This window comes from Pelodiscus sinensis, chromosome 2 (genome assembly GCF_052426305.1).
Source record: "Pelodiscus sinensis isolate ZL-2025 chromosome 2, ASM5242630v1, whole genome shotgun sequence".
Lineage (NCBI taxonomy): Eukaryota > Metazoa > Chordata > Testudines > Trionychidae > Pelodiscus > Pelodiscus sinensis.
The window spans coordinates 229,017,087-229,089,175 of record NC_143053.1 but is presented as its reverse complement, the minus strand read 5'-3'; the positions used below and the strand labels follow the sequence as shown (position 1 = coordinate 229,089,175).

At 45.1% G+C, this 72,089-nt stretch overlaps 1 protein-coding gene and 1 pseudogene across 1 annotated transcript; one reads left to right on the top strand and one right to left on the bottom strand.

The window, feature by feature from the left end:
- Positions 1 to 22,275: 22,275 nt before the first annotated feature.
- Positions 22,276 to 62,011, bottom strand: LOC149525441 (uncharacterized). Its single transcript, XM_089776016.1, is given in 11 exon segments — positions 22,276 to 26,002; positions 26,004 to 26,704; positions 28,955 to 29,136; positions 30,259 to 30,462; positions 36,103 to 36,263; positions 43,606 to 43,789; positions 56,411 to 56,473; positions 56,566 to 57,947; positions 58,859 to 58,912; positions 59,883 to 60,069; positions 60,694 to 62,011. Coding segments are annotated over 11 exon segments (7,791 nt in total). The 3' UTR covers positions 22,276 to 22,647.
- On the top strand, positions 31,151 to 33,933 carry LOC149525442 (uncharacterized; annotated as a pseudogene).
- Positions 62,012 to 72,089: the final 10,078 nt, after the last annotated feature.

Sequence of the window (72,089 nt, the reverse complement as noted above, 5' to 3'; positions counted from 1 at the left end):
CCTGGGACCAACATGGCTATAAGACATTTTCTAAAGCTACAAAACATTTAGTGATAACTTTTAAAAATATTTTTTCCATAAGAAAAAGACAAATCTGTTTGGAAAAGATGATCCATCTCTAATCCCTCCTTCCCCTTACCCAACACGACTGCTCTCTTTAGACTTAAATGTGAATCAAACATTTTACAAGGATCTGAAATATCAAAAACACTCTCCCCAGCAGTCCCTATCCAGGATGCACATACAATAGTCTGTACTTGCCCTGTGCAGAATCAAGCTTTTGTACGTCTTAAAGCTCTTTTAAGACTGGTAAAGCTTGTGTTTCTGGTGTTGAAGGACCAAATTTATAACCCTGTTTCCCCAGATGAGAGCATGCATGTGTTTGTATCATGTGGATGCCTCACTTGAAAACACTGAGCCCCAGGTAAAGAGCAGGCATTCACCCACAGGACTTCTGAGGAGATTTGGTTCCAGAGCTATTGACTTGCAGAAGTGTAATTAGTCTCACAGTCAGGGAATATTTCTAAGTGGTGCAATGCCCATAAAGATGTAAGCAGCCACAGGCATGTGGGGTAATTTTAAGGGTGCACTGCTGGGTTAGGTTGCAATTTTCAGCTCCTGCTAGTGATTGTTGGCCCTTGCCTGGTCACTGTTTTCGTAACTCAGCTCCCTTGCACATGATGCCTGTAGTGGGGCAGCCCTGCCCAAGCTGGGAGAGCAGCAGAGAAGATAGCATCATGTTGTCTCTCTACTGCCCTATTCCTCCTACTGCTACGCTAAGGGAGGCAAACAAAGAAATTCTCACAGTGAAGTGATTCCCAACCAGCAGGGCCAGCTGCCTCTACTCTGCCTTCTGCCTCTCTTGCTGCTGGCCAGCTCCAGTATGGGGGAAGGGCAGCACAGTTAAGGAAGCGTGCCCAGGCGGGAAGTAGAGCTGCTGGGACACAGAGCTGCTGGGGATAATGTTTTGAGAAGGAGCGTGCTCCAAGGGAGTGAAAGGGGGAGTCAGCGAGGAAATGGTGAGGAGGGGATAAGGAAGACTGACCTTTGGGGAAGTATGAGAAAGAGATGGGGGAGCAGATGAAGATACTTAGAAGCATCAAGAGAGGATGCCAATGGGAGGAGCAGGAAAAGGTGTTCTGGGGAGCACCTCTGGGACACTGGAGGAAGGACTCTTCCCATCATAGACTCATAGACTCATAGACTTTAAGGTCAGAAGGGACCATTATGATCATCTAGTCTGACCCCCTGCAATGTGCAGGCCACAAAATCTCACCCACCCCTCCTAGAATAATCCTCTCACCTATATCTCAGATATTGAAGCCTTCAAATACTTTGAAGACCCCAAGATGCAGAGAATCCTCCAGCTGTGATCTGTACCCCATGCTACAGAGGAAGGCGAAAAACCTCCAGGGCCTCTGCCAATCTACCCTGGAGGAAAATTCCTTCCCGACCCCAAATATGGCAATCAGCTAAACCCTGAGCATGTGGGCAAGACTCATCAGCCAGACACCCAGAAAGTTCTTTATAGTAACTCCTATCATCCCTCCATTGACCTATTTCCCACTGATAATGAATGGTCAATTAGTTACCAAGATCATGTTATCTCATCAAACCATCCCCTTCATAAACCCATCTAGTTTAATCTTGAAACCAGATAGATCTTTTGCCCCCACTACTTCCCTTGGAAGGCCGTTCCAGAACCTCACTCCTCTAATGGTTAGAAACCTTCATCTAATCTCAAGTCTAAACTTCCTACTAGCCAGCTTATATCCATTTGTTCTTGTGTCCACATTGGTATTAAACTTAAATAATTCCTCTCTCTCCCTGATATTTATCCCTCTAATATATTTTAAAAGTGCAATCATGTATCCCTTCAGCCTTCTTTTGGTTAAAGTAAACAAGCCAAGCTCCTTGAGTCTCCTTTCATAAGACAGGTTTTCCATTCCTCGGATCATCCTAGTGGCCCTTCTTTGTACCTGTTCCAGTTTGAATTCATCCTTCTTAAACATGGGAGACCAGAACTGCACACAGTATTCCAAATGGGGTCTCACCAATGCCTTGTATAATGGCACTAACACCTCCTTATCCCTACTGGAAATACCTCGCCTAATACATCCCAAGATCGTATTAGCCTTTTTCATGGCCATGTCACAATGGCGGCTCATAATCATTCTATAATCAACCAGGACTCCGAGGTCCTTCTCCTCCTCCATTACTTCCAACTGATATGTTCCCAGCTTATAACTAAAATTCTTGTTATTAATTCCTAAATGCATAACCTTACACTTCTCACTATTAAATTTCATCCTATTGCTATCACTCCAATTTACAAGATCATCCAGATCTTCCTGTATGATATCCCGATCATTTTCTGAATTGGCAATAGCTCCCAACTTTGTGTCATCCGCAAATTTTATTAGGACACTTCCACTTTTGGTGCCAAGATCACCAATAAAAAGATTAAATAAAATTGGCCCCAAAACTGATCCCTGAGGAACTCTGCTATTAACCTTCCTCCAACCTGACAGTTCACCTTTCAATATGACCCGCTGTAGTCTCCCCTTTAACCAGTTGCTTATCCACCTCTCAACTTTCATATTAATCCCTATCTTTTCCAATTTAACCAATAATTCCCCATGTGGTACTGTATCAAATGCCTTACTAAAGTCGAGGTAGATTAGATCCACTGCATTTCCTTTATCTAAAAAATCTGTTACTTTCTCAAAAAAGGAGATCAGGTTGGTTTGGCACGATCTATCTTTTGTAAAACCATGTTGTAATTTGTCCCAATTGCCATTAGCCTCAATGTCTCTAACTACTTTCTCCTTCAAAATTTTTTCCAGGATCTTACATACTACAGATGTCAAACTAACAGGCCTGTAGTTACCCGGGTCGCTTTTTTTCCCTTTCTTAAAAATCGGAACTATATTAGCAATTCTCCAGTCAAATGGTACAACCCCTGAGTTTAGAGATTTATTAAAAAATTTTGCTAATGGACTTGCAAGTTCATGTGCCAGTTCCTTTAATATTCTTGGATGAAGATTATCTGGGCCCCCCGATTTACTCCCATTAAGCTGTTCAAGTTTGGCTTTTACCTCGGATATGGTAATATCTACCTCCTTATCTTTAGTCCCATTTGTTAACTTACCATTATCCCTAAGCTCTTCATTAGCCTCATTAAAGACTGAAGCAAAGTATTTGTTCAAATATTGGGCGATTCCTAGATTATCCTTAACCTCCACTCCATCCTTAGTAATTAGCGGTCCTACTTCTTCTTTTTTTGTTTTTTTCCTATTTATATGGCTATAAAACCTTTTACTATTGGTTTTAATTCCCTTTGCAAGGTCCAACTCTACCTGACTTTTAGCCTTTCTCACTTTATCCCTACATGCTCTAACCTCAATAAGGTAGCTTTCTTTACTGATCCCTCCCATTTTCCACTCCTTATATGCTTTCTGCTTTTTCTTAATCACCTCTCTGAGATGCTTGCTCATCCAGCTTGGTCTAACACACCTGCCTATAAATTTTTTCCCTTTTCTAGGCATACAGGCTTCTGACAGCTTCTGCAACTTTAACTTAAAATAATTCCAGGCCTCCTCCACTTTAAGATCCATAATTTCTTTAGTCCAATCAACTTCCCTAACTAATTTCCTTAATTTACTAAAGTTAGTCCTTTTGAAATCAAAAACCCTAGTCTCAGATTTATTTTTGTTTATCCTTCCATTTAATTTAAACTGAATTAGCTCATGATCACTCGAGCCAAGGTTGTCTCCTACAACCATTTCATCTATGAGGTCCGCGCTACTCACCAAAACCAAATCTAAAATAGCATCCCCCCTTGTTGGTTCAGCAACTACTTGATGCAGGAATTCATCAGCTATCACATCTAGGAAAATCTGAGCCCTATTATTATTACTAGCACTTGTTCTCCAGTCTATATCTGGAAAGTTGAAATCTCCCATGATTACACAGTTTCCATGAGTATTTATTTCATTAAAAACATTAAAGAGGTCTCTATCCATATCCAAATTGGATCCTCGTGGTCTATAACACACCCCAAGCACTATCCCAGGGGAGGATCTGATAGTTTTCTTCCCCAATGTGATTTTTGCCCAAATGGACTCTGTCTTCTCCATTCCATCACTTTTTATTTCTTTACAATCTACCTCATCTTTGATATACAATGCAACTCCACCACCTTTACCCTTATTTCTGTCTTTCCTAAACAGCACATACCCTTCAATACCTTTACTCCAGTCATGCCTAGTATTCCACCATGTTTCTGTTATTCCTATAATATCTGGTTTCACTTCCTGGACCAATAGCTCTAGTTCCTCCTTTTTGTTACCTAGGCTCCTTGCATTGGTGTACAAACATCTTAATTTTTGCTGTTTGGCCTCATTCACATTCTTTACCCAATTTGGCACAGACATTATACCTCCAATATGACCTATTAGACTAGTATCCACCCCACCCTTCCTCATGTTCATTCTCCTACCCCCAGCTATATCCTTTCTTACTTCGTTTTCCTCCCTCTCAGTGTTAAAATCTGGCATAGAGATTACCTGGGCATCTCCCAACCATCTCCCCCAAATTCCTAGTTTAAAGCTCTCTTAATAAGTTGAGCCACCCTCCATCCTAGAAGTCTATTTCCCTCCCTACTTAGGTGAAGTCCATCTCTAGAGAACAGTCCTCTGTCCATAAATGCCTCCTAGTGACCATACATCCCAAAGCCCTCCTTATAGCACCACTGCCTAAGCCATCTATTTATTGATCATCATAATCCTGTCACATCTTAGTTGCCCTTCTCTAGGAACAGGCAGAATCCCACTAAAGATCACCTGAGCCTCAATTTCCTTGAGCATCCTCCCCAGCCTAGCATAGTCTCCCTTAATTCGTTCCAGCGAGAATCTAGCCGTATCATTTGTTCCTACATGAAGGATGATCAATGGATTCCTTCCTGCTCCCTTAATAATTCTCTTCAACCTCAGTTCCACATCTCTTATCTTAGCACCTGGCAGACAGCACACCCTTCTATTCTCTGGATCAGCTCTGGTTACAGGCCTATCTATTCTTCTCGATAAGGAGTCCCCAATCACATAGACCTGCCTTTTTCTAGTGATCGTGCAATTCTCTGGTCTATCTCTAGCTTCCTCTGGCTGCAAGTCCTTGTCATTCCTATTTTCCCTTGTAATCCTAATGCTCATTATTGGTGTTGTCTCCATTAAGTCTTCCCCTTTATCTATGGGACTAGCTACTCTTCTCTTCTTCCTTACCCTTCCATCTTCATTATCTACCTGCTGTACCCCTTCTACATTTTCCAGCTCCACATACCTGTTCTTGAGCTCTATTTTTCCTTCACTGACCCATCTTTTCCTCTGCCTGGTCCTCTGAGTCACATGTTTCCACTGTCCATTTTCTTCGCCCAGCAGTCCCCCCTCTGAGGCCCTTGATCCTGCTTCCATCTGCATATCTGGCTCAACTAAGCTTTCCCCTTCAGCCACATCATGCCTTTGCCCCATCATCTGCTCAAACCCCCTTCTAAACTCTACCAGAGTTTCCACCTGCATCTCCAGTCCTCGGATCTTTTCTTCCATCAGCTCTATCAGTAAGGAAGAAGAGTAGAAGTCCCTCTCCAGGCCACGTTTTCCACATGAAATAAACTCTCAACATGAGGGAGGAAGGGAAGTTACCCCCTCCCCAAGACCGCAACCTGGGAGTCACAGCAAATATAATCCTAGAAAAGCATTTTAATTTTTACCCCAAAATCTTGTTCTTCGCTATCTCTGCTGATGTCCTGGCTCATGTTGTGTTACCAATACTGTGGGAATCACAAGGTTTCTAAAGTCTCAGAGTTAATGGTATTCACAATTATGGTACCATTACTCCTTCAACTGGTTGCCCTTGTCCAGGCAGAGCAGTGTAGCACAGGGCTCTGCAGCATAGCTGTACTGTTGCTTTTCAGTATTACAGGCAAGTCTGGGTCTCAGCCAGGCCAGCTTGTTCCTTCTGAAGCTGTGACATTTTCAGGAAGGAATGCTAGAATCCCGCCTGAGTCCCTTTGCTGATTGGCTGACTCCCCAGTGATGCCATAACATTTAGCCAACTAGACATAAAGTAGAAATTATGGGTGGTTGTGAAGCTGATTTTTTTCACGAGAGCAGAGCTGGAAAGACAAAGAGGAGATTTGGGACGGGGGTTTTTATGTCAAAAGCAGAGTTTTGCAAAAAGGGATTAACTACTTTCTGGGCATGGTTATCCAACTAGTTATGCACCCACCTTATAGTAGCCCCATCTAGGTTGTATTTCCCTAGTTTGTTAATGAAAAGGTATCAAATGCTTTACTAAATTTGTAGGTCTACCACCCCTACTGCTTCCCTCTTGTCCACAAGGCTTGTTATCCTATCAAAGAAAATTGTCATGTTGGTTTGACAATGTATTCTTTACAAATCCATGTTAACTGTTACCTATCACCTTATTACCATCTAAATGTTTGCAAATGGATTCCTTAATTATCTTTCCTGGTACAGAAGTTAAGCTGACTGGTCTGTAGTTTTCTGAGTTGTCCTTATTTCCCTTTTTATACATTAGCAATATATTTACCCTTTTTTAGTCTTCTGGAATCTCTCCCATTTTCCATGACTTTTCAAAAATAATAGCTAATGGCTTAAATACCTCCTCAATTAGCTCCTTAAATATTCTAGGATGCATTTCTAGGATGCATCTCTGGTGACCTGAAGACATATTAGTGACATCTGGTGACTTGAAATCATGTCTAAGTAATTTTATTTTATTCTTTTCTTATTTTAACTTCTGAACCTTCCTCATTTTCACTGGCATTCACTATGCGAGACAGCCAATCACCACCAACCTTTTTGGTGGAAACTAAACAAAGTCATAAAGCACCTCTGCCACTTCCACATTTTCTGTTAGGTTTTGTCTAGACTGGCTAGTTTTTCCGCAAAAGCAGTTGCCACCATGGCCTCCTTTTCACTGCCCTTCAACACACTACCTGCATCTTGAGTGCAAGGTCAGTCTACACAAGATTTTATCAATGATTTTTGCTCAAGCGATCACTGAGACAAGACAAGGACTCTCAATTGATTCTAGTCAGCTCTGCCTTTAAACACTGGATGTAAAGTGTCACATATAATTGAGGACTCCCAAATAGACTCTACACCACCAGAAATAAAACCTGTTTCTATCTTCTGTGACTTTCAGTTAGTGTGACTTACTATCCTCTGCTTAGTGTTCAAGTTATGGTAGACCCTAAGCCAGGTCATATTAAGTTCAGGTCTTTAACCTTTTAATCATACAATATGGATAACATTTCATTCTCCCAGCTCCAAGTCTTAAGTGAATTTCAACCCAAAAGAGCCAAAATTGATCACCTTGACACAGCAAGTGTGTCTACTGATCTCTGTGGCAAAGTAGGTTGTCTATATAAATAAGGTCTGCTTGTGAAGCCTTTTCCTACAGTTGATTAGCAGATGGTAGTAGATAGCTCATTCAGACCACTGGCTGATAATAGTCACCCTGACCAGTCATTAACCATAGTCATGGACTCACCCTACTCTCCATTGTCTCTATGATTCTCTAATGACCTGTGACAAAAAAGAAGGGTGGAAAGGGAAACTGAAGGGAGAGACCTCTCTAAATTCACCAATCAAAGAGCAGTATTGCCAACCCAAAAATCACAAGGAACGCCTACACAAAGTTATGAGAATGGTCTACAAATCATAAGACTCTTTTAAAAATAAAACATGTTGGATTTTTATTGGCCTTTTGTTTCTTGAGTATTTAGGGTTCATGTTTTAAAGCTTTCCTCCTTAGCTGTAAAGCCCAGGGCTACGTCTACACTGGCCCCTTTTCCGGAAGGGGCATGTTAATTTCAGCGATCGCAATAGGGAAATCCGCGGGGGATTTAAATATCCCCCGCGGCATTTAAATAAAAATGTCCGCCGCTTTTTTCCGGCTTTTAGAAAAGCCGGAAAAGAGCATCTACACTGGCCCCGATCCTCCGGAAAAAGCGCCCTTTTCCGGAGGATCTTATTCCTACTTCAAAGTAGGAATAAGATTCCTACTTCAAAGTAGGAATAAGATCCTCCGGAAAAGGGCGCTTTTTCCGGAGGATCGGGGCCAGTGTAGACGCTCTTTTCCGGCTTTTCTAAAAGCCGGAAAAAAGCGGCGGACATTTTTATTTAAATGCCGCGGGGGATATTTAAATCCCCCGCGGATTTCCCTATTGCGATCGCTGAAATTAACATGCCCCTTCCGGAAAAGGGGCCAGTGTAGACGTAGCCCAGAAGTATAGAGAACTTTTTTTTAAATGAAAGCTGAGATTCCTACATAATCAACTGACTCCAAGCCTTTAGAAAGATACCAAGGCTATGTCTACTCACGGCTTCTTGCGCGAGTAATATGCAAATGAGACTAAGCGTGGAATATTGCTGAGCTTCATTTGCATACCTAATGAGCCACCATTTCAGAAGAGGCTCTTGAGCAAGAAGGAGTGTCTACACTGTCCCTTCTTGCACAAGAAAAACCCTTTTGCGCAATGTCGTTCTTCCTGAAAAGTAAGAGGTGTAACGGCATTGCGGAAGAGGGTTTTTCTTGTGCAAGAAGGGACAGTGTAGACTCTTGCGCAAGAGACTCTTCTGAAAAAAATGGTGGCTCATTAGGTATGCAAATGAGGCTCAGAAATATTCCACACTTAGCCTCATTTGCATATTACTCGCACAATAAGACGCAAGAGTAGACATAGCCCAAATGTTTTGAGACTCATGGTAAAACAATGGAGGAATTCTTGTGAGCCTATGCTTTGCTCACAGTATAAATAAAAAAAACAACCACAACATCTTCTCCACTAAACATCCTAATGACATACTGCAAATGGTGAACTGAATTCAACAGCTCCTGATATGAACAGGTATCAACCTAGTTTTTCATATTTGAGATGGGTTACCAGGAATCATATATGATAATATGGAATCTTTCCACTCTCAAGTCAGCATATTCACAAAGCACCTATAATTTCGATCCATTTTATATTATTTTTCTCCCAGGGGCAACTGATCCCTCTGGCCCCCTCACTACGCCACTGCCCCACCCCCCTCCTGCAGATCTATCATCTTATGCGTGTGTAAGATCTATGAGAGCCGTGCCATGAATCTGCAGTTAGCGTTTGTGGTGCCTGCTTCTGGGTGGTGTCTCAATGCTGCCACACTCACCTCCAAAGAGGGGGCTTTCCAAAGCAGGCCCTTCCTGCTGACCCCCAAGGCATCCACAGGTCCAGTCTCCTTTCAATGAACCCACCCAGTCTCATGTCCCCTAGGCAGGGAATGAGCCTACATTAGGCCCCAACTGGAGTATCATATCCAGTTCTGGGCGCCATATTTCAGGAAGTGTGGAGAAACTGAAGAAAGTCCAGAGAAGATCAACACAAATGATGAAAGGTCTAGAGATCATGAGATATGAGGCAAGGTTGAAGAAATTGACCTTGTTTACCTCAGAAAATAGAAGACCAAAAAGGGACATGAGAACAGCTTTCAAGTATCTAAAAGAGTATCATAAGGAAGAGGAAGAAAAATTGTTCTGCTTGGCCTCTGAGGTTAGGATGAGAAGCAATGGGCTTAAATTGCAGCAAGGGAGGTTTAGGTTGGACATTAGGAAAAACTTCCTGCCTGTCAGGGTGGTTAAACACTGGAATAAATTGCCTAGAGAGATTGTGGAATCTCCATCACTGGAGATATTTAAGACCAGGTTAGACACCTGTCAGGGATGAGCTAGGGCAACTCAACTTTGGAAGCCCCAGGGGCCACACTGATACTTACAGAACATGCTGAGGGCCTCAACTTAAGTGTGGTTGCATATGCAAGCAAATATATGCAAATAGCTTCTCTCACACTGACAGGCATGAATACAAAGAATAAGGCAAGACTACACAACACACAGGCCCCATTTAAGTCAGTTCTGCTGATATTAATAAAATGCAATATTTACCCGATTTCTACCCCTGACAGCACTTTTCATGAGCAATGACAGTCTAAGAATTTAACTACTAAAACACATATCAACAGAAGATCATTCCACTGACTACTTTTTTGTTTTGCTCCCACTCGCCGGCCATGTGTTGATCCCCACATAAACCCAAACTGCACCACGGGTCGCAAACAAACTGGCCGTGGGCAGCATACCAAGTTATTAATAAATATTTTTAAACCTTTACCTTTTCTCTCTGCTGCCATGTCTCCTCTCCTTGCTCCATCATCTCCCCTGGTGCCTGCTGCCCCCCAACTCCTCACTCTCCCCTGCTGTCCTGACTCCTGCCCTTCTCACTGCCCTCAACCCTCCTGCAACCTGCCCCCCTCCACCAGCCGTTCTCTCCCCCTAGAGCCCACTCCTCCAGTAGCCCCACTCTGCTCATGTGAGCTTCCTCGTCCCCTCTTCTAACACCTCCCTTGCCTCTCTCCTCTGGTGCTGGTCCCTCCCCTGCAGGTGTCTGCCCTTCTGCTTCACCCCAAAATCCTGGCACCTGCACCTTCCCTTAGCCCTGCACCCTCCTGGTGCCTTCCCCCTTCCCTTACTGCTCCTGCCCCCTTTCCCCTCTTTTTCCCTGATGCCCACCCCCTCACCATCCTCTGCCCCCCATTGCCCTACTGCCCCTCTGTGTCCTCACACATGCCTTGCTCCATCCCCACCTTTCTCATGCCCACCCCTTCTTTCAAGTCTTCTCCCAGCACCTCCCCCGCTGGCCCCCAATGCCCTTCCCCTCTCCTCTCCTCTCCTCTCCTCTCCTCTCCCAGCATCACCCTGTCCCTCTCCCACTGACACCTCCCCTCCTGCCCTTGGCCCCTTGGCATTTGTCTCTCCTGCACCCCTGTCTCTTGGTGCCTTCCCCTCCCCCCGCCCAAGCCCCATCTCCTTCCACTCCTCCCCCTCCGCCCAAGACCCTTCCTCCCCACGCCTACCCACACCCCCACCCCACCTAATCCCAAGCTCCTTCTCTTCCCTTCCCCCGCCCCGCCGCCGCTGCTGCCTCTGCCACCACTGCTGCACAAGCCCGTTCCCTGCCTTCTGCCTTCCACATTGCAGTTGCGGTTGTGGGGCCTGCACTCAGGCCCCGGTGACTGAAGCCGGAGTTGCGAGACCCCGCAACCTGGCCTCCCAGGACTTTCAAAATCCCGGGCCGTGACCTGACATCACAGCCCGGGCGTCCTCCCTGCCCATGTGCAGCGCCGCACATGGGCAGCAGCAGGCGGCTAGAAGGAGCCGCGCATGGCAGGGGCCGAAGGGGATGCTCTGGGGGCGAGGTGGGAGGACACGCAGGGGGGCCGGCAGAGGGTCTGGGACCCGCTCTGGGCAGAGCCAGAGGAGAGACCCAGCTCCACATAGCAGTAGAGCAGGGCCCCTGGCTCTGTAACTCAGCAGCACTTCTGGGTTCAGGGGTGCAGGGCCCCCTTAGGTGCGGGGCCCGATTCGACCAAATCGGTTGAATCAGCCTAAGGCCGGCCCTGCCTCCAACGTCCATGATCTCCGCACTAGACGAAGGAACATGGCCATCTATGGCAGGATGGCGGCCAGCCTGGCCACCAAAGGCCACATCTGAACCCGAGAGCAGGTTCGGATGAAAATTAAGGAGCTGAGGCAGACCTATGTCAGGGCCACAGGGGGCAGCTACCAAACAGGGCAGACCCAGAGAGCTGCCCCTATTTTGATGCCCTGGACCGCATCCTGGGGGGCAGGATGGTCTGTGGCCTCCAAGTGGTCATTGACCCTGGGGCAGAGGGCCCTGACCAGGGCATGGAGGAGGAGGGCCAGAAGCCGCAGGAGCCCGGAGGGAGCGTGCCACGCAGCCAGGATCCCCCGAGCCGTCGCAGTGGACCTGTCACCGGTGTCATCCGGAGAGGCAACAACATGTGAGTGCCATCACTGTCCCCTTATGGGGGGGAGGGAGACCAGGGACCAGCATGTGGACCTTTCTGACAACAGATCACGCAGCAACCTGTGTGTGTGCAAGCACATGCCATGCCATCTCTGGGCATGTGGCCCTATCTGGCTGCCACACAGGGGCCTTGGCCTGTTAGCCACACGTGTGTGTGAAGAGACATGACATGCTCCTGACCCTGGGGTGGGACACTAGCAGGACGCCCTCCCTCCACAAGCCTCCTCTACACAGCAGCAAGGGACATCTCCACCCCTTCCCCCCCCCCCCCCCCCACATACACTATATACAGCACAGGGACATGGGTGCAGTGCCGGGGCAGCTCCCACTCTCGGGGATAGCAGGACATCCCAAACATGGTCTGTGTGCAAGCACATCGGCTCTGATGGTGCAGAGACCTGTCGTCCTCGCCTTGCAGAGTGGGGCTGGGCTTCACCCCCTGTGTCCTCAGGGAAAACTGACCACTTCTCTTGTTTCTCCACAGCCGCACCAGCTGCAAATGCAGGGTGCTCCACACCACCCGGGACATCCTCCCGCACCCAAGGACTCCGCAGGCCCACCCGCGCAGTGGAGGGGTACCAGCAGAAGCACCTGGGGGCACTGTGAGCCCTGCACCACACCCTCGACCACTGGGTGCAGGAAGACCTGCAGCTCCGGCGGGAACAGCTTGCCCAGGGCCGTGCCATCTGCGAGCACCTGCAGACCCTGGTGCAGAGCTTGCTGCCTCCTGCCACTCCAGCTGCTGCTGCCTCCCCAGTTACCGATCTTCCTCCCACTCCTTCTCCCCCTCTGCTTCTTCCTCCCCATTTCCCTGGGGACGCCGAGACCCCTGCACCTGCAGTGCTGGAAGACAGTTGGGCCGGAGAAACCCCCAACCCTGAGCCCTGAGCTTCTCCTCCCGCTTCCTCCCCATGCCAGCTCCCTCCTCTCAGGTTTCCCCCTCCTCTCCTCTCCCACCTTCTTTCCCCAGACTCTCCTCTGTTTCATTCTTCTCCCCCCCACCCCCTCCGGTTTTGTTCAATAAAGAGACTTTGTTGTAATGAAGAGGAAGTTACTCACCCTGTGCAGTAACAATGGTTCTTCGAGGTGTGTGTCCCCATGTGTGCTCCAAATCAGATGTCGGGCTCGTCCCGGCACCACAGATCAGAGAGTTGTCAGCCATAGTCCAGCTGGACTGTGCATGGGCGGGAGGCGTCACGTGCCCTTCACACCGTTTCTGAGTGCATGCACGGTCCGGCTCCTACCAGTTCCTCCTAATCAGTAAAGATCTGAAATACAGTAAGAGGGGAGGAGGACATGTCATGGAGCCCCCACGGGGACACACACTTAGAAGAACCATTGTTACTGCACAGGGTGAGTAACTTCCTCTTCTTCTGGTAGTGTCCCTGTGGGTGCTCCACTTCAGGTGATTGTAGAGCAGTAGTTTGTTTAATGGAGGTGAGAACTCTTTTATGTTCATCACTGTAAACAGCACTGCACATGCCACCGTTGTGTCACGTACGAGAGTATCGATGGCATAGTGCTTGGCAAAGGTAATGTCCGAGGACCAAGTTGCCACTCGCTGTATATCTTGTAGCAGGACCCCTTTGAGGAATGCTGTCGATGCTGAAATTGCCCTGGTCGAATGAGCTTTCAACCTGATTGGCGGGTCTTTGTTGCATAGCGAGTAACAACGAGAGATGCAGTTGACGATCAGCTTAGAAATGCATTGAGCTGATAGTGGTTGGCCCTTGGTGATCTGATGTGGAGAGTAGTAGACGTTGTGATTGACAAAAGGGCCGCATTCTCTCGAGGTAAAAGGCCAAAGCTTTGCATACGTCTAGTGTGTGTAACCGAGCGTCTCGATTAGAGGAATGAGGTTTAGGGTAAAACACTGGAAGAACTATGCATTTGTTGATATGGAACTCCGAGTTTACTTTCAGCAGGAATTTGGGATGTGGATGAAGTATTATGCCCTGTTTGGTGACCATAGTGTATGGAGGTGATGCTGATAATGCCACCAGTTCCCCAGTCTGGCCTGCAGAAGTGATCTCTAGTAAGAAGGTAATTTTCATCATGAGGGTTGGGAAAGCACGGGTTGCCAATGGTTCAAATGTGGGGTAAGTAAGTGTGTCCAGTACTAGCCCAAGGTCCCATAGGGGTGTAAGGTGTCTCCTTGGAAGGTATAGGTTGTGTAGGCCTTTCAAGAAGTGCTTGGTTGTGGGGTGGGCGAATATGGAATGAGCGTCTAGAGGTGGTCTGGAAGCAGAAATTGCTGCTAGATATACTCTTATAGATGATAATGCCAGGCCCGTCCATTGCAGAGGGAGGAGGAAGTCGAGGATGGGACAGTGTAGTGGATCCAGGTTCCTATCAACACACCAAGATTGGAAATGTCACCATTTATATAGGTAAGATGTGCATGTAGTCACGCCTGCTATGTATGGGTATATCTACACTACAAAGTTAATTCGAACTAACAGACGTTAGTTCGAATTAACTTTCATAGCGTCTATACATACAAGCCGCTAGTTTGAACTTAATTCGAACTAGTGGAGCGCTTAATTCGAACTAGGTAAACCTCATTCTACGAGGACTAACGCCTAGTTCAAATTAAGTAATTCGAATTAAGGGCTGTGTAGCCACTTAATTCAAACTAATTGGAGGCTAGCCCTTCCCAGCTTGCCCTGGTGACCACTCTGCACCAAACCAGGGAAACTTTTCTGCCCCCTCCCGGCCCTGGAGCCCTTAAAGGGGCACAGTCTGGCTACAGTGCTTGTGCCAGTTGCAAGCCTGCCAGCACCCAGCCAGCAGACCCTGCACCTGGCATGGCATGAGCCAGCCACCCGCTGCCACCCAGCCCTCCGCCTCTTCCCGGGACCAGGCTGGCAGCTCATAGGAGCCTGCCTGGGGCCTCAAGAGGCGGGTGCCTGCCTAGTCTAGTGTGGAGATCGTGGACCTCATCGAGGTTTGGGGGGAGTCCTCCAACGTCCACGACCTCCGCAGTAGGCACAGGAATGCAGACGTCTACAGCTGCATGGCTGCCAGCCTGGCCACCAGAGGCCACATGCGGACCCAGGAGCAGGTTTGCATGAAAATCAAGTTGGTCCAGTGAGACCCCCGACCCCGAGCTCTGAGCTTAGAACATAAGAATGGCTGTACTGGGTCAGACCAAAGGTCCATCTAGCCCAGTAGCCTGTCTGCTGACAGCAGCCAACACCAAGTACCCCAGAGGGGATGGACCGAAGAAAATGACCAAGCGATTTGTCTCATGCCATCCATCTCCAGCCTTCCACAAATAGAGGCCAGGGGCACCATTCCTACCCCCCAGCTAATAGCACTCCATGGACCCAACCTCCATGAATTTATCCAACTTCTCTTTAAACTGTTATAGTTCTAGCCTTCACAGCCTCCTGTGGCAAGGAGTTCCACAGGTTGACTATGTGCTGTGTAAAGAACTTTCACTTATTAGTTTTAAACCTGCAGTCCATTCATTTCACTTGGTATCCTCTAGTCCTTATATTATGTGAACTAATGAAGAACTTTTCTTTATTCACCCTCTCCACACCACTCATGCTTTTATAGACCTCTATCATATCCCCCCTCAGTCTCCTCTTTTCTAAGCTGAAAAGTCCCAGTCTCTTTAGCCTCTATTCATACGGGACCTGTTCCAAACCCCTAATCATTGTAGTTGCCCTTTTCTGAACCCTTTCCAAGGCCAAAATATCTTTTTTGAGGTGAGGAGAACACATCTATACACAGTACTAAAGATATGGCATACCATAGTTTGATACTTCCCCTCCTCCTTCTTCCATTAGCTTCTCCCTTCCAGCTCCCTCCTCCCAGGTTTCCCCCTCCCCTCTCCCATCCTCTCTCTTCCCCTCTCCCACCTCCTTTTTCTCAGTCTCCCCAGAGGTTAATCCCCCCCCCCACACACACACACACAGTTTTGTTAAATAAAGAGAGTTTCTATTTTTGAACATGTGTCCTTTATAAGGGAGAGCTCAGGACCGCAGTCGGTGCCAAGAGGGTCGGCGCCCTTGGGATCCACTGCCTGTTGAAGCCAGGAGGATCTGCACATCACTACAGAAGTAGCTGTAGTTCACCTCCTGCATCTGCTATGTCCGGGGCGATCTGCAGCACCACTCGCAAAGATATATAGCCTTTCTGTACTATGGCATTCAGTAGCTACCATTTATCCTCCAGGAGATGTGGAATAAGGGCTGTCAGTTTTGTGTAGTTGTCAAAGTCATAATTAGACAACAAGGCTGCATAATTTGCCATTCTGAGGGTAAGTGTTGCGGAGGAGTAGACCTTCCTTCTGAAGAGATCAAGTTGCTTCCCTTCCTTATCAGAGGCCAGATTTCTATACTGGGGAGCCTTTGCTCTCTGTTGGACAGCATCCATTACCAATGAATTGTGCTGAGGACGCATAAAAAGAAAATCCATGCCTTTGGATGGCATGAAGTATTTCTTGTCTGTTCTTTTGTTTGTTGGTTGAGCAAAGGCTGGAGTTTTCCTTATCTCATTAGCAATTTCCAAAATTGCTTCATGCAGGGGTAATGCCATCTTGGAATTCTGGGAAGGTCGAAGGTTTTTCAGGAGCCTGTATCATTTTTGTTGTACTTGAAAGAATCATACCACCTTCGAGTCAGCCACTCTTTTTAAAAGATCATACAATTGGCGCAGGTCATCTGTAGGGGATGAATCATTGGGAAACACAGCATCGTCTGGTGAAGAGGATGACAGGTCCGTGCGTGATTCATCGTTAGACTGGTTTTGCTGTGTTTGTGTAGTCAGAGAAGTAGGTTGACGTGGTGGTAGTGTCTCTCCTGAAGGTGTGGGAGGTCTCATGGGCGCTTCTGATGGTGTTGACAGCCTACTATGAGTCTGTTGGCTTGCATGATGGCTAGGGGTCCTGAAATGTGAGCGTTCAGTAAGGTAGTGGTGGTGACTGTAATAATGGCCGTACTCATGGTGGTGTCTTGGGGAATAGTAGGGTGAATAAGTTCTCCCAGTGGAGTGATGATGTCTAGAACAAGAAGATCTAGTTGGTGACCTTGGTGATCTACTCCTTGAGTGTGACTGGTACCGGGATCTCCAGTGTCGATAAGGTGAGTACAAGTACCAGTGTGAGTAGCTGCGGTGACATTCCACTGATCTGGAATGGATGTTGTGACGGGACCACACTGGAAGTGGAGATGGAGATCGGGGCTGCGATGAGAAAGCTGACAGTCCTGGACTCGGGGATGGTGTTAGTACCCTCCTAGATTTATGTCTCGCCTTCTGATGTATTGGAGGTGAATATTCCTGCTTCCGCAGTGCAGTCTGAGCTGGCACCACTGTCGGTGCCATGTCAGACGAATCTGGCGCTGAGGGGCTGATGCCGGTGTTATGGGCAGAGCCGTGGGGCTTTGTGCCGAACTTCCCCGCGATGAGGAAGAGCTCAGGACCGCAGTTGGTGCCAAGAGGGTCGGCGCTGCGGGCGGTGCCAATGCGGTCGGCGCCACTGTAGATGGAGTCGGTGCCACTGGTCACAGTGCTGAATGCGGTACCAAGGTAGACAGTGCCGATGGCACAGCTTGTCTCCTTGGTGCCAGTGCCGAATCCATTCTGGGTACCGTGGGCACCATCAGTGCCAAGCCTTTGGATAGTGCTGGTGCTCATTCCTCCCTCATGTTCGGAGGTACTCTGGCTCGGGGGACGCTTTTCCATGCGGTGAACAGAGTTTGCTCCCAATGTGCCAGGTTTATCTCCCACACTCAGTCTCTTAAAGGATGGGTGGCGGGGAGGGTATGGCTTACTTTTTGCAATGGGTGGGTCATTATGTCTCACCTTGTCTGATGGCTCTGGCGCGGAGGCACTCGTTTGCAGAGGCTGCAGGGCCTTGTTGAAGAGGAGCACTTTTAGCCGCATTTCGCGGTCTCTTCTGGCCCTTGCCATCAGCTTGGTACAATGTGGACATTTTTGAGGAATGTGCCCTTCTCCCAAGCATTTTATACAGCTCGAGTGCCCATCCGATGCAGGCATCGGGACTTAGCACTCTGTACATTTTTTGAAGCCAGGTGACCCCGGCTTGGTTATAAGTATGGATTAAAGGGTTCTGTACAGAGGGAATAAAAAAAAAATGTTTTTGAACACTAATAACTAATTAACTAACTGTATGACTAAAACTATGACTACAGCTATCTAATACAATTTTTTTTCCTCAGGTTTGAGGAGACGCAGTTCACTCCACCTGAGACCATGGACTGTTAGGAGGAACAGGCGGGAGCCGGACCATGCATGCACTCAGAAACAATGCAAAGGGGGCGCAACGCCTCCCACGCATGCATGGTCTGGCTGGACTACAGCTGACAACTCTCCAACCTGCTGCACTGGGATGAGCCCAACACCTGAAGTGGAGTACCCACGGGGATAGTACCCAAAGAAGAACACATGTGTCTTTTATTGTACAGCAGGAAGGGGTTTAGGGAGGGGTAAGTAGAAGGACATGAGGGAGGAATGAGGCACAAGCCCCCAGTGGGGCACACCAGGGAGACTGTTACTGTCTGCAGAACAAGCTGTGAGGCTCACAGCAACACGTCCAGGAGAAGCACCAGTGTGCCCAGGGCAGCTCTGGCTCCATGCTACAGAGTACTATGGTGTCCTGAGTGAGGGCAACCAGAGCACACAGAGAAAAAAAAATGCTTTGCTGTCCCTCAGCGAGGTAGGCAAACAAGCAGGGAACCTGAGAACTGGCTGTCGGGGGGGGGGGGGGGGTCCCTTTAAGCACAGGCCTCAGATAGCCTCAGGCAGCAGCTACACAAGGTAACTCCTGAGCTGATGCCCGGCCAGAACTGGTTCCAGCCGGCCTTAAATGTGATTCAGCATCCACACTATTTCAAAATAGCAAAACGCTATTACGAAATGCTTTTTGTGTCTAGATGCATTATTTCGAAATAAGATATTTCAAAATAACGCTGTAGTGTAGACATACCCTGACTAACAGTCCTACCTCATCTTTGGTCTTCCTCTTTCTTCTAAAGGTATGTCTACACTAGCCCCCTAGTTCAAACTAGGGAGGCTAATGTAGGCATTCGAAGTTGCAAATGAAGCCTGGGATTTAAATATCCTGGGCTTTATTTGCATGTTCCCGTCTGGGTGCCATTTTTAAATCCCCTTAGTCCGAACTAACTGCCCGCAGCTACACACGGCAGTCAAACGCTAACTCAAACTAATTCCTTAGTTCGAGTTAACTGTTACACCTCATTCCACGATACTGTTGACAAAGCCTCTGTTGACAAGGAGCATCTAGACTACAGCCAGTTCTGTCGACAAAGCAAACCACTTATTTGACAAAGAGTGTAGATGCTGTCTTTTGAAAAAGCACAGTATGGATGCAATAGCGCCTTTTGTTGACAGAACTCTGTCGACAAAAGGCATTATTCTTCGTAGAATGAGGTTTACCATTGTCAATAAAACTGCTGTGTTCTGTCGATTTACTGTCGACTGAACCGCAGTGGTAGTGTAGACGCAGATATAGTTTTTGTCAACAAAATCCACTTTTGTTGACAAAACCCTATAGTCTAGACATACCCTTACGGAGATTTCACAGTAAAATTGTAATCCTACCAAGCCTAATCATCTGAGTAGTTCACTGAATTCCAGTGTATTCCAACTGGATTATTTTGCAACACCTCTTGAATTTCAGAGATTATTGTCTCTTTTTGGTGAAATATTACCCCTTCTGCTTTCTCCCTGAGGGTATGTCTACACTACAAAGTTAGTTCGAACTAACGGACGTTAGTTCAAACTAACTTTCATAGGCGCTACACTAGCACTCCGTTAGTTCGAACTTAATTCGAACTAACAGAGCGCTTAGTTCGAACTAGGTAATTCCACGAGGATTAAGCCTAGTTCGAACTTACTAGTTCGAATTAAGGGCTGTGTAGACCCTTAATTCGAACTAGTGGGAGGCTAGCCCTCCCCAGGTTTCCCTGGTGGCCACTCTGGCCAACACCAGGGAAACTCGTCTGCCCCCCTCCCGGCCCCGGACCCATTAAAGGGGCACGGGCTGGCTACGGTGCCCGTGCCAGGTGCAAGCCTGCCAGCACCCAGCCAGCAGACCCTGCACCTGTCACGGATCGAGCCACCGACCTGATGCCCCCCAGCCCTCCCCCTCTTCCCGGGACCAGGCTGGCGGCTCCCAGGAGCTTACCCAGGACCGCAAGAGGTGAGCACCCGCCTGGGCTAGTGCGCACATCATGGACCTCGTCCACGATCTCCGCACTAGGCACAGGAAGGTGGCCAGCTAGGGCAGGAGAGCTGCCAGCCTGGCCACCCAGGAGCAGGTGTGCATGAAAATCAAGGGGTCCACTGAGACCCCCGACCCTGAGCCTACAATGACCGTCCTGGGTCAGACCAAAGGTCCATCTAGCCCAGTAGCCTGTCTGCCGACAGCAGCCAACCCTAGGGACCCTGGAGAGGATGGACCGAAGACAGTGACCAAGCCATTTGTCTCGTGCCATCCCTCTCCAGCCTTCCACAAACCTTGGGCAGGGACACCACTCCTACCCCCTGGCTAATAGCACTCCATGGACCCAACCTCCATGACTTGATCTCACGTCCTTTTAAACTCTGTTCTAGTTCTAGCCTTCACAGCCTCCTGCAGCAAGGAGTTCCACAGGTTGACTCTTTGCTTTGTGAAGAACAACTTTCTGGCTGTGTCCAGACTCAGGGTTTTTTTCGGGAAAAGTAGCCTTTTTCCGAAAAAACTTCACCTGTGTCTAGACTGCAGCCGCGTTCTTTCGAAATTAAATCGAAAGAACGCAGCTTTTCTTTCGACGGCGGTAAACCTCATTTCACGAGGAAGAACACCTTCTTTCGAAAGTGCTTCTTTCGAAAGAAGGCGCTCTTGAATGTAAATAGGGCTTCTTCGAAAGAGAGCATCCAGACTCACTGGGTGCTTTCTTTCGAAAAAGCGGCTTGCTCTTTCGAAAGTTCCGCGTGGAGTCTAGACGCTGTCTTTCGAAAGAGGCTTGCAGTCTAGACATAGCCTCTGTTACTAGTTTGAAGCCTGTTACCCATTCCTTTCCTTTGGTGTCCTCTAGTCCTTCTTTATGGGAACTAATGAAGAACTTTTCTGTATGCACCCTCTCCACCCAACTCCTGCTTTTAGAGACCTCTATCCTGTCCCCCCTCCGTCTCCTCTTTTCTAAGCTGAAAAGTCCCAGTTTCTTTAGCCTCTCTTCATATTGGACCTGTTCCCAACCCCTGATCATTTTAGTTGCCCTCCCCTCTCCCAGCCTCTCTCTTCCCCTCTCTCACCTCCTTTTCCCAGTCTCCCCCAGTTTTGTTCAATAAAGACAGATTCCATTTTTGAATACAATTGTCCTTTATTTTGTACATCAAGAAAAGGGGCTAGGGAAGGGTAAGTGGAAGGAGGTGAGGGAGGAATGGGGTACGAACCCCCGATGGGGAGGACTGGGCTGGCTCTGCGGGCTTCTGGGGGTGGAAGCTCTCCTGCAGCCCCCGGAAAGGTCTGCTCCCTCTCCCCAGATGGCAGCCTGCGGCAAGTGCAACCGGGCTGATGGCCGAGTGGTGTGATGTGCCCAGTGTGGGTAGGTGGAGCTTGGTCCTGCCTTGAGGGCGGGGGGCTGGACTCGATGACCTCTTGAGGTCCCTTCCAGTCCTATGATTCTATGATTCTATGAATTAACTAATTCAAACTAAGTTAGTTCGAATTAGCGCTGTAGTGTAGACGTACCCGGAAGTACTATTTAACAAAGAGCAATAATAAACATTGTTTCAAAGGAGCCAAAGGGAATTTCTGTGAGAGTTGGGATTCTAACGTCTTCACACTCCTCTAAAAATCTCAAACTTTTCATATTATCTTTTTTATACTGAGTGAAATAAGGGCTTTTTTAAAGCATGAAGGAGGGAAGAAAGGAGGTTTAGGAGAAAAAGAATTAAAATAAGGCAACAGAAAAAGGAAATACTTATTAGATTGTTCTTTTCTACTGTTTGTGCTTGCTTTTTAACAGTGGAGGGATAGTTATTGATCCAGAAAATAAGATTTACTTGTTATACTGTGTGCTTTTATAAATATTCGTTTTAATATTTTTCATGGGTATGTAAAAAAATCATAAATAAAATGGGAAAAGTAAGATGGGAGTCTTTGAGACAACTTTTTGATTTACAATATATGGTGGGGAGATCAAATGATGTGTTCTGAGACCAAAATGATTTCCCCACTACAAACATTATGCAATAGCCTCATGCAACAGATTTCTTCATTTGAACAGAAATTATATGTATTCATAATTAACATATGTGATATGCAAGTAATAATACCAATCAACAATTGCTTGGATAGTGTGTTATTTTATTTTAGTATATTAATAATTTAAGATGTGGTCAGATCAAGCTATTATTCATTATATTAAAACAAAATATACAATTTACTTATTTTATCTGATATACAAATCTGCAAAAAATGTATACACATCATTTTACGTATTTTTAGTCAAGCAAATTAACAAAAATGTATGTCACATGCAAAAGGTATGATACATCCAAAGAGTGAAGTGCAGTACCAAACCTAAGCTGACTTGGTGGTAAAGAAATAACTTATTATCATTCAAAGCTTTATTCTACTCAAAGTGTATATTGATTGTTTTAAAATATCAGTTAGGTCTCACTAATGCCAAAGTTACCAAATTAATACATAAAATGGGTTCCTATAACCAGCTTCCATCATCAATATTTTCTGCTGCATGAGTTGTTTTCTCAAATGATCCACTCTCACTAGAACTTTCTTGTAAAAGCAGTACTAAACTCGATATAGTTGTGTGAGGATCAAGCAGTTTCACAAGGGGTATTTCCACACTTCTTTCATGAAAGATACGATTCTGTAGTGTCATGGCTGACATAGAGTCCATGCCCAGTGATGCAAGTGATGTGTTCACAGTTAGATCACTTGCATTTGTACTACTGAGATAACTCACCAGTGAGGTGACATAATCTTCAGAACTGACTGGAGATAAATTCTGAGGGGTACTTTGTTCAGACAGCTCGATCTTATTGCCAAATTCTTCTGACATAAGTATACGGAACCGACTCCTGAGTGATTCAAAGCTAGAAAGAACACAAGTGCTCAGCGTTCCAAAATTTAATTTTATTACAGCTTGCTGAGGATTATTCAGAATTAAACTTTTTTTAAGATATTCATAAATTTCATGTACCTGCAGAATACCTATGCCTTTGGATTCCAAAATATTTTGAATGCTGTTTTGATTTAGCAATAATCCAAGATTCAAGGCACCCCAATTAATAGATTGTCCTGAAAGTCCACAGTTCCTCCTATAATGGCAGAAAACATCTAAGAAAGAATTAGCAGCAGCATAATTTGCTTGTGATGAATTTCCAAGAAATGAAGTAATAGAGGAGTAACACACAAAATAGTCAAGTTCCTATCCTCTGGTAGCCCGGTGGAGATTTATTGCCCCTGCAACTTTGGGACTTAACACTTTCTCAAAGTGAGACAAGTTCAGAGCTTCAAGATGTCCATCATGTAAAACCACAGCACTATGGAACACACCTTTGACTGGAGTCTTTGGAAAGACAGTGTCAATTTAACTGATTGCTTTTTCAACATCTGAGCTAGAAATAACATTGCACTGCAAACTGACTATTCTGCTCCCTTTGCATTGATGTTCTAAGGACTTGATTTCTTCTTGTTTCTCTATGCTAGGCTTGCTCCTTGAAAGCACTGCAATACGACCCCCTCCATTCTGGGCTATAAACTTCACAGTTTCGAATCCAAGCCCAGTGAGTCCCCCTGCCACTATGTAAACTGCATTCTGTTTAAACATTTTCTGCTGTGTTTCGTACACTGGTATGTCTGAAATCCAGTTAGTCACCTCATTCCCTTTCAGCACAGCAAGTGGGACAGATCTGCAGGTGAAATAGGAGGTCACAGAAGTGTTTGTACTTTCAAAGTTCTCTGTCTGCTGAAAAACAGAATATGACAGGTTTTGAAATGGTTTCATTTGCATTGATTTGATCCATCCACGGACAGCCCTTAGGGATTGTTTCAGAGATGCTTTCTGAAATACACTCATAATTTTCAGTACATGAACACGGATGTTTTCTTGATCACTTCCAATTAGGTATTGAAAACACTCAGGCTGTCAATTACCATGTACTATCACAAGGTCTCGGAGATGAGAAAGATGGACTAAATTTTCCTTAGACATTCCAGTTACTGGTGGCAGACAAACCAGAGCACTGCACTGCTTTCCACACTGCCACTCATCAGAAGTAGGTTTTGCAAGTACTGTTCTCCAGCCCATTTCCTGGGCTGTCAGAGTAAGGACTTTGCACAAAGCTGATTCTGGTTCAGTAGAAATAATACCTGAAGTCTCACTGTGTTTCACATTCGATAATGTTTGATTTAAAATTTCCCATGAGACCAGAAAATATGACACACAAGGTATGTTACTAAACCATGGAGACTTCTTAATGTTGAAACAAACCGTTCCTGGAACTTTGACTCTTGATGACGCAACAACTGGATAACATGAAGCAACTTGATCTCCCACCTTAACTTTTCTCACTTTGCTACCTATTGCAGTTACTGTGCCACTGAAGTCCAAAGCTAAAAGCTTATGTCTGTCTATTGTATATGAATTCCAGTACAATGTATTCCCAAAGTCACAGCTTGAAATGCTAACAAGAAAATAGTCTTCTGAATGAATGCATATTTTGTCAATTTGAACTTCCACACTGTGATTATCAAGCTGAGAAACAGTATTATTGGCTATTTCAGCAGATAAATCCTTCACTTGATAAGGATCTGTCGTGTATAACGTGAATGTCTCTAAATTCTGAAGAGACTTTGAAGGTTGAGTGTAATCTACATCTTTAAATGGTGTGCGTCTGATTTCTGAAGAGTAAGTTCTTCCCTGATGGATACAAATTTCTGGATGATCATGTCCTCTATATTTTACAATAACATCTGCTAAGGCTGAGATGTCCAGTGTACTCAAAGAGCTGATGTCAATCATCTGAAATGTGATTTCTGAAACTTCAACTATGCAAGTTCTTGTCATGCCACACAAAGCAAATCCAGGGTTAATATGATCTACATTTCTGTCGGTTGTTCTGTAGGTGATTATTCTAATTGAACAACTTTTTTTTCCCCCTCTTAATGCCACAATAATTTGACGATAAACCTCACAACACTTAGCTAAATGTGCCACCACTTTGCTTGGGAATTCGTCACTTAACTTCTGAATTCCCCACATAAACAAAACTTCATGGTAGTCCTCAAGCTCCCTTTTCATTTTATTTTGTATGGTCATTTCTGGTGTCTTGGCTTCTAACAGTATCTCCCAATCTTCATACATAACATATTTCGACTCATTGTGTAAGTATTTTTTGAGTTGCTGAGCTATTCCAAGTTTGTCAGCAAACACAATGACCCTAGGTGCTTCCCCTACACTTCCTATCACCTGAGCAGGAAATATTTCTTTCCACTTATTTTCAAAGAGCAAGTCATTATCTCTGGTGGATATTTGCTTCATAAAAGTGATCCCAACACATTTCAGTTCTGCCAGAATGGAGCCATGTTTATCTGTAAAGCATCCACAGACCTCTAAGTAATTCTCAGTTGATTTGCTTGTTTTAACATATATCACCATTTCCTCCTCCAAAGATCTGAAAACAACAAGGCTGCCTATGCTTGAAGGAAAACCTGCTCTGGTCTGGACAGTTATTGTTGTCATAATAACAGTCATTTGTAAAAAGCAGTCTAACAGCACTGGATGGATACAATAGCCAGACATCTCATCTCTGGTCTCTCTATTCACCTTTATGCTGGTTATAGCTTCTTTTAGCTCTTCACAATAAAATACATCGCTTAGCTGTCTGAAGCTGGAACCATATTGAAATCCAACCTGAGATAGTGTTTCATAAACCTCATCTGCTGTAACTACTGATTTGCATCTTTGAAAGATGTCTTGAAAGGAAATGCTGTTTTCTTCCAATGCAGCTTCAGACTTCTTTGTAATTTGTCCCAATGCATACACTGCAGCTGAAATTTGTCACTGTTTTTTGTGAGGCCAATTCTATCTTTAAATCATGAGAATTCTGGTTTAAAACACACGGTGCCAAAAAATGTATGCTAATCTGGCAATTACTTAAAGGCACTTTCAGCCTTGAACTATTCATCACAGATGCCAAACCGAGTTCTACAAAAAATGCACCTGGAACTAAAGCAACACCATTGTTCTTGTGCTCATATAAATAGGGCACTAATGCCTGGGACACTGGGCAGTTGAATTTGGTGTTGTCACTGTTCATGCTGTAAATCGGAGGATGATATGAGTTTACAACTCTTTGATTTGCTTGTTGATGGATATTCAAATAGGTCATTAGCTTCTTATGATCAAACTGATACCTGGGAAAGGCTGCTGGAAAACTTTGGTACCCTTCATAAAAGTGATGCCAGTCACAGTTATATCCCAGTTCAAACAGATTTCCTGTAAGAGTAAGAAGTGTCTGGTATTCTTTATCAGTTTGCAAGGAGGACAAAACTCTAGTTTGTTTTCCTAGTGTTTCCACTATATACCTCTGTAAAGCTCTGTCAGGGCCTATTTCAACAAACACAACATTTTCCTTCTCTTTAGCTGAAGTCAGTATGGCCTGTGTGAAAGCAACAGGATCTCGAGCGTGTCGAGCCCAGAAATGGCCTGTAGTGAATTCATCTGAGGAAGCAGCCTTCCCAGTCCAATTCTATACATGTTTCCTTGTTTTCCAAAACAGGCACTAGAAGACTACAACAGAATATGGGGTGTTATAAACATCAGTGCAGTAAATCAGAATGGAAGATCTGTGACTCCAATCACAAGACCATCTCAAATAGCACAGGAAAAGTTACTATGCAGCATTTATCTGGCTCATGTTGATCCATCAGCTGTGCAATATGTTGAAGCACATGGCACAGGAACTTCTGCTGGAGATCCTACAGAAGCAGAGAGCCTAGGTAGCATCATTGGTAGTAAAAGGTCTCCTAAAATGCCTATTCTGAAGATTGGCTCCGTTAAAGGAAATGTTGGCCATTCTGAATCAGCTGCTGGGGCAGCAGCATTAATTAAAGTTCTTTTAATGATGCACCATGAAAAGATTGTTCCATCTTTGCACTATAGAGAGAATATTAGCAGCATAAATACAAAGAAATTAAATCTATCCATTCCAACGACTGTAGAAAAATGGGAAGAGTCGAAAGAATTTGGAAGAGTAGCTGGTGTCAACTGTTTTGGATTTGGGGGAACCAATGCTCATGTTGTGGTCAGACAATTCAAGCAAAAACAAATTCTTCCCTCTTTTAAAAGACCACTTGAATTATTGGTACTCTCAGCAGCTTCATGCAAATCCCTCAAATTGACAATGGAAGATACAGCTGAACAATTAAACATAAGCAACTCAGTAACTCTCCCAAATGTAGCTTATACCGCTGCCTGTAGAAGAAGCCATGTAAATTACAAGTATAGAAAAGCATTTGTTACCAACTCTCTCCGACATTTACAGCAACAAGTTGCATTAGCAGCTAAAACAGAAATAACTCCATCAAAGATGACTCCACAATTAGTTTTTGTGTTCTGCGCTAATGGAGTAAATTTCAAAGGGATTTGCAAGTCACTGTTGAGTTCAGAGCCAATATTCAGAGACAAATGTAAAGAAATAGAAATGTTATTTCAGCAATATGTACCCATCAGCCTCCTAGAATTAACAGAAAGCAAATGTGATGATTTCTCTAGGCCAGAAATTGCCCAGCCATTGCTTTTCACTCTCCAGGTTGCCTTAACTTCTCTTCTGAGATATTGGGGAATTAAGCCAGTGGCTGCTGTTGGACATTCAGTTGGAGAAGTTGCCGCTGCTCATTGTGGGGGGTTTCTTTCCCTTGAAGATGCCGTCAAAGTAATTTATCACAGGAGTAGGTTGCAGGCAAAGGTTACTGGAGGCAGAATGTTGGTAGTTGGTAACATTCCTGTTCAAGAAGTATCAAAAGCCCTTGGCCCATATTCTGGGAAGGTGTGCATTGCAGCTTTTAACAGCCCTTCTTCCTGTACCTTGTCTGGAGATGCAGACACTGTGAGTGCCCTTGAGAAAGAACTAGCTCAGCTGTTCAGCAAGAGAGACATATTTCTCCGTGTTTTACATGTCCCAGCTGCATACCACAGCCACATGATGGATCCAATAATACAGGAGATGATGGAGCATTTACAATATTTGGAGAAACAGAAGCCAGAAATTGAAGTGATTTCAACTAAGGTAAGTGCTTAAGGCCTTTGTCTGCACTATGAGATAAGGTTGAATCTATTAAGGTTGATTTCTGGTCACCCAATTTTGCAAAGTCGAAGGTCCATATCTCCACAGTGCACAAGAATTCAATGTAGTTCGATGTAATGCATCCCCATTAGGGAGACTGCCATTGACTTTGAAAGTGATGCACTGTGCGTAGCTATCCCACAATGGCTACACTGCTTTGCATTCTGGGTTATGCTCCCGGTGCACGCTGGGACCAAAGCTGTGCAGGGTATGGTTCTGGGTTCATGTCATCAGTGTCCCTTAATGTGCTCATCTACTCCCTCCCCTCTTGCTTGAGATCAACAGGCAACTGTCTTTTTGCACCATTTTCAGCCCTGGTTGCCCGCACAGATGCCATAGCAACACGCAAGAATGGCCCTCCTCATGAATCCTGTTTTGCATCAAACCATTGTCATGCTGATGTCTACCTTGGTGTACCTAATGGTGCAGTATTTTGATAGCGTAAGCACAGCACACCAGGAAGAGGACAAAAAGGAAATCTCCTCCATCTTGGAGTTGCTAGGGCATGTTGTACAGGAAAGCCCTAAATATTTTAGTCCTTGATATTAACCTCAGGTTAGAAGAGTTGAATCTAGAATTATATTTAAATGGGAATTGCACCCTTCTGTGTATCTGGAAATCTTATTTTTGGAGGTTGTAAGAAAATAACCCTACCTTTTTTAGTGGTTTCAGTAAAAGAACTCCACAGCCTTCTCCCCTTCCATAACCATTTGCTTTGTTAGTAAAGGGCATACTCATCCCCTCGGGAGAAATCATTTTTGCTTTACTCAGAGACACGAAAGGGCGAGGATCTATAATGCAGTTCACTCCTCCACACAGAGCCGCTTCACAATCTCCTGTAGTAAAATAAATGTATGACTGTTTTCCATCTTCTGTGCATCTCTACAAATTTACAATAATACATTGTCTAATATATGGAACTATTAACATTGCTCATTAGTGATAAAATGAGAAAATTTGCAGAGAGGTTATTAAAACAAGACTGACCCACTGAAATTTCATAGACATAGTCAGACTTCCTGGCCTTGAAAGCCAAGAGATAGTAAAACTCTCAATGTTTGGAATAAGTCTGAGCAGACAGCAGAATATAAATATTAGTCACTGATGGTATGTCTACACAGCAAAGTTATTTCGAAACAACAGCAGTTATTTTGAAATAACTTTTCTAGCGTCTACACAGCCATTTCATTATTTCGAAATTAATTTGAAATAGCAGAGGGCTTATTTCAAAATTGGTAAACCTCATTCCAAGAGGAATAGTGCCAATTTCAAAATTTCTATTTTGAAATAAGCACTAGGTAGATGCTTATTTCGAAATACGGGGCCTCCAGCTGCCCTGGCCACAAGGTCTCTTCTGACCTGATGCTCTGCTGGAACTGGTTTCAACCAGCCTTAAATGCGGTTCAACATCAACTCAATGTGGACACGCTATTTCAAAATAGAAAAACACTATTTCAAAATGCATTTTGTGTGTAGACGCGTTATTTCGAAATAAGCTATTTCGAATTAACTATTTCAAAATTAGATATTTTGAAATAACGCTGTAGTGTAGACATAGCCTGAGGGAATAAACACTCTTTGTCTCTTTTTAAAAACAAAACACATCCAAACCTTCACGAACCATAATAGAGTGATTTGGAAGAAAGGCAGACATTAACAATATAGCAGGTCTCTGAAAAAGGAGGCTTACATCTTTCATGGGTGCTAAAGTCAGTGATGGTGTTTGCCAATTGTTGTCTATCACAAGAGGTATAAGCCATATTGAAATCCATATTGGTGGAACTGATAGTGCAAACCTTCATTTTGTTCATTTTGTAATGATAAAATGCAAATATGTTTAGCTGTTACCAGCTGTGACATTAGTCAAATTCCAATAAGACACTGCACATAAATACCTTAGTAACTTATATACAATAGCAATCCTAATTTATTTGCTTATTTACTTTTAGACTCAATACCTTGTTTAATTGCTTGAGAGGCATAATGCAAAGCATAAAGAAACGATGAGCATGCAGTATCAAGGGAAAGTGATGGTCCAGTCAGATTAAAAGTGTATGAAATCCTGTTGGCAGCTATGCTTACTGATACCCCAGTACCATCATAATTATTTATTTCATTTACTGCTCTGCTTGTGATGATTTCATAGTCTCGATTCATAAGACCTGTAAAAACAGCAGACATATTTCATATTAGTATGAGGGATTAAAATAAAAGAAGAGATCCAAACGTAGGGTGGTTCTTTCCTCTCTTCACTCTAGGTAATGGTGCTGAGTATTGAGTTCTTGTAGATATAGATCTTGTTGTTATTATATTAACAGAGTTAGGTTATTGGGAGTCAGCCCAGCCTTTTTTGGCTTGTTAGTTCTGTTATAGAATAAATAGGAAGCTTGCAACTGCTCAGCTCTCTGTATTTCAAGTGATTTTTTTCTAAACTCTGTAACTCCAAACAACATAACAGGTGGCCTACATCAGCACCTACAGCAGGGGTGCAGAACCTAAGGCCTGGGGGCCAGATCCAGCCCCCAGCTTGCCTGGATCCAGCTCTGATGCTCAAGGCACTGGGGAGTCGGCACTGGTGCTCCAGCTCTGTGACCCCCTGCACCTGCCCCAACAGGGCCGAAGCCCTATTGCTAGCTCCCTGAAGTAGGGGGCAGGGAATGAGCCCTGCAGGCCAGAGTCAGGCAAGCTGGGGCTGGAGCCAATCCATAGGCTCTTCCTCCTGCTTTCCCTCCCCTTGTCTGGGGAAGCAGCAGTGCATTAAAGTGCTGCCTGGAAGCATTCCACCCCACTTATTCCTGGCCAATAGAAGCAGCAGGGGCAGTGCCTGGGAGTGGTAGGGGACATGGAGCTATGTGTATCCCCAGGAAGCTGTGCCAAGTAAGCACCCCAGATCGCTCAGACCCCTCACTGCCAGTATGCTCCTGGGCCCTCCTGGCCCTCATTCTGACCCTGCTCCTGTACCTGCCCAGACCCAGCCTGCTCCTGCACCCTACCTCCTGCCTAGAATACCCCCACACTTCTGCACTCTAAATCCCACCCAGACCATGCACCCCCATTCTGCTCCTGCACCCCACCTCCCTCCCAAACCTCCCATCCTAAACCACTCCTGCATCCTGCTTCCTAAGCCCACACCTCAAACCCGCTTTCTGACAGCCACCTCCCACATACTGAACCCCTCATTTTTTTGCCCCTCTTCAAATCCTAGGTACCTCCACAAAATCTACTATCATGGAATGTGGGGAGTGTTTCTTTCTGTTTCTCAGTCAGGAGCCATATCAGTGTGGGGCGGATTTTTTTTCTTTCTCATGTTTGTGCAGTCTCTGATTATTTTTCCCCACCCCTGACCTAGAGTGAAATCCTGGCTGTATTGAAGTAAATCACAAAACTCTTATTGACTTCAGTGGGACCAGGATTTCATTTCTTATCTATAGATTTGACACTTAAAACTTGCAGAAGGTATTCAATGCCATGAAGACTTTATCTGCAAGAGAAAGTGGCAGGGGCCTAGCTGAAAGCGTGATTCTAAACCAATTCAGTGAAACTGGGGCAAACTTCTAATTTGATTTAACTTAAATGCCCTCCATAGCCAGGCACTGCTGTTTGTAATTTAGATTTAAAGTATTATTTATGTAGCAATGAACAATACAATAAATTAGTTACACAATGTGAGTTCACCTAATATACAGTAGGTAGCTTTGTTCAGAGTCTAGTATCTTTAGATAGAATCATAGAATACTAGGACTAGAAGGGACCTCGAGAGGTCATCGAATCCAGTCCCCTACCCCCATGGCAGGACCAAATACTGTCTAGACCATCCCTGATAGACATTTATCTAACCCACTCTTAAATATCTCCACAGATGGGGATTCCACAACCTCCCTGGGCAATTTATTCCAGTATTTGACTACCCTGACAGTTAAGAACTTTTCCTAATGTCCAAACAACCTCCCTTGCTGCAGTTTAAGCCCATTGCTTCTTGTTCTATCCTCAGAGGCCAAGATGAACAAGTTTTCTTTCTCATCCTTATGACACCCTTTTAGATAACTGAAAACTGCTATTATGTCCCTCCTCAATCTTCTCTTTTCTAAACTAAACAAACCCAATTCTTTCAGCCTTCACTCATAGGTCATGTTCTCTAGACCTTTAATCTTTCTTGTTGCTCTTCTCTGGGCCCTCTCCAGTTTCTCCACATCTTTCTTGTAATGTGGTGCCCAGAACTGAACACAATACTCCAATTGAGGCCTAACCAGTGCAGAGTAGAGCGGAAGAATGACTTCTTGTGTCTTGCTCACAACGCACCTGTTAATGCATCCCAGAATCATGTTTCCTTTCTTTGCAACAGCATCACACTGCTGACTCATATTCAGCTTGTGGTCCACTATAACCCCTAGATCCTTTTATGCCGTACTCCTTCCTAGACAGTTGCTTCCCATTCTGTATGTGTGAAACTGATTGTTCCTTCCTAAGTGGAGCACTTTACATTTGTCTTTATTAAACTTCATCCTGTTTACCTCAGACCATTTCTATTATTTCGTTATTTATTATATATTTTAAAGAGTTTATCTGTCTATGTGTCTGTCTGCCTGTCTATTTATTCAAGAGCTCCTCGTAAACGGTAAGAGCTAGGAACACCAAATTCAGCATACAGCTTCGTCTTATCATAGCTTAAGCTGGTGTCCGAGCTCTGTGACTTTATCTTCACACACAACTATTTCATATTTGGAGACAATTTATACCTTCAAACCAATGGCACTGCTATGGGCACCTGCATGGCACCATAGTATGCCAACATTTTTATGGCTGACCTGGAACAACCCTTCCTCAGCTCTCGTCCACTAGCACCCCTCCTCTACTTACGCTACATTGATGACATCATCATTATCTGGACCCACGGGAAGGAGGCTCTGGAAGAATTCCACCGTGAGTTCAACAGTTTCCACCCCACCATCAACCTCAGCCTGGACCAGTCTACACAAGAGATCCACTTCCTGGACACTACAGTGTAAATAAGTGATGGTCACATAAACACCATCCTATACCAAAAACCTACTGACCACTACGCTTACCTACATGCCTCCAGCTTCCACCCCAGATACACCACAAGATCCATTGTCTATAGCCAACCACTAAGGTACAACCGCATTTGTTCCAACCCCTCAGACAGAGACAAACACCTACAAGATATTCACCAAGCATTCTTAAAACTACAATACCTTCCCGAGGAAGTGAGGAAACAGATTGACAGAGCCAGACGTATACCCAGCAGCCTCTTGCTACAAGACAGGCCCAACAGAGAAAATAACAGAACACCACTGGCCATCATATACAGTCCCCAGCTAAAACCTCTCCAATGTATCATCAGTGATCTACAACCCTTCCTGGACAATGAGCCCTCACTTTCACGGGCATTGGGAGGCAGACCAGTTCTCACCCACAGACAGCCCGTCAACCTGAAGCAAATTCTCACCAGCAACTATACACCACACTACAGAAACTCTAACTCAGGAACCAATCCCTGCAACAAACCTCGGTGCCAACTCTGCCCACATATCTACACCAGCGACACCATCACAGGACCTAACCACATCACCACACCATCACTGGTTCATTCACCTGCACATCTACCAATGTAATATATGCTATCATGTGCCAGCAATGCCCCTCTGTCATATACATCGGCCAAACTGGACAGTCCCTACATAAAAGAATAAAAGGACACAAATCTGATATCAGGAATGGTAATGTAACCCCCTTTTTCCTCCCCGGGTTACTGGGGAGCAGGTCACACTCACAGGTGTGCCTGGGCGCCTGGTGTTTTAACCCAAAAGAGATCCTGAGTACCCAGTGGTGATGGTGTTTAGTTGGGGAAAGCCCTATCCACCCTCTTGCTGCAGTCCCTTGCTGGCAATGAATGTAAAGTGGCGGTGCCTCCACCTGGCTGGCCTTGTACACACACTGGTGCCTTGAGAGCCTCCAGGAATAAACTCATTCCAACATAAAGCTGGATCTAATTCCAGAACAACTACAAATCATATACATCTAATAGAATACTTTAAAATAAACAATTTACTTAACTAAACAGGGATTAACAGATTAGCAAGGAATAGCATTAACAAAACACATAATAGTAACTAAAGTTTATATAGCTAGACAACAGTGACCCCGCCCCAGAGTGTGCACACCCTTAGACTCAATCCCAGACACTTGCTTGCGTTGGCGCACTGATGTTGCAGCTGTAGTGAGGATTTGGTCCAGGCTAAACAGCAGCTCTGTCCCAGGCAGCACTCTTCCAGCAAGGCCCAAACTTACTACTTCATGCTGTGCCTATAGGAAGCAGCCTGCTAACTCCCAGTTCCAACAGGCATGTAGTAGAGGCATCCAACAGCCCCTGCACTGGGTCAATGTCCTTGGCAGCAGCCTGGCTCCCCCTTTGGTTCCAAACTGCAAGGTAGAGTCCCAGACTGCTAGGCCTCTTTCTGCAAGCACATGGAGAGAGCCTCCTCTCTCTCACAAGAGTCCCTCCTACCTCTTTTGTTCCAAGGGCTCATGGGAATTGTAGTCTAGATTGTAGCACACAGGGTCTTTTTAGAATAAAACAGAGACCCCTTCAGTATGGGGACTACAGTAACATACAAAAACCTGTAGGAGAACACTTCAATCTCCCTGAACACAGTAACAGATTTAAAAGTAGCCATCCTGCAACAAAAACACTTCAAAAACAGACTTCAAAGAGAAACTGCAGAGCTACAAGTCATTTGCAACGTTTTAGGATTAAACAAAGACTGTGAATGGCTAGTCAACTACAAAAGCAGTTTTGCCTCTCTTGGTGTTCACACCTCCACATCAGCTGCTAGAAGTGGGCCTCATCCTCCCTGACATAATTGACCTCGTTATCTCTAGCCTTACTCTTGATTGGTACTCTTTTCATATGCCTGTATATTTATACCTGCCTCTGGAATTTCCACTACATGTATCTGATGAAGTGGGTCTTTGCCCACAAAAGCTTATGCTCCAATAAATCTGTTAGTCTATAAAGTGCCAAAGGACTTCTTGTTTTTTGTGCAGATTCAGACTAACTCTGCTACCCCTCTGATACTTAGAGCAAGGAAATAATTTGGTTGTACTAGGAAAATGGGAAAGGGGATTGCGTCTCATAAAATTATACAGAAAAAAAAGACAGAATCACCAGGCAGGTGAAAGAGGCTGGCTGGAGATGCTTCCCTTCAATCTGGGACTGTTTTAGTCCTGAGCCTCCCATCCTCCAGGCACCCTTTTGGAAGGATGGGATGGGCTGAAGCTCCTCCTCTCCCAATTAGTATGGGGACATTGCTAGCTGTTCCCCTTCATCAGGGATTGAGGGGAACGTGCAGTTTGCTGCATTCCTCACTCTGGCTGGGGAGCACAGGGGGAAAATGAACCTGGACCTGACCCAGCTATGGGACATGCACCCCTCCCCCACCCCGGGTATGCCTGTTGAAGTTGCAGTGGTCATAAAGAGGCACTTATCACCTGGTCCCAAGCTACTGCAGTGAGAGAGGGTAGGTGTTGTCCTCTGTCCCCAGAGCAGCCTGCATACTGAACCCCTCATCACCATCCCACAGCAATGATTCAAATGAAGCATGTACATTTTCATTTTATTTTCAAAAAACAAAAATTAATTGAGTTAAGGACCCAAGCAACGCCAGGTAAATCTTCTCATTAGATAAATAAAGTTAGATTCCTATGTAAAGTATATAGAAATGTGTATTATTTTCTAAGATGCTAAATTTATGAACTGGTTCACCATTAAACTGCTAACTTACCAACAAAAACCCCTGTTTTGCTGCCACTGATATTTTCCATTGTGACTCCGGCATCCTCCAGTGCTCTGTATGTACATTCCAGGAGTAACTTTTGTTGAGGATCCATGCGCTCAGCTTCCAAATCATTAATTCCAAACAACTTGTTGTCAAATGTATTAAATCTAAGAAATACAAACCAGGAAATGACATGATATTCTTATAAGCATGCTTGGGAAATGTGCTGTAGATGCAATAACAGGTTGAAAAGGTTTCAAAAGAATTTCAAAAACGATTACACAGGGAGAGAGCTGAACTAGAGTTAATTTGAAAATTCTACACTATCAACTTAGGACTGAATAAGGATCTCAACAGTTTAATGCATCAAAAAGGAAATTTCCCCCCTCTGGATATTAACATTTACACACCAAATGCTTCCATTCCAGTTCATCTGATGAAGTGGTTTACCCATGAAAGCTTATGCCTTAATAAATTGGTTAAATAAATTTGGCAGAACTGTGTCCAATTCTGGGAACCACACTTTAAGAAAGATGTGGACAAACTAAAGAAAGTCCACAAGAGAACAGGAAAAATTATAACAGATTTAGAAAACTTGACCTAAGAGAAAAGGTTTAAAAAAGGAACATGTTTAGTATTGAGAAAAGACCTAACAGAGGCCATGATAAGAGTCTTCAAAGACATTAATGGATGTTATGTAGACTGTAATGATCCATGGTTCTCTATGTTCACTGAAAAATCAACAAAAAGTTATGGGATTAATCTGTGGCAAGGGAGAATTACCGGTAAATTGGATATTAGGAAAAACTTTCTAACCCTAAGCAGCATTAAACTCTGAAATAGGCTTCCAAGGGAGGCTTTTAAGAACAGGTTGGAAAACACCTGCCATGAATGATAAAGGTTTACTTAGTTGTGCCTCGGTTCAGGGACTGGATTTGATGATTTCTAAAGGTCCTTTGCAGCCGTACATGTCTATGATTCTATGATATGTACAGTGTATACTATGAGAAAGTTTGTGTTCTTGCATTCTAAATACAGGCAGTCCCGGACTTACGCGGATCCGACTTATGTCGGATCCGCACTTACGAACGGGGCTTTCTCGCCCCGGAGGTCGAGGTAGCGGATTGCTACCTGCGAGCTCCGGGGCGAGAAAGCCCCGTTCGTAAGCTGCTCCGGTGCCCCTGGTCTGCTGGAGACTGTCTCCAGCAGACCAGGGGCACCGGGCGGGTTCCCGCGCTTCTGAGGCTTTGCCAGAGCAAAGCCTCAGAAGCGCGGGAACCCGCCGCTGCTGCCGCTTCAGTCCCGGTGCCTGTGGTCTGCTGGGGACGGTCCCCAGCAGACCACAGGCACCGGGACTGAAGCCGCAGCTGCGGGGGGTCCCGCGCCTCTGAGGCTTTGCCAGAGCAAAGCCTCAGAGGTGCGGCACCCCGCTGCCGCTGCGGCTCTGCTCCCGTGTCCCTGGTCTGCTGGAGAGGGGGGGGGGGCGCAGCTAGTGTGCCCCCCCCCCAGCAGACCAGACTTTTGTTTTGGACCCTGGAGTAGAGCAGCTGGGGCGCTGCCGATTGGTCTTGCAGCGCCACTCTGGGCACTACTGGACCAACCCGGCAGCACCCCAGCTGCTCTGCCCCAGGTCCTGATTCAGCCGCTGCTGGTCAGTTTCAGCAGTGGCTGAATCAGGACGCCTGGGGCAGAGCAGCTGGGGTGCTGCTGGGTTGGTCCAGTAGCGCCGAGGAGCAGTGCTACTGGAGCAACCCAGCACCACCCCAGCTGCTCTGCCCCAGGCGTCCCCAAGTCAGCCGCTGCTGAAACTGACCAGCGCTGACTACAGGAAGCCCGAGGCAGAGTTGCTCTGCCCCAGGCTTCCTGGAATCAGCTGCTGATCAGTTTCAGCAGCAGCTGACTTGGAGAAGCTCGGGGTTCTTAAGTTGAATCTGTATGTAAGTCAGAACTGGCGGTCAGTTTCAGCAGCGGCTGAATCTGGACGCCAGTTCCGACTTACATACAGATTCAACTTAAGAACAAACCTACAGTCCCTATCTTGTACGTAACCCGGGGACTGCCTGTAGTGATTACATTATGAGCTAAGCCACTGTATCCCTGTCACATTATTGGATTTTAATGTGGACAGATCATTGTTGCACTCACTGTTGTGTATTTGCCCCAAATTCTGTGCAAAGTGAGCCATGTGAGGCATCTAATGAACACTTATGCTATGCTAATTCTGTCTGTGCTACTCATATCTTGTAAAGTAGGCATCAAACACCTATTGTGAGGAGTGGTGGTCCAGTGCATGTTGCATGGACAATGGCTTTTAAGGGTTACCGATTGACACCTGAGGAGCACACTATGGCCCCTTGCCTGAGAAGGACATACTTGGATACTCCATGGCTACTTGCCTATAAAGGACATAGACTGGTTTGTGGATCATGTGATCAGCTTTATTTAGGGAGGCACCATCACCCAGGAAAACAATGGATTTCCCTCCAGATAGGCAAGGTTATAAAAGTATCCTGGGGGTGCTTCCATCTTGGTCTTCACTCTTGCTTTCCACTCCAGAAGCACATTTGCTAGGGACAGAGAGCCGGGAAGGAGCATTGACTCATCCTAACATAGGATGTACTCCAGGACTTTTAAGCTATCTTCTAAGTTAACTTAAGCAAATAGCATAACTTTTTTTGATTTACTTACAAAAGAGGCTCTTTTGAAATTTGGCATGTCTATACGATGCCAAATTGTGGAAAAGTGCTTTTTCGAACCATCCCTTATTCCTCATAGAACAAGGTTTACAGGGATGGCAAAAGAGCGCGTCCATTCTTTGGAAAATTTTATCGAAAAAGCAGATGCATTCCTTGGACGGAATCCCAAAAAAGCAATGCAGTCTAGACGTAACCTGAGTGCTTATGAGACTTGTTGTTAGCCAGTGAGGAAGATGGAGTGCTCTGTGTGACTGGTTTGGTGCCTTATACAGGAGAACTTCAATCTTGGGCTGTAAGTAGCCCTGGTCCTAAGCAATTTGCTCTGATTTGACCCTTTCAATGGTGCCAAAGACCCTGTTAAATTACAGTTCCTCCAGGAAAATTTCACATCACAAAGTAGCATGCCAGGTAAGCAACAGATATACCAAGTTATCAAGAACAAATGTGACCATAATTAATTAAGTTTAATATCCTTGTACTGGGGGAAATGACAAAAAAACCCATTACAGCACATTTAACTTCAGAAATGGGAACTACATAAAAATCAGGACACTAGTTAAACAACATTTTTTAAAAAAAGTCAGAAGAATGAAATCAAGTCTCATACTAAATGTATAACCCAAAATAAAAAAAGTAAGAAGACCAAAAAATGCCACTATGACAAAAAGAGGTGGTTAGAAGAAAAATGATATTTTTTTAAAAATTCAAAGACAAATCTTAATGATGAATATAGAAAGTTTACCAGCATGTGGACAAGGATTAGCCAATAGATATAATGTACTTGGACTTTCAGTAACCATTTGGCAAGATCTCACACTAAAGATTCATAAGCAAAGTAAGCAGTAATGGGATAAGAAGAAAGGTCCTCCCACTGCTCAGTAATCTGTTAAAAGATAGGAGACAAAGGATAAGACTTTGGTCTTGTTTTCCCATTGAGAGAGGTTGTGATGGGGAGAGTTGCCCTGGCCCAGCTGGCTGAAAAGTCCCTACCCCCACAGCCCTGCTGGGCATGCTCCCAGGGGAGGCAGAGTATAATAGCTCAGGGAGCCACTCAGTTGCGGTTGACTGCCAGAGGGGAAGGAGCTCGGGCCAGAACTCCCGAATTATCCCTCTAGCAGCCGCAGCCGCAGCCGCAGCCGCAGCCGCAGCGGCCGCTGCCTGAGCAGCCGCAGCCTCAGCCCCAACAGACCGAACAACACACAGAGGGTATGTCTACACAGCAAAGTTATTTCGAAATAACAGCCCTTATTAAAAAATAACTTTCCTAGCATCTACACAGCCAAACCACTATTTTGAAATAAATTCTAAATAGCAGAGTGCTTATTTCGAATTTGGTAAACCTCATTCTATGAGGAATAACGCCAAATTTGAAATAGTTATTTTGAAATAAGTGCTGTGTAGACACTTATTTAGAAATAGGGGGCCTCCAGCCTTCCCAGGGAGCCCTGGTGGCCACTCCACCCTCAACCAAGAACACTCCACTCCCTCCTCCCCCTGGAGCCCTTAAAGGGGTAGACTCTGGCCACAGTGCCTGTGCCAGCTCCAAGACTGCCAGCCCAGAGCCAGCAGTCACTGCCTCGACCCAGTGGCCCTAAAACATGAGCCAGCAAGCCACTGGCAGCCAGCCCTCCACTCCTTCCCAGGAGCAGTCTGCCAGCTCCCAGGAGCCTGCCAGGGCTGGAGAAGGGGAACGCCTTCCTGGTCCTGGATGGAGATCACGGATCTTATTCAGGTTTGGGGGGGATGCCCCCAACGTCCATGATCTCCACACTAGATGGAGGAATGCGGCTGTCTATGGAAGGATAGCTGCCAGCCTGGCCACCAAAGGCCACAAGCAAACCCAAGAGCAGGTTTGCATGAAAATCGAGTTGGCCCGGCGAGACCCCCAACCCTGAGCCCTGAGCTTCCCCTCCCGCTTCTTCCCCTTGCTTCCCCCTTCCAGCTCCCTCCACCTAGGTTTCCCCCTCCCCTCTCCCACCCTCTCTTCTCCCCTTTCCCGCCTCCTTTCCCCAGTCTCACCAGAGTTTCATTCCCTCCCCCAACCCTAGTTTTGTTAAATAAAGAGCGTTTGTGTTCATATTTTATTTGACATTAGGAAGGGGGGCTAGGGAGGGGTAAGTGGAAGGATGTGAGGGAGGAATGAGGCACAAGCCTTAAGTGGGGACCAGGGAGGCTTAGTGCTCCTCAGGGTGGAAGCTCTCTCATAGCGCCTCCTGGATACTGACAGCCCCCCAATGGACCTCCTGGATGGCAGCCTGCAGAAAGTGCAACCAGGCTCACAGCAATGCATCCATGAGAAGCAGAGAGCTCCATGTTGCAAAGTTCTGTGGTGTCCTGAGTGAGGGCAGCCAGAGCACGCAGAGACAAAATGCTTTGCTGTCCCTCATCAAGGTAGACAAGCAAGCAGGGAAACCTGAGAACTGGATGTCCGGGGGGGGGGGCAGCAGGGGGGTCCCTTTAAGTACAGACCCCAGATAGTCCCAGGCATCAGCCCCACACAGTAAATCCTGACCTGGTGCCCTGCCAGAACTGGTTCTGGCCAGCCTTAAATGCGATTCAGAGTCCGCTCAGTGTGGATGCACTATTTTGAAATAGAAAAATGCTATTTCAAAATGCATTTTGTGTGTAGATGCGTTATTTTTAAATAAGCTATTTTAAAATAACACTGTAATGTAGACATACCCAGAGAGTGGTAGGAAGTAGCCCTGGGTGGAGGTTAGCCTCCAGGGAGCTTGGTGAGCAGGCAGCAGCACTTGCCTCTGCCTACAGGGCTCTGGGCTGGGACCTGGTGGAGTGGGAGGGCCCAGGTCCCCCTACCTCTCTCACACACACCCCAAACAGGCAGCTCCCTAGTCTTTGGAGGGCTTATGTGGTGACTAGGCCTCAAAGCCGTAAATACCCTGAAAGAGGGACCTGTGCTTTGGACTGTGCTATACTGCTGTATATACCCTGTGAGAGGGGCACAAGTTAAAAGTGAACCTGCGGGTCATGTTGGCCCCAGGGAAAGGGGGCTTAAAACAGATGTTAGGGACTTCCTGTACTGTTGTGGGAGCATACCCCTCAACAGAGGTAAATAGCAGAGTCCCCAAGGATATATACAGAGACCTGTTCTATTCAATAAATGATCTGGAAATGAGACCAAACAGCCAGAAGGCAAAATTTTCAGACAATACAAAATAACGCAAGATACATTAGTGCAAAGCTGTCTCTGAAGAATTACAAAGGGGTCTCACAAAACTGAGTGACTAGGCAACTAAATGGCCAGTGAAATTCCATGTTGATAAGTGCAATGTAACGCACATTGGAAAACATAATACCAAATATGCATGCCAAATGGTGGGGTCTAAAGTGGCTGTTACCACTCCAAAAAGAGATCTTAAAGTTATCATGAATAGTTCTCTGAAAACATCAGCTCAATGTGCAACAGCATTAAAAAAAACAAAATGTCAAGCTCCATTAGGAACAGAAAAAATAACTGAAGAAATACAATGTCACCATAAAAATCCACAATATGCTAGCATAGTTGAATAGTGAGTACAGTACCGGTCAACCCATGTCAAACACAATTGGAAAAATTGAAAAAGGTTCTGAGAGGGGTAACAAAAGGTATTAGGGGCATGGGATAATTTGTGTACAAGGAGGGATTAAAAAGATTGAGAATGTTCATTTTAGAAACAAGATGATTAAGTAGTAATATGATAAATATCTGTACAATCTTGAATTGTGTGGAGAAAGCAAATAAGGAAATGTTGTTTACTCCATCAAAGAAGACAAAGTAACTCAAATAAGTTAATAGGCAAAAAGATTAAAAGAAACAAAAGGAAGTATTTCTTCACAGAATACACAGTTAATCTGCGCAACTCTGCCAGGGAATAATTGAAGGTGACAAGTATAACTGGGTTCAGAAAAGAATTAGATAAGTTCATGGTATATAGGTCCATAAAAAGCTGTTAGTGAAGATGGTCTGGGTGGTCCCAGACTTCTGAAAGCCAGTACTGGACAACTGGTCACTCAAATTCGCCCTGTACTGTTCATTCCTTCTGAAGCATCTGACACTGGACACTGTCAGAAGACAGGATACTGGGCTAGATGAATCATTGGTCTGACCTATTATCGCTGTTCCCGTGTTAGTCTTCTGTCTGTGTTAAACACCATCTCCAAAAATATTTATCTTTACAATGGAATATTTATTAAATACCTAGAGAGATACACTAAGAAAAAAACCCAGCTGTATAAAGAATTGAAATAAATAATGGAAGAAAAAAATATTAAGTGAGAAATATTTTTAAAAGCTATAGCACATACCTACAGAAATAAAATTATGATTGATAATAATAATATATCTAGAGAGTTAGAAATACACATTAGATATAGATATAGCACATTCATGTTTCATAAGGAAGATGGTTAGGAAAATATCCAGTGAAATTTCCTTTTTAATCAGAATTTGTGGATTTGTGATAGTTTAGTATGAGTAACATTCCAGTGGAACCGAGGCAGCAGATTTCTAAGGAGCCCCATACAGTCAAGCTTCACTGCCCTGTTTTATTGTCGTTGTTTTGAAAAAACATGAATGAAAACAGTCTGATTTTTCCAAAAAAGAAATTTCAGAATTTCATGAACTTTGAAATGTCAAAATGTACTGTGAGATAGAAATTCAGTGTTTCAACCAGCTCAGCTTATGAACAAAAGGCCAGATTCTCAGATGTAGCTCTTTTTAAGACAATGTTAATGACTTCACTACAAACAGGCTCATGCTTTAATAGCTAACCAAAGAAAATTAGCTAATGATTTAGCATAGAAATAGTCTTACCCATCAATGAGAGCAGCTCGTGTTGTGCACATTTTTCCTGGTTTGTTTTCATCTGGATCATACCATTCTGCAGTACTGAATCTTTCTGGGGTTATTTCTGTGGTGCAGTTTCTGCCATCCACCAGTACTCGCCAGAAATTGTCGATTCCCTCCCCTGTTGCATCAATATTTTTAAAGCTAAATTAAATGTTTTTTCCCCTCAGCAGCACATACCAAACACAGAAACTCTTAGACATATTCTGTAATTATAAATATAAACTTTTACTTTCTCTCTTTTTTTAAATTCCTGGAGATAACAAAATGAAAATTCCCCAGTGACAAGGAAACTAACATTCTGCAAACAGTGTTTCTGTTATTTCTTGCTCTGAGTTTTTATAAAACAAAACAAAAAAGCAAACCTCACAAAATCCTGTTTTCTCCATTTTGAGACATATTGGGATGTTTTTCCTAGTTATTAATGATATAGCTATTTTACTACAGTAGCTATTAAAAGCATCAGAGACATTCACATCTGCCACGAAACATGTACAATATATATTGATCACAATTCAGTATTTATCTATGTGCACAAACTACTTGATTTTCTGCATCAGAGTATGTGTTATCCTGTCCACTGTTGTTTTTATATAAGTTAACCTCATTAAAGTCAATAGCCTTTACACAGATATAAAACATTTGTCATGTGGCCTCTCATCATTCACTGTAATGTACCATATTTGTTCTTTTCAAATATAAGTTTCATGGTCATATACTAGGTTACACTGTTTGTTTTGCTTCTGTAAATATGGCTACGTGGTATTTTATTGGGGGTAAAGTTCAAATTTTATCTTCCCAGATATACAGCTACAGTTGTAGATAATCCATAAAAGTGTAGTTGGTTTTTTTTCCCCTCCCATACTGTATTGTGCTTTCTATCCTTTGAGGGCTAATAAAATTATAGACTGCCCAGGTAGTATCTCCTCTAGTGACACTTCCCATTATAAGACTCTATTGTCAGTTATTTGCTACTTTACCCATGTTGTTTTATTGTTTAGGCTGCTCGAGTGCTAAGGCCACAGCCTATCATCCTGATCAATATCGTCTGACTGTTTCCTTTTACTTACATATCTCTATCTGTTCCCATCTGTTCTTCCTTGTCTTATATTTGATTTTAACCTCACTGGAGTAGGGATTGCCTTGTTATTCTGTGTTTGCACAGCACTTAGCATAATGGAATCCTCATCTATGACTAGGGCTCCTAGGCACTAAAAAATAATAGTAATGTAAAATCTTATAATCATTTAACTGAGAAACTCTTGAACCTCAATGCTTTGCAGAAAGGACATGAAATTAGACACAGTCACACTACTTCCTGGAGCAGTGAGGTTTACACTAGGGGTGCGTCTAGACTGGCAAGATTTTGCGCAAAAGCAAAATCTGTCTAAATTGGATGTGAGAATTTGCGCAAGAACACTGACGATCTAATGTAAGATTGTCAGTGTTCTTCCGCAAGAACTCTGATGCTCCCACTCAGGAAAAAGCCCTCTTACACAAGTGTTCTTGCGCAAGAGGGCCAGTGTAGACAGGGACAGGAATTTTTTGCGTAAGAAAGCCCCAATGGTGAAAATGGCCTCCGGAGCTTTCTTGCGCAAAACCGCTTCTATACCGGGCACAGATGCTTTTGTGCAAAAGCAAATCTTTTGCGCAAAGGCACTTGCCAATCTAGATGCTCTTTTGTGGAAATACTTTTAACAGAAAAACTTTTCCTTAAAAGTATTTCCGCAAAATCATGCCAGTCTAGACACAGCCTAGGGTTTTTTTGGAGGTGCATGGAGTGACAGTTAGGGATCCTCCCCCATGCAGACCCTGGCTGATCTCTAGTCTCTCTTTCAGTCAGGCACATCTTCCCCTGTCCCTGTACCCCATGTGCACTTGTATCGCTTCTCTGTATCATCATGTATCCCTCTGTGAGGGACAGGAGAAGTGCTGTCCTTTTCTAAACATTCCAGCATTCAGTAACTAAAGGTTAAACTCAGGTATCTAGGAAATGTTGGCAAGGAGACAGGAGAACCAATGGGAGAAAGTGTTGAGATTTTAATTCAAAGGTACCTTGCTTGTGTTCTTCTTTTGTGGGTGTTTTAACCCAGGAACCAGGGGAACAAGATGAATAGAACCAAGCAGGACTACTTTGCTTACAGAGAATAGTGGGCATAGAAATGGACTGGAACTTGAAGTACAGATATGTTAGTAGATAGGGAATGTTTATTTAGATGAGATCAGATTATTTTCTTTGTTTTGTGGTTTGGTTAAACTCCTCTGTGCTGAGTCCACGTGACCTTTCCTATACTATCATTAAGATTAATCCCAAGGATACAATTTCTCTGTGTTTTAATCTGTTATTTTCTTAGTTGCTCAATAACACCTAGCAATCTAGTATGCTTTACCAAGTATCTCTTTTGTTTTGTTAATAAAATAATCTTTTTTAAGGCAATTTAATTCTTGTGAGCTGGAAGATAATATGTATGCATGCCTAAAACTGAGAGATCAGCTATCAGAGATTACAGGTTGTTTGTTTGCTTTACTTCCCCCCCCCCCCCCCCAGCTCTATTGTGGTAAAAGGGATTGGGGTACTCCTCTGGAAGAAGTTCCCAAATGCTTTCTTCCTGGGTTCAAGAAGAAAGGGCTTTTTCCTTAGGCTGCCACCACCCAATCTCCCAAGGTCAGGGAATCTGTGATCTTGGAGAATTTTTAAAACAGAAGCTTCTAGAGGCAGAGTATTTTTAAGATTTCTTGCAGTCTCTCACCTCGAGTACTCAAAGTGCCATAGTGGGGAACAGCCTTGACACCCTCCACTTCCATTTAGTACCCACTCTCCATCTCCATGTGTCTGTCCCCATGTGTCCCAGTGCCTCCACTTCCATTCAGCCCCTGCTTCAGCCTATCCTCTCACAGTAGCCCATATGCACTCCAGACTGTGATCCCCCCAACCCCATGCTGGCCATTTCCCAATCTCCTGACAGCTCTGCCAAGCAGGCAACTGCTTGCCTATTGGCAGTTAGGGCTGCTCCCACCAAGGAGCTTTGCAGTTGCTCTATTCTAGTGCCACAGCATCTCCTTGTGGGCAAAAGACAGAAAAGCAGAAACTCTCCCAAAAGTTATTTTCTGCAGGAAACAACATTATATGCAGCATATGAATTATACACATGCACGGTGGCACAGAACTCCCCAAAAGTAGACATTACAACATATGCACAGTAGCACAAACTTACTGTAGATATCTTGTCACATAATAAAACAAAGAGGCAATTGAATAATAGCAATATCGTGCTATGAATTTATTCAAAACTTACCTCCGGGAAAATTGCATCCTATCCCCACTATTGCAATTTCATCTCCAGTTGCTGTCATTTTTTCAAATCTATTCTTGAACTGCAAAATACACTTTTAGATGTCATATGATTCAAATGAAAGTATAAGTCTCTGATTAAATATTCTTGCATAAATTGAATTTGGCATAATCACACACATCCAGACAAAGCTTGAATAATCTCAAACATGCACATTCACCAAGGTGACCAGATTGCTACTTGTCAGTTTGCTTGATAGTAGACTTTTTTGCAACTGCATCATATTATTGACTCACATTGAATGTGTGATCTACTATAGCCCCCACATCTTTTTCAGCGGTACTATTACCTAGTTAATTATTCTCCATTGTGTCATTTCACATTTGATTTCTGGTTTTGAAGTGTAGTACTTCATCTTTATTGAATATCATCTTGTTGATGACAGACCAATTCTCCAATTTGTCTATGTGGTTTTGAATTCTAATCCTGTCCTCCAAAATGTTAGCAACCCAACCATGTTGCGACAAATTATGAAGAATTTATGTGATGGGGCTTCACACCATTACAGGCTAGAGAGGTGCAGATAGCCAATTAGATACAGTTCTCACCTGTGCCATAATTAATTAATAGATTCCAGCACCAGAAAGTATGATAATCTAGGTATGGACCCCTGTACAACACAAGCCACAGGATTCTGCCAAAATAATTCCTAGAGCAATTTTTTTTCCTATAGAAAATTTTAAAATTACTAGTGACAGAGACTCCATCATGATCCTTAATAAATTGTTCCAATAGTTAATTACCCTCACTGTTCAAAATGCATCCTTTATTTCCCATATGAATTTGTCCTGCTTCAACTTCCAGCCAGTGGATCATGTTTCTCTGCTAGATTGAAAAGGCTACTATTAAATATTTGTTCCCAGTGTGGATGCTTATAAACGGTGATCATGTCATTCAGTAACCTTCTCTTTGCTAACTTCACTAGATTGAGCTCCTTAAATCTATCATGATCAGACAGGTTCTATAATCTTTCAGTCATTATCATGGCTCTCCTTTAAATCCTCATCAACTAATCCACATCCTTCTTGAATTGTGGACACCATAGCTGGACCCAGAATTCCAGTGCCACTCACACCAGTGACAAAAACAGAAAAATAGTCTCTCCACTCTTACACAAGATTCCCCTATTTATGCATCCAAGGATTAGACTTGGCCATACTGTAGTACTTGGAGCTCATGTCCAGATCATTATCCACCACTATGCCCAAATATTTTTCAGCGTCACTGCTTCCCAGAATAAAGACCCCCATCATGTAAGTATGGCTTACAGTCTTTGTTCCCAGATGTACATATGCCATTTATCTGTATTATAACCCATATTGGTTTCTTATGCCAAGCTTACCAAGCAGTCCAAGTGCTTTGTATCACTTACCTGTTAGACTAACATTAATTATGTTGTCTTCCATTAATTCTTTATTGATCGAGCCTCGTATCATCTGCTCTGTTAAATTGCCTGAGATCAATGTTAATTAGCTGTTTCTCAGCCAGAGATGCAGGAAGGAGTACTAGGAGATAACATAATGGACACCTGAGCCTCACAAAGAGACAATTCTTTCTGAAAGGATTCACAGGGACTTCTGTGAAGGGACCAGAGCCAGAGCCTGCAGATAAACAAATCCCTGAGGAAGGCAGTCCAAGTGATGAGTAGGGATGTAAGCTAGTAGTCGACTGCTCACTTCCCCCCACACTTGCTGCCTCTGTATAAAAGGCAGAAAGCGGGGAAATAGGAGCCGGTGTTGGGGGGATCTGGCTCTCCCCTCAGCATTGTTTCAGTGGTGCCGCCTGCCCCCCACCCTCACAGTCTCTATCAGAGGCATCAGTGGGGGAAATAGGGGCGGCTGCTGCAAAGCAGCCGCTGCCCATGGCAGGCTGAGGCCCGCTGAGGGTAGAGGCTGCTCTGACCACAACCCCTGTCCATGGGGTCCCAGCGGGAAGCTGGTCCTGCCCACAGACAGGGGCTGCTGCCACCAAGCAGCCCCTGTTTGCAGTGGCCAGAGTTGCCACGGGCAGGGGCTGCTGTCTGCAGTCAGCCCTGGCTACAGCAAACAGGAGCTGCTGACGGAGCAGTCCCTGCCCATTACCAGTCTGGGCCACAAAGATCAGAGGCTGCTGGATCCAGTGTGAACCAGAACCAATCAGTCCTGGCTTACACTGGTCCAGGACCACTGTGCCTCTGCATTAGTAAGAGCCACCTGTTAAATGCAGAGGCGCAGTGGTCCCAGAGCGAGCATGAGCCAGGCAGCTCTTGCTACATTTAAAATGCAGAGTCACAGCAGTCCAGAAACTGCTCATTCCTGGCTTGTGCTGGCTCTGGGAGCTACCCCCATCATGGCTTTGTAGAGCGGACCCCTTATCGACTAATTGTATAATTGTAATCGCTGTTCAACCAGGCTGATTTATTGGGAGACTAGATATTAGTTTGAGCTTTTGTTATCCCCAAAAGGATCTGACCACCACAATTCTTCAGCTGGAAACCTCACTTGCGCACAGTGGCTGATGGTCTATAACAGTGGTTCTCTACCAGTGATACAAGTTCCCTTAGGGTTACTTGAGAGAAGTCTGGAGGGTACATCAACACAACTGAAATTTGGAGAAGAAGGAATTTTTGTTTTAAGCTTTGCAATGCTTTATTATTTCTGTACTTTTTACACCCAAAAATTTCATCGCCTGCCCAGCTACAATTAAGTTGTTTAAACAAATGTGTTGCAATGGTAGAAAAAAAATTGTGTGTCTGAAAACTGTAGGTACTGGGGGTACTTATACTTTTTTTAAAGGGGTACTTTATTAAAAAAGAGTAATAAATACTGGTCTATAAGGTACACTGTTGATGAAGACACCAGTAACAATGCATCCTGATATACTGGGGTGCGCTGGTAGCAAGTGTGCACCTTAATAGGTGGTACCTTCATTCAAATTGAAGGCAATAAACAGCCACTATTCCTGCAAAAGTGGGAAATGTTGGCTAAAAAGGGAGCATGCTAAGGGATACAGAGTGAGAATTCAACATTTCCCTTCAGAGGTGTCCACTGGTACACTCCCCTTAATACACTTGAAAATAGTGAAGTTGTCTTTGTCACAATTCAGTGACAGCACTAACAGAGGGTAAAGAAGGAAGCATTACCTATCCTCTGATGGTATGGCTGTCCTTCGATGCAATCAATCACAGAAAAGAATAGTTCACCACCTTTTGATGGTTTTGTTGAATTTGGCCTAATCTGTTTAAATAAAAAAAAAAACCACTAGCCCTTTTTAGCCTTTGTGCTTGTGGCCAGATTTTCAATGAGAGTTGCTGAGAGAGAATTTTGAAAATCTGTCCAGAAAGAAATTTATTTTAATTCTTAATATTCCCCTTCTAGTTTTAAAAAAAGTAATGAAGGCATTCAAACTCTGGAGATCACATATAAACAAGTGCAATGGAAAAATAACAGTCACAATTAAACATAATATTTCAAATTATATAGCATTTTTATCTCATAAATTATATGTTATTCTTACCTTATTTCATTTCTCCTGAATGGTTTTAAATGCTGATTTTGTTGAGCCTATATATAGTCTCCTGAAATGTTTCAAATTCAGCCAACCTTAATAAAATCGCGGTAAAGAAATGTTAACATGCTTTAAGGAAGAGGAAACCAAATAAATAACTGAAATAGTCCATGACCTTGATTGAAGTTCAAACCATTCCCTAAAAGACATACATTCTTACACTGATAAATATGAAGTAAATGTTTAACAGTGCTTTAAGTTTGCTGATTGGCAATAGATAATTAGTTTGCTGATACACATATAAAAGTTCACATACTGTAAATATATTTAGTGTCCTAAATAAAAGATATTATCCTCACATGATACTAATCCACTGAACTTAAGATATCAGCTAAGCAAAGTTTCAAAATAATGAGTTTTAAGATAATGGATCAAGGCTGTCTGCCTTTTATCTCAATCTCAGATGTTATTTAAATATACTAATTGTATACACAGCAGTTTTGATGCCTGAAGATACAATCATATCAACTGAAATTGCATTTTGTATGGGTACGGCTACACTGTGGGGGTGGAGAGGGTGCGGTTCAGAAGAGGTATGCAAATAGCACTCACATTTGCATACCTTCTTCTGTTTTTTTTCCCTGGAAGAGGTTTTTCCGCCATTTGGCCCAGAGGAGAGTCTGCTGCTTTCTTCATCAACTGTGGTTTTTCCTTCCCCTCCTCGATATAAGGGCAGAAAAGAGGTAGTTGGTGGGGCTGTGGGGGGCATGATGGAACCAAGCCTCCACTGCTAGGAATGTACAACCACCGCTGGTTGTCCCACCGCTCCATCACCAGCTGGTCCCACCAGTCAGAACTGGTGTCCAGCCTCCAAAAGCATTTCTCAATCGGGGCGGGGAGGTGCGATTGCAAGGGCCTTGCTTCCGCACACAGGCAGAGGGTCTCAGTGTTAAGCTTGTTGTCAAGCTCCTGCAGGACCATAAAGGCAGCCTGCAGAATGCGCTGCAGAAACTGCAGCATGGCAGTGTGTGGCCAGCGCATGCCCAGAGGCAGCTCCGGCTCCATGCAAGGAGTGTGCTGTGGTGTCCAAAAGCTGGACAAAGATCTTTTCCAGAAAATCTTATTCCAAAAGAAGCTTGCAGTCTTGAGGTAGCCTCAGCCATGAAGACTGATGCAAACAATTCATTTTGTTTTTCCACAATGGCCTTATCATCTTTAAATGCTCCTTTAGCACCTTGATAATCCAGTGGCCCCGATCGTTGTTTAGCAGGGTTCCTGCTTCTGAAGTACTAAAAAAATTGCTATTACTTCTTGAGTTTTTGGCTAGCAGTTCTTCAAATCCTATTTTGGCCTCCCTAATTATATTTTCACACTTCATTTGCAAGAGTTTATGCTACTTTCTATTTTCCTCACTAGAATTTAACTTCCACTTTCTAAACCATGCCTTTGTATCTTATTGATTCTTGTATTTTGTTGTTTAGCCATTGTGGCACTCTTTTGGGGCTTTTTAAGGTTTTTTTTAAATGGTGTATACATTTAAGTTGAGCCTCTATTATAGAAAACTTTTAAACAATACTTTGCAGTTAGCAAGAATTTCACTTTTGACATTGTGCCTTTTAATTTCAGTTTAACATCTTCATTTTTGTGTAGTTCCCCTTTCTGAAATCAAATGCTACAGTGTTGGGCTGTTGTAATGTTTTCCCCACCACTGGCATGTTAAATATAATTATATTATGGCCACTATTACCATGTGGTCCAGCTATATTCACCTCTTGGACCAGACCCTTGCTCCATTTAGGATTACATTCAGAATTACCTCTCCTCTTGTGGGTTCTAAGACTAGCTGCTCCAAGAATCTGTCATTTAAGATGTCAAGAAAATTTATCTCTGCATCCTGTCCTGAGGTAATACATATCCAGTCAGTGTGGGATAGTCAAAATCCCCCATTATTATTGAGTGGTTTTTTTTATTTTAATAACCTCTCTAATCTTCCTGACCATTCATAGTCACTATCACCATCCTAGTAAGGTTGTCTCTAATATATCCCTATTGCTATAGTCTTATTATTAGAGCATGGAATTACTATCCATCAAGATTCTATGGTACAGTTTAGTTCTTTTAAGATTTTCAGTTCTTTTGATTTTACTTTTTCTTTCACATATAGTGCAACCCAACCAGCATAACCTGTTCTGTCCTTCCAGTATGTTTTGTACTCTGATATTACTGTGTTCCATTGATTATCCTCATTCCCAGTGGTGGAAAAAGTACCTAATATAGTTACCTGAGTAAAAGTACTGCTACTTTGAAGAAAATGTAATTAAGTAAAAGTCAAAGTATCCTTCTGGAAAACTACCTGAGTAAGGGTGTGTCTAGACTACAGGGTTTTTTCAAAAAAAGTGGCCTTTTTTTGAAAAATCTTCCCCTGCGTCTACACTGCCACCGAATTAAATCGAAAGACAGCGGTTTTTTCGACTGTAGTAAACCTCGTTTTAAGAGGAAGAACATCTTTTTTTGAAAGTGTTCTTTCGAAAAAAGGCGTTCTTGAAGGCAAACAGGGCTTTTTTGAAAGAGAGCGTCCAGACTGCCTGGGTGCTTTCTTTCGAAAAAAGCGGCTCATTTTTTTGAAAGTGATTGCAGTCTAGACTCTCTCTTTCGGAAGAAGCTTGTAGTCTAGACGTAGCCTAGAAGTACAAAAGTATCACATCTTAATTATACTAAAGTATCCAAAAGTAAAAAGTATCCGTCCTGTGGAAATCTATAGTCAACCACCCATAGGGCACCATTATTTTTCACACACACACACACACACACACACTGTGCATTTATATATATCCATATGTACTTATATGTGGGTACCTACACTAACTCGTTAGTTCAAGCTAGGTAGGCAAATGAGGGCAACCGGAGTTGCAAATGAAGCCTAGGATTTAAATATCCCTGGTTTCATTTGCATGTTCCCGGGTGCTGCCATTTTTAAATCCCCCTTAGTCCGAACTAATTGTCCACAGCTAGACGCAGCAGTTAAAAGTTAATTCGAACTAACTCCTTAGTTCAAATTAACTGTTACTCCTCGTGGAAAAAGGGAAAAAGGGCTTATTTTCCGCAAGATCCCATCTAGACTGGCGCTTTTCTCCAGCAAAACCCCGAGCCGGAAAAAAGCGTCAGCCATGTTCATGCAAATGCCGTGGGGGATATTTAAATCCCCCGCAGCATTTGCAATTCCGATGTGTCTCATTAGCATCCCTTTTCCGGAAAGGGGTGCCAGTGTAGACACAGCCTTTGTGTTTTAACAGCTTTAAAGCTTGAACTCTTTGTATCTCCACTTCTTCATTAAACAATTATCAGACCTCCCTCCATAATTTCCCAATAACTGTGAAAATTATAACAAGACCAAAAGCTTAAAACATAAATTACACAAAGTTATAAAACATACAAAGTACATTCCACCAAGCCTTTTTACAAGCCAGAGCAGCAGAGGTGAAGCATTGCAGAGGGGATGGGCAGATAGGACACAGCCTATATTCCCACTGAGTTCTTCTGAGTTTAAGTGCCTCATTGAAACTGCAAGTCACAACAATCACACCTTATCTTCAGATTCTCACACTAGGAACCCCAGTGACGTCCAGGGCAAGAAGAAGACTTGAAGGTTAAGATGGGAGCAAAGAAAATGTCATTGTTAATCTTGATGCAAGAACAATACTGCTCAAAAACAACTTTAACAAGGCCCCCCGACCTGAAAAATTTCAACATATTGATAAATACAACTTGTAGTGAAAACATCAGCAGAACCTGAGGGTGTAGATAGGTCATTAAGAATTGAATGAAAGGTAAATGTGTTTTAACCATCCAACCAGATGTTAGAGAAAAGAAACTGCCCCCCAGTAAAAAAGTTTGGCCAGGCCGCTCTTGACTCCTTGAGAGAAACCGGCCTCACCCTTACTACATACCATTGCCTTTAGAAAAGGGGAAGGTGTGAAAAGGGGAAAATAGCCTCAGACTCTCCCACCCGTCACCTTGGCATGAGAACTGCAGGGCTTACCTGGTCGCATGAAACCTGAACAGTTTCAGCCCAGCCCCTGGGACACAGACCCCCCCCCCCACTTGGTGACCATTGGGCCATATATGGTAATATGCAAGTGCAGGAGAGCGATGTGCAGATTTGGGGATAAATACCCAGCGCACAGTTCGCTCTAGGAGGTCTTTGCAATTGACGGAGAATTTAATCCGAGGGTTCGGATGGGGGCCCAAAACCCCTACCAAATCAATTCCAGACACCCTTCTTAAGCAACCAGCTTTATTCAGGAATGCATTCCAGGGCAAAAACCTCCAGGATACTCAGGAGAAAAAAAAAAAAGTTTCTGCAAAGTTTCTGCAATGCCCAAACAAAAGGCAAGGTCTTTTGTACTTTCTTACATGGTAAATATCCCCCTTTTACTGACCACTTACAATTGCATGCATATACAGGTCATGCCCCTTTGCACCAAATTCCCTCCAATCATCATTTGTCCCCTCACTGTCATTTTGCAGGCCTTACAACAGGTTCAAACCAGTTTCACCTGTCCCCTCCTTTTGTATACCTGTGCTCAAGCACGTACCTCTTTACAAAGACCAGACTTTAACAGCAGGGGTCATATTGACAAAAGTTAAGTTTATCCTTCATTCCCCCCTTTGATCCACTTGTGGATCACAATTAATCTGAAGCATCCTTTCCCATTCATCCTCAAACGTGCAAGTGTCTTTGTAGTCTTTCTTGGGAGGGTTCTGTACATTTAGCAGAAGCATCTGTTGTACTTTGCTTTCTGCTACATTTTCCATCTTTTGTAAGCACCTTTTAATACAGCATAAGGCTAGCTGTATCATTATGTATATAGAGCATATTAAGACAAGGAACATCAATATTCCTCCCACCACTTTCTTCATGAGTTCGCTTAACTCTATTCCCAACCAATTCAAAGGATTCCAGTCTTGCAACTGCTCTCTAAATGTTTTTGTCTGGACAGACAATGTTTGGATTTCCTTTATCCTTGTGGTTAGGTTTGAACTCACATCAGAAACTTTAACACAACACTCTGGGCCTATTAATCCACATACCCCTCCTTGAGCTGCTAGTAGATAGTCAAGAGCCAGTCTGTTTTGCTGGGTAAAGATTCGTAATTCATTTAAATTTTCCTGTACCACACCTAATGCCCCTTCTGTGGTATTCATGAATTTTTCCATAAGCAAGGACATTGTTTTTAAATCATGATTTGTTTTTGCCTGCCCTACCCATGGTATGGTAGTTTCAGCTACTGCAAGGGCAGTTTGTTCTATCCAGTTCCATGCTTTCTCCCAAGACCCATCCCGCTTATTCCTGATATGCCCTGGTGGCAAAGTGTCAACAATTCTCATAGCTGGTGTCACAAGACCGAGGTAACAAAACACTGAGGCATTCTGCGGAAGCCTTTTATAGGCAAATGTACCGCATATCCACCAATAATTATACATGTTCCACGAGTCAGACTGATATGTCATCATGGCTCGGTTCCCAAAGGTGGTGTTACCTTCCTTGCAAAGGTCTGTACTAGTGGTCCCTCCCCATATGGTTGTTATTTCTGGTTTGAATAGGGTGCACCAAAGGTTTGCGGTAGACATAGTGGAACCATTATGCCATACATGTGTCCCATTCAGCTTTGTTATAATGTGTGTGCAGCTTGATTTCCCGACAAAGGTGGTACCTGTAAGATTCCTACATAGGGGGCTTGTACCACTGAATGATAATTGGATGCACCCAGTCTGGTTGAACCACACAGTTTGGTCATTTTGTTCCAGTAATGCATCACTTACTAGTCCAGTTTTGTTTAACGGAAGGGCACCTATTGGGTATCCACTATGCGCACTTTGTGGTGCCCAGGCACACACCCAACAGTTAGTTTTGTTTGCAGCTCGTGCCATACCTTCTGCCAGCTGCAGAAAGATATTAGTACCAATACCATTCCCCCCTTGGAGCCAAATAAGGCCTATACAAAGGAGGAACAAGAGTTTAGCCATTGTGCAGGATTGTAATCCTTTCAGCACTTGCGCGGACGGAGGTTATAAGTAGAAAACCCACCGTCCTCTGACAAAATGCCGGTAGGGTCAATGGCAAGGTCGGGTGCAGATTGTTGTGGAATGTCAACGTGACTAATAGGACCAGAAGGGATCTGGCCTGTAGTGAGAGCGTAGTGAATGAGGTCCAGGTCTTTGATTTCCGATGATGTATATCCCTCGTTCAGGAGAAGTGATTCGATTTCTTTCTCAGAAAGCGGTAGAAAGTCGTTCTCTTCTGGCTCTGGGCTGACAGGTTCAGTAGGAGGCGATATGTCGGGAGAGGCAAATTCACACAACTTCTGAGGGTCAACGGTGCGGCGCACGTGGCTTGCGTGTATCCAAGAATCTCGCTCGGCTACCTTCACAGCCGTGTTGGTAGTCAGCAGGACCTGGAAGGGACCATTCCACCTTGGAGATAGGCAGTCTTTCCTCCGGAATTCTTTTATCAGGACCCAGTTTCCTGGTTGCACATCATGGCAAGGCACATCAGTTGGGACAGGTAAGGCTTCTGCAACCTGAGAGGAGAGACTAAAAGCAATTTTAGACAGATGTATACAGTATTGAAGTAGTTCGTCATAACATTCAGACAAGTGGGAAGGATTAATTTTTCCAGGAGGCTCAAATCCAAGTAAAATTGGCCTCCCAAATAGGATTTCATGAGGGGTGAGACCATGTTTGCGGTTTGGGGTATTTCGGATATGCATGAGGGCAAGGGGCAATGCCTGTGGCCACTTGAGTCCAGTATCAGAGATAATCTTGCTTAACTTCCGTTTGATATCGAGGTTTTTCCTTTCAACATGCCCTGAACTTTGGGGATGATATGGAGTATGGAATCGTTGTTCTATGTGGAGGGCTCTACACAGATCTTGCAGGATTTTGGCCGTGAAATGGGTTCCCTTATCCGAGTCAATTTTTAAAGGGATTCCAAATCTGGTAACCACCTCAGTAGCTAATTTCTTCACCACAGTAGTGGCGTCCGCTCGGCGGCAAGGGAAAGCTTCCACCCAACCACTGAACACACATACAATAACCAGACAATACTTGAACCCACAGGAAAGGGTTAACTCTATAAAATCAATCTGCAAATATTGGAAGGGTCCATAGGCCCAAGTATGAGCACTCAGAGTAGTCTTTTCTCCACCCTGGGTAGAGAACTTTTGACAAGTAGCGCAATTGCTGTTGATTTTAGCAGCAGCTTGGTGAATCCCGGGCGCATACCAATGCTTCAGAATCTGGTCTGCTACCCCCCTTTTGTTCATATGTCCTATTCCATGGGTAATGGTAGCCAAGTGGGACACCAATGTAGAAGGAGCCACAGGTCGTCCATCTGGTGAAAGCCAAATGTTATTATCTTGAATACGACACCCAGCTTTGTACCAATTGTGTTGTTCCTTCTCAGGTGCCCTAGATTGCAACAGGGATAAATCATTTAGAGTCAGGGGAACAGAAACAGCAACCAGGATTTGAAATGGAGCTGGAGGTCCACTGGCAGCTGCATTCTTGGCTGCAAAATCTGCCCGTCTGTTTCCTACTGATATAGTATCAGTTTTATCAGTATGAGCACTGCAATGCATAATAGAAATAGCAAAAGGTAATTGAATAGCAAGCAAGAGGTCATTAACAAGGGATCCATTAGAAATAGCACTTCCCGAGGATGTTAAGAATCCTCGATGTTTCCAAATCTGACCTACAGAATGACAGATATTAAAAGTATACATTGAATCAGTATAAATGTTAACAGATTGATCAGTAGCTAAAATACAGGCACGAGTGAGAGCAATTAGTTCAGCGGCTTGTGCACTTTTTATCCCTGGAAGAGAATGAGCTTCAATTATTGCATGATCAGAAACAACAGCATACCCGCTTATAAGGTTTCCCCTTTCATCCCTTTTACATGACCCATCAGTGTAATACACTAAATCAGGATTGGACAAAGGAATGTCCCTTAGATCAGATCGTGGGGTACAAGTGAGGTCCACCAATGCTAAACAATCGTGGGGTTCCATCTCATGGGGCTCTCCATCAGTAGGGTTAGGAAAAAGGGTGGCAGGATTTAAAGTAGAACAGCGTACTATAGAGACATTCTGGGCTCCTAAAAGGGCTTTCTCATAGTTAGTCAGTCTTTGCATTGACAAATGCTGGGTCTTAGTCTTATTCAACAAAGCTTGCACTGCATGGGGTACAGCAAGTGTCAGGTGGTGACCCAATACCAGGCATTGACTTTTTTCTAATAGTACAGCAGCTGCGGCCACAGCTCTAAGACACGGGGGGAAACCCTTTGCTACTGGGTCAAGCTGAGCACTAAAATAAGCTACAGGACGAAGGCGATTTCCAAATGGCTGACATAATACTCCCGAAGCGACCTGATCCTGTTCGTGGCAAAAAAGAGTAAAGGGTTTATCATAATCAGGGAGCCCAAGAGAGGGTGGAGAGACCAAAGCAGCTTTCACTTTTTGAAAGGATTTTTCTTCCTCCTCTGTCCACGGGACGGGATCCTTCACCTTGTCACATGTCAGAGATACAAGGGGTTTTACAAGACCAGAGAAATTAGGAATCCATTGTCTGCAATAGCTAGCAGCACCTAAGAGAGACCGAACCTGTTTCTTAGTTACTGGGCGAGGGAGAGAAAGAACAGAGGTTATGCGTTTATCAGTAAGCTTTCGCCCTTCTTGGGATATGAGGTGACCCAAATATTCAACCTCTGCTTTACAGAACTGGAGCTTTGCCTTGGAGGCTTTGTGACCTCTCTTTGCTAATTCACACAGCAAATGTACAGTATCCGTTTTACATGCTTCATGATTAGGTGAGGCTATCAATAAATCATCAACATACTGAACAAGGGTAGACTCTTTTGGCAGAGAAATTGAATCAAGGTCCCTTTTTAACAGTTGTGAGAAAAGGGTGGGACTTTCAGTATACCCTTGAGGAAGTCTGGTCCAGGTCAGCTGCTCCCCTTTATAGGAAAAAGCAAACAAAAACTGTGAATCCTTATCAATGGGAATGGAGAAGAAGGCTGAACATAAATCTATGACAGAGAAACATTTAGCACCTGCAGGGATAGAGGACAATATTGTTGCTGGATTAGGAACCACAGGAAATCTGGGGATAACAAACTGATTTACAGCTCTTAGGTCCTGCACAAATCTATATATCTGTCTCCCTTGATCATCAAATTTCCCCTCCTTTTTGACTGGAAGTATTGGGGTATTACACACAGACTGCGTTCTTATGAGCACTCCTTGTTCCAACAGGGAGGAGATTACAGGCGCTATGCCCTCCTCCGCTTCCTGGGACAAGGGGTACTGAGACACTCGAGGGTAAGGCCGGCCGTGTTTATACCTGATCCGTACAGGCTCTGCTGTTAACAGTTTCCCAACTTCATTGGAGTGAGAAGCCCACAAAGACGTTGGTACCTGGTCCAGCTCCACACTCTCCAGTTTGGAGTCTGGGTTTATACCTTGTCCGTCTGTTGTTAACATCATGAGGAAATTTGGTGCCTGATTATGGGGTATATCAACAAAGACCCCTTCAGGGGAACAATAAATTGTAGCATTCAATTTACACAGCAGGTCTCTACCCATCAAGTTTACAGGCGTACTGGGAGATAACAGAAAGGCATGTTCCTCTGTCAAAGGCCCAATGGTTAAGGAACACGGTTCACTCATTGCATGGGGGATAGTTACTCCCCCAACCCCCACAGCATTTACTATTTCTCCAGTTCTGGCCAGACTGGGAGCTTCATCCTCTCTTATTGTGGAAAGAGAGGCACCAGTATCAATTAGAAATTCATGTTTGTTTCCATTAACGGAAAATGAAACTAAGGCATCAGGTGTAGCAGAAAGAGAGACAGAAGGTAACAGAGAGCATTGCAATGTTTTATCAATAACCTCTGGGCATAGTCAGAACGGATTAATCCTTTGTCGGTCCTCCGGAGGGTAGTCTCTGTTGGGTGCACCTGCTGGAAAGGGGTTAGTATTGGGCCACCTCTGTCCTTGTGGCGATGGTCCGGACTGTCTGTTGGAGCCCTGGTTAAATCTAGTTTGTCGTCTTTTACGGCATTCATTTTTCCAATGGCCAAACCCACCACAGTAATTACACACATCATTAGGTTGGGGGCCACGCCGGGGTCTGTTTGGGCCTTCCCTCTGACCTTTTGGTTGCCCGTGGCCTTGTAAATCTTGTATTTGTAGTGCCATTAGGGTATTTTTAAGTTCCTTTTTCTTTTGTTTTTCTATTTGCAAGTTGTCAAAGAACTGAGTTGCAGCTTCCAAAATTTTCTCAGTAGTTTCCATTTTCCATCCAATCATATTATTAATAATCTTGTCTCCAATTTCTGGTCTTAAATTCTGCACAAAGGTGGTTACTACCATAGTGCGCATATTGGCATCATTTGGGTTAAAGGTGCTATATTTTCTCATGGCTGCAAAGAGCCTTGCCTGAAAATCAACAGGGCTTTCATCTGGCTTCTGTTTGCAGTTATATACTTTAGACCAATCAGTTTGCACTGGAACCATTTCGGTAATTGCATTCAGGAGACCTGTACGGTCGTTTGCTAGCCTGGTACGTTCTGCAGCCGTAGCAGGAATTCCTGGCAAATCTTGGGGCCATTGCTCACCCAGGTGGGCAGGAGTATCCCCAGGGCCTCGCCTTGCTTGGGTGTAAAGAGCTTGCTTCTCATGGGGTTCCATTATTCCCGAGAGTAGCATGTCAATGTCTCTGTGGGTAGGCTGATAAACTTCAAAAATCTGGCGCAATTCCCTTTGCAAGCCCACAGGATCCTCTCTTATTTTTGGGAGAGTAAGCCTAAAATTCATGATGTCATTAGGTGTCCAGGGGACGTGGATAAGTGCTGGGGCGCCCCCTGCTGGATTAGGAAATTGTCTTAGTGGGAAAAGATTAATATTCTCTTTAAACAGTCCAGGAAAACTTTTAGGTCCAACTTCAATAATCACATCCTTATTTACTTCATTACTTATAGTCACTGAGTTATTTTCGGGATCTATTTTAGTTATAACAAACCCCAGGTCCTTTAAGTCTTTTGCCAATGTCCGCTGCAGCATTTTTGAGGAGACTTCTGACTGCTTCAGAATTACTGGACTCTGAGTATGCTCACAGTCTGAAGTTTTATTGGCCAGGTTGACATTCCCCACTGCCCCTGCAGAGGTGTGAGTATGTGCGGGAGATTTAAATTGGGCTGATGCAGCTGAATGATCGGTAAGCAATATTTGGTGATGCTGGGGCAGGTCGGTGGGAAGGGGAGCCGGGAAATTGGGGACCCACAGGTCCAATAGATCTTCAGGTGGGTCTGGCAGCGGAGCTGGTGGTTTCGAGATGGATGGGTAGATTCCGCTGGGCCCGCTTGGTGTAGGAACGTACGGAGGTGGACAAACTTTAGAGGAGTCAGATTTCTCCTTTATTTCTGCCAATTGTTTTTTTAGTTTTTCATTTGAGTCCTTTAGGCTAGCCATTATGGATTTATCTCTTAATTTAGAGGCCTGATCATCCCAGAGGTGCCAATAATTCATCTGGGAGGGGTGACTGGACTCTAAGACACCCTTTAAATAATTTAATTTCTCTAATTGAAAGGTACCTTGAACTGGGAATTGCAATTCTGATTCTACATAAGTATATTCATTCCACGCGTGTGTGAGCTTTGCCAGCCTCCTGAGCTTAAGACCTGCTGGCAATTTCCCTGGCTGGCTATAAATCTGCAGCATTTTACCCAATGGGGTTTTTGGATCTATCTTAGATCCTTTATTCCCCATAATCCCTGTCCTATTACCTATAAGACAGTTCCAATCCGGCACTAACCTGCCTTCCTCTCAGCTTCAAGCCTGAGCTGACCCTGTTTCTGTGTCTTCCCACAGTCCCCTTTATAACAAACTTATTCAAAACCAAAAAGAAATAAATAAAAAAAAATAAAGAAAAAGAAAAGAGAAAGACTTACAGTTGCTTGGGAAGGATGTTCTTAACGTAGGGTGGACGCTTACCGCCAGTGAAAGCAGCCGTTCAGGACAAGGAGAGAGGAACAGAACAGTGAGATTTTTAACACGGATCTCTTACCGATTTGTATGGCGCCTTTCTGTTCAGTCTCTCCGGTCCGGCTCGTCACAATCACGTGGTGTCCCGATCCATCCCACTTCTGACACCATAAATGACGGAGAATTTAATCCGAGGGTTCGGATGGGGGCCCAAAACCCCTACCAAATCAATTCCAGACACCCTTCTTAAGCAACCAGCTTTATTCAGGAATGCATTCCAGGGCAAAAACCTCCAGGATACTCAGGAGAAAAAAAAAAAAAGTTTCTGCAAAGTTTCTGCAATGCCCAAACAAAAGGCAAGGTCTTTTGTACTTTCTTACATGGTAATTATCCCCCTTTTACTGACCACTTACAATTGCATGCATATACAGGTCATGCCCCTTTGCACCAAATTCCCTCCAATCATCATTTGTCCCCTCACTGTCATTTTGCAGGCCTTACAACAGGTTCAAACCAGTTTCACCTGTCCCCTCCTTTTGTATACCTGTGCTCAAGCACGTACCTCTTTACAAAGACCAGACTTTAACAGCAGGGGTCATATTGACAAAAGTTAAGTTTATCCTTCACAATACACGTACCACCGTGCGTGTGCGCTGCAGGCCTGATCAACTGACCAGCCACCTCCCCCGACTCTGGGGCGTAACCAAGGCCTTCGCAACCGAACCGATATCTGTGAAATGTTCCATGTGCTGTGTAAGTTGGTATGTATGATTTGATTTTTTCCTGTTGTATAAGCTTAATGTTGTAGTTATTTTTGGATAGTACATAAGAGTTTGTAGTTATCACTGTTATTTAATTGCTGTAGCTGGATATTTTAAGATTAGAGACTATTCCCCTTGCCATTCCCATCCTTATATCTCTGACACGTTTTACTAGAAACCATAGAATAAATATAATAAATACTGTAAATTCATTATTAACACAGTCTATTAAAAAATCTTAGACTAAATACTATAAATTCACCACTGTCATAAATAAATAATTTTTATTTGATAAAACTGTCCACCTGGTTCTGTCCTTCCCCCCTTGGGTATTCATCATCGGACCTGTGATTCTTGCGACACCAGACATCACCCACTGTGACTTATTTCCCTAGGGGACACATGGGAGAGCTGATTTCAGTAACACTCATCTCCTCTGCACCCACCCATGTGCCTCACACTGGGGAAGCAGCAGCCCCCCCCCCCAAAAAAAAAGTGAGCAAAGCTTCTGAGCCAGCCAGGGAAGCAGGAGGACTATGATTCTATGACAAGACCAACTGTTACTGGGTGGGGGGCAACTTAAAGGTCTCCCCCCCGCCCCAACAACTCAAGTGTCATACATACCACCCTCTCCAGCCAGCAACCCCCAGCTCTCCTCCTCAGTTCCCCTTTGGGGCTCTTAGGAGGAAAGGGGAAAAAATGAGTATGTGGACCCAAAGCTGCTCCATACTAGCACCCATCGAGACAGCAGGGTTGTTCCAAATCCCAGCCAGCCAGCACACAGAGGGAAGCTGCACACACAAACAATTCTTCAATTCCCACCAAACTCAGCCACCCATCCTGAGTCACTTCCAAAACAGTCTTGCCCTGCCCTCTTGCCACAGGGCTTCTACAAGGGGCCCTCTATCCCACAGAGAATGGTGAGCCCCTGCCCTGGGTACCCACCCTGTTGCTGCTCCCACGAAAGCAGAGAATTTATTTGACACAAGTGCCTCTGTCCTCCCTGACCTTGGCTGAGCTGGCTGCTGGGTTTCCTTTCTATTTAGCTGGCTGGCCCCAGGTAAAGTCATATGAGACTATTCATATGTGCTCCCCTCAGCTCAGGTCCCAGGCTGGCAGTGCCTGCATAGATACTGTTTTTGAATGAAAAGCTGTTGATGTGGCTATTAAAAGGCTTCTTTGTTGCCAGGATCTTTGTGCTTGTTAATTGGTTATTTTTTGGAATGATTAGATGCTTGCATATGCTGCTGTGCTTTAGCAAATCAGAATGATGAAAGTAGTGAATAACTAAGGGTATGTCTACACTACCCTCCTAGTTCGAACTAGGAGGGTAATGTAGGCATACCGCACTTGCAAATGAAGCCCGGGATTTGAATTTCCCGGGCTTCATTTGCATAAGCGGGGAGCCGCCATTTTTAAATCCCCCCTGGTTCGAACCCCGTGTAGCGCGGCTACACAGGGCTCGAACTAGGTAGTTCGGACTAGGATTCCTATTCCGAACTACCGTTACTCCTCGTGAAATGAGGTGTACCGGTAGTTCGGAATAGGCACCCTAGTCCGAACTACCTAGTTCGAGCCCCGTGTAGCCGCGCTGCACGGGGTTCGAACCAGCGGGGATTTAAAAATGGCGGCTCCTGCTTATGCAAATGAAGCCCGGGAAATTCAAATCCCGGGCTTCATTTGCAAGTGCGGTATGCCTACATCACCCCGCTAGTTCGAACTAGCGGGGTAGTGTAGACATACCCCTAGCCTCTCCTCTTTAGTAGGACACAGAAAATCTTTATTAATTAGACCATCCCCTAAGGCAGCGGTTCCCAACCACCAGTCCACAGACCAGTGGCAGGCTGCGAACACTTGCCTGCCAGGCCACAGCACTCTTCCAGGCCCTGTCCTCAGCTGCTAATGAGCCCCGCCTGCTGTGGAGCTCCGCTCCTTATAAGTTGCGCACTTGTGTGCTCACTAAAAATTCTCCTCCAACCTTCCCACAGTGAGTGGTGGTGTGGGCTGCCCCATCTGCCACAGCTGGAGCCAGCCCGCAGTGAGACTCTCCCTACCAGGGCAGCCTCACCATGGCCCTGGTTCCAGCTCAGTCAGCAGCCACACAATTTGCCGGCGGGCTGTGTGGTGGGCGGCTGCCCTGTGTCCTTTCATTGTGGGTGGCATGTATCAGATCAGGGCGTGGAGCCTTTGCAGCCATGAGCGTCCTGGCCTTTATTGATATTACCAAGGAGGATCTGGTTAGAGGTCCCGTGGAGCCACGTTGGCTGTCCAGGATTTCTGCCCCTCCTCCAGCAGGGCCCGGATTCCTCCATGGACTCCCCTGCCAGCTCCAGCCTGCACCACGTGTCTGTCCACTTTCCAATGTCCCAGGGCACTGCAGCTGGCATGACCAGTTGGAGTTGTGTGTGGGAAGCCAGGCTTCCTGACTCAAACTAATGAGTGTCAGGGAGCTAGTACCACCCGGCTGTTGGGTGGGTGCCGTGAGTCCAAGACATGCATGTGTTGGGGCTGGGCTGTCACCAGGCCTGGCAGGGCAGGGGTGGGCTTTCTATCTGGATGTAGCAGAGCATTTCAGTACATGGCAAGAGGGTTGCATGGAGCCCAGCCCAGCAGCCTTAGAGCTGCTGTGACATGGGCAGTCACACTCAGCTGGCAGCTGGAAAGCAGCACAGTGCTAGGTGAGGTGAGTGGGGCAGGCACTGGGGGCTCTGAGACAGGGCTAGTGCGGGGAGGCTCTACGGCAGGGGGGCTCTAAGAGGCAAGGGGACTGGCACTAGGGGGCTCTGGGAGCAGGGCTAGGTGTGGGGAGCTATGGGTACAGCACTGGCACTGGGGGGCTCTGAGGATGGGGCTAATATTGGGGAGTGAGGGCTGGGATTGAGGGGAGGCTCTATGGGGATTGGGTGCAGTGGGGCTCTGGAAATGAGGCTGGCACTGGGGTGTCTGGTGGTAGTGGAGGCTCTAAGGGGTGGGGGCTGGCACTGAGGTGTTTGGGATGGGGGGCTGGCACTGGGGGGGGTAGTGCAGGGTTTTAAGGACTAGGGCTGGCACTGGGGGACTCTGGAGGCCGGGGCTTTTAGTGGACCGGTATAATTTATTTGCATATTTCAACAATGAATATGCAAATATGCAAATAAAATGTTACTGGTCCGCCAAAAGTTTGAGATGGGGTTTGCTGGTCCCTGGTATCAAAAAGGTTGGGAACCACTGCCATAAGGCATGTCTCCATCCAATCCATGTGCTCCTCAGCACATGTTGGCTTTCCAGGGCAGCCTCTCTTTGCGGTGGCCACAGACAGGGGCTGCTGCCAGAGTAGCCCCTGCCTGCAACCAGCCTGGGCCACTTCGAACAGGGGCTGCTGGACCTATCATGAGCCGGGACCAAGCAGTCCTGGCTCGCACCGGTCTAGGACAACTGCACCTCTGCATTTTAAATGTAGTAAAATCTCTCCTTATTGACTAACTGCATAGTCAATACAAATTGTATCGACTACATGACTAGCCAAATAACTGCTCCTTAACATTCTTACCTCCAGTAAGAGCAAACCTGGCAAGATGCACTGGAGAGCCTAAGAGGACAGTGAATGGCTCCATGATGAGACTAATAGAGAGCTCTAAGGGTATGTCTAAACTACATGGCTCCGTCGATGAGCCATGTAGATTTGTTGTTTTGGCAAAATCAAATGAAGCTGCGATTTAAATGATCGCGGCTTCATTTAAATTTACATGGCTGCCGCGCTGAGCCGACAAACAGCTGATTGGCTGTTTGTCCGCTCAGCGCGCTAGTCTGGACACTCCCCTGTCAACATCAAAGCCCTTTGTCGGCAGCCCCGGTAAACCTCATTCCACGAGGAATAACGGGGCTGCTGACAAAGAGGTTTGATGTCGGCAGAGGAGCGTCCAGACTAGCGCGCTGAGCGGACAAACAGCTGATCAGCTGTTTGTCGGCTCAGCACGGCAGCCATGTAAATTTAAATGAAGCCGCGATCATTTAAATCGTGGCTTCATTTGACTTTGCCTATGTGTCTAATCTACATGCCTCTGACGACAGAGGCATGTAGTCTAGACACAGCCTAGGAGTGCACATTTGTTATTGGCTTAGGGAAATCTAATAATGGATTTCTAATCCGAACTAGCTAGTCCGTGCCGCGTGTAGCCGCGCGGCACGGGGTCCGAACTAGCCGGCATTTAAAAACGGCGCCGGCCGGCTTCATGCAAATGAAATTCAAATCCCAGGCTTCATTTGCCACTGCGGATGACTACATTACCCCCACTAGTTCGAACTAGCGGGGTAGTGCAGACATACCCTAAGGGACCATTCATGAGCCCTGAACGACCTGTTGAGTTGGTCCACCAGACCAGTGTTTCTCAGCCAGTGGTGCAAGTACCCTTAGGGATACTCAAGAGACTTCTGGGAGGTACATCAACACAACTGAAATTTGGAGAAAACTGAATTTTTGTTTTAAGTTTTACAGCACTTTATTATTTTTGTACTTTTTACAAAAATGTCATCACATGCCTGGCTATGATGAAATTGTTTAAATTAATGTGTTGCAATAGTAGAAAAAAACTGTGTGTGTCTGAAAACTGTACGTACTGGGGATACTTGTATTTTTTTAAAGGGGTACTTCATTTAAAAAGGTTGAGAAACACTGCACTAGAACATTGCAGGTTCCTGGAAGGTAAGAGGCCTCCAGGTGGATCCCTTGAAGATCCCACAGGGCCAGGGATTCCTGACACAGGGGATAGGAATGAGCTCCACCCTGTCAGTTAATAAAGAACATTGCTACTGCGTTGTCTGTCAGGACTGAGACACACTTGCCCCTCAGGTGAGGCAGCAGCACCTGGCAAGCCAGCTGAATGCTCTCAATTCCCTGACATTTATATGCAGCAAATGTTTGGCCCACGACCACATACTTTATGTCCTTAGGTATGGAAGGTGAGCTCCCCGACTTGTGTCTGAAGCGTCCATCACCAGCTGAAACAAGGAGGACTGTGGGGTAAAGGGGACTCCTTCACATACCACGTCCTCCTGTAACCACCAGTCCAGGGAGGACAGTGTAACTAGCCGGTCATGACCCCCTCCATTGGCATCTAGCTGGCTGAACATACCCCTCTGCTTTCACCTTTTCCTTGACCCTGGATCTCTTTTCGTTACAATTTATGTTAAGCTCTTGATTATGCCTTTGTTATGTTAGCCCCCACTATTTACATTAGCCTTCTTTAGTATGTAAAGCAATACAGTTTAAATTAGGTTTCTTATTTCCTAAGGCCATGAGGCCAGACTCTGCCTAAAAACCATATTGCTTAATGTATGCTTATGAATATGTTTGTAATCTGTGCAATGAGTGTGAAGTGTGAATGTGAAATACCCAATCAAAGGCAGTTTAGGATCTGTAACCTTTTACGGCAAACAAAGACCCTGAAAAGTAGATAAATTCACTGACGAGCAACCATGAAATCCTCTCCACTCAGAAGGGATGTAACAGCATGTGAAACCTGGGATTGAATTAGATGCAGTAGCCCTCCTGTGGATCCAAGGGACTTCAGGCATATCTGTAGCCTCATGTCAATCTCCAGGAAGCTGAAGCCTGGCCAGTTCCAGCCAGCTGTGAAATGGGAAGTAATCTACACTGCACCTGCAGCCTACCTTCAACTGCCAGTATGAATGCAATGTGTGTATGACACCTTACCCTTAAGAATCTGTATTAATAAATTAGCTCTAGTGCTACTCTAGCTCACTCTTTGTTGGGACTGGAAAAGCGACAAGGAGTCCTGTAGCACCTGAGGGTATGTCCACACTGCCACCTTAGTTCGAACTAGGGTGGCTAATGTAGGCATTCCAACTTGCAAATGAAGCCCGGGATTTAAATATCCTGAGCTTTATTTGCATGTTCCCAGGCACCACCATTTTTAAATGCCCCGTAGTTCGAACTCCCTGCCCGCGGCTACACGCGGCACGGGTTAGGTAGTTCAAACTAAAGCCCCTAATTCAGATTACCGTTACTCCTCCTGCAATGGAGGAGTGGAGGGTCAGCAGGGGTACATATGGACTGATATAGCAGCGCCACTCCAGGGGGCTCCCTGGCTGGCTCAACGGATACTGCTATGGGTAAAAAGCTTCTAGGACTCATGCACAAGACTCGCCCCAAAAACTGGACAGTCTGGTAGAAAACCAGACACCTGGCAACCCTAAGACATTAGGGTGTGCCTGGGCACACCCAGCACAGCCCGTATACACACCAGTGCCTGGGATGGACATAAGCAAGCACTTGAAGGACAATAGGATTGGCTTGGAGTCTCAGCCTTTCCAAACTGGGACTAAACAATGACACTGAGGCAGTGGTCACCAACCAGTAGATCAGGATCTACCAGTAGATCTTGGAGCCTCTGACAGGGGATTCTGATTGTTATGGCTGGGAAGGTATTAGGGGCTGGCACTTAGTTGTCCCTCTACCCACTGCCATGTTGCTCCAGCCCTCTGCCTTGCAGCTGCCCCCTAGGAGCCTCCTGCTTGCTGTGTAGGGTGTGGGAGGGAGAAGAGAGAGGGTGCTGATGTCAAGGTGCCCCTCCTCCCCCCAATTTCTGTACCCTATCTCCACAGAGAGAGAAGGGGATGGAGGGAGCTTCACAATGCAAATCTCTGTCACTCTCAGGGTATGTCTACACTACAAAGTTAGTTCGAACTAACGGACGTTAGTCCGAACTAACTTTAATAGGTGCTACACTAGCGCTCCGCTAGTTCGAATTTGAATCGAACTAGCGGAGCGCTTAGTTCGAACTAGGTAAACCTCATTTTACGAGGACTAACGCCTAGTTCGAACTAGCTAGTTCGAACTAAGGGCTGTGTAGCCCTTTAGTTCGAACTAGTGGGAGGCTAGCCCTCCCCAGGTTTCCCTGGTGGCCACTCTGGCCAACACCAGGGAAACTCTATGCCCCCCTCCCGGCCCCGGACCCCTTAAAGGGGCACGGGCTGGCTACGGTGCCCGTGCCAGGTGCAAGCCTGCCAGCACCCAGCTAGCAGACCCTGCACCTGGCACGGCACAGAGCCACCCACCCGATGCCCCCCAGCCCACCCCCTCTTGCCGGGACCAGGCTGGCGGCTCCCGGGAGCTTGCCCTGGACCGCAAGAGGCGGGCACCTTCCTGGGCTAGTGCGGACATCGTGGACCTCGTCCACGATCTCCGCACTAGGCACAGGAAAGTGGCTGGCTAGGGCAGGAGAGCTGCCAGCCTGGACACCCAGGACCAGGTGTGCATGAAAATCAAGGGGGTCCACTGAGACCCCCGACACTGAGCCCTGAGCTTACAATGGCCATCCTGGGTCAGACCAAAGGTCCATCTAGCCCAGTAGCCTGTCTGCCAACAGCGGCCAACCCTAGGGACCCTGGAGGGGATGGACCGAAGACAATGACCAAGCCATTTGTCTCGTGCCATCCCTCTCCAGCCTTCCACAAACTTTGGGCAGGGACACCACTCCTACCCTCTGGCTAATAGGACTCCATGGACCCAACCTCCATGACTTGATCTCACTTCCCTTTAAACTCTGTTCTAGTTGTAGCCTTCACAGCCTCCTGCAGCAAGGAGTTCCACAGGTTAACTATTTGCTTTGTCAAGAACAACAACTTTCTCTTACTAGTTTCAAGCCTGCTACCCATTCCTTTCCTTTGGTGTCCTCTAGTCCTTCTTTATGGGAACTCAGGAAGAACTTTTCTGAATGAACCCTCTCCACCCAACCCCTGCTTTTAGAGACCTCTATCCTGTCCCCCCTCCGTCTCCTCTTTTCTAAGCTGAACAGTCCCAGTCTCTGTAGCCTTTCTTCATCTGGGACCTGTTCCCAACCCCTGATCATGTTAGTTGCCCTCCCCTCTCCCAGCCTTTCTCTTCCCCTCTCCCACCTCCTTTTCCCAGTCTCCCCCAGTTTTTTTTCAATAAAGACAGAGTCAATGTTGGAAGAAACGTTATCTTTATTTTGTACATCAATAAGAAGGGGGGCTAAGGAAGGGTAAGTGGAAGGAGGTGAGGGAGGAATGGGGTACGAGCCCCCGATGGGGAGGACTGGGCTGGCTCTGTGGGCTTCTGGGGCAGCCTGCGGCAAGTGCAGCCGGGCTGATGGCCGAGTGGTGTGATGTGCCCAGTGTGGGCACTCAGGGCACTCCAAGCCAGAACTTCTTTGCAAGCGGGGCACCCCTTAGAACTGTGTGTCCGGGGTGGGGGTCGGGACCCTTTAAGCACAGCCCTCGGCTAGCCTGAGACAGCATCTCCACGCTCTAAGTCCTCCTTTTATGCCCTGCCGGCACTGCTTCCGGCCATCCTTAAGCCCTGTTCAGAGTCCACTCAATGTGGACTTGCTAGTTCGAACTAGCAAAACGCTAGTTCCAACTAGTTTTTAGTTCTAGATGCGTTAGTTCGAACTAGCTTAGTTCGAATTAACTAATTCGAACTAAGTTAGTTCGAACTAGCGCTGTAGTGTAGACGTACCCCCACACACTGTGTGTGTCTCTGTCATTCTCACACACACTGTCCTTCACTCTCATCTCTTGACCCAACACATATGTGGGGGGTTGCTGTTACTTCTGTTACTGCTTGCAAAGTGGGTTAATTTGGAGGTTTTCATAGAATCATAGAATACTAAGACTGGAAAGGACCTCGAGAGATCATCGAGTCCAGTCCCCCACCCTCTTGGCAGGACCAAATACCATCTAGACCATCCCTGACAGACACCTATCCAACCTACTCTTAAATATCTCCAGGGATGGAGATTCCACAACCTCCCTGGGCAATTTATTCCAGTGTCTGACTACCT